The sequence below is a fragment of the Cherax quadricarinatus genome, chromosome 1 (assembly GCF_038502225.1).
Source record: "Cherax quadricarinatus isolate ZL_2023a chromosome 1, ASM3850222v1, whole genome shotgun sequence".
Lineage (NCBI taxonomy): Eukaryota > Metazoa > Arthropoda > Malacostraca > Decapoda > Parastacidae > Cherax > Cherax quadricarinatus.
The window spans coordinates 102,677,282-102,749,370 of NC_091292.1; the positions used below are offsets into that span (position 1 = coordinate 102,677,282).

At 40.7% G+C, this 72,089-nt stretch overlaps 1 protein-coding gene across 4 annotated transcripts; it reads right to left on the reverse strand.

Moving 5' to 3' along the window:
* Window positions 1-7,527: 7,527 nt before the first annotated feature.
* Window positions 7,528-56,645, reverse strand: pug (pug C-1-tetrahydrofolate synthase, cytoplasmic). 4 transcript variants are annotated; one of them, XM_070085480.1, is made up of 23 exons: window positions 56,491-56,645; window positions 54,737-54,787; window positions 54,239-54,323; window positions 53,262-53,375; window positions 48,513-48,649; window positions 47,225-47,320; window positions 46,961-47,102; window positions 45,068-45,179; window positions 42,880-42,941; window positions 40,772-40,935; window positions 39,972-40,145; window positions 39,716-39,852; window positions 37,024-37,238; window positions 36,319-36,436; window positions 35,924-36,141; window positions 34,965-35,120; window positions 34,297-34,500; window positions 31,068-31,171; window positions 30,731-30,889; window positions 24,716-24,842; window positions 18,834-18,986; window positions 17,304-17,393; window positions 7,528-7,952 (listed from the first exon to the last, which is right to left on the reverse strand). In XM_070085480.1, the coding sequence occupies exons 2-22, from the start codon at window positions 54,784-54,786 to the stop codon at window positions 17,319-17,321; spliced, it is 2,802 nt and encodes a 933-aa protein (XP_069941581.1). In that variant the 5' UTR covers window position 54,787; window positions 56,491-56,645; the 3' UTR covers window positions 7,528-7,952; window positions 17,304-17,318. The 4 variants fall into 4 exon arrangements, with proteins under 4 accessions (XP_069941581.1, XP_069941568.1, XP_053633121.2 ...); XM_070085467.1 differs by lacking the exon at window positions 17,304-17,393; XM_053777146.2 differs by lacking the exon at window positions 17,304-17,393 and having other exon boundaries at window positions 40,772-40,931; window positions 42,876-42,941.
* Window positions 56,646-72,089: the final 15,444 nt, after the last annotated feature.

A 72,089-nucleotide genomic window follows, 5' to 3' on the forward strand; every position in this document is an offset into this window, starting at 1 on the left:
TTGGTAATTTCGTGGGCGCTGGTCTATTGCAGGTGTTGCTCCTTGGTACTTTGCAATTATTTGTCTGATTACTGACAAGCAAAATTCACCATATTTTGGTGTTTTGTTGGTCTTCAACTTGTATATGTTATAAGCATTCAGCATAGAGATATCAACAAGATGGAAATTATTATTATTATAATCAAGGGGGAAGCGCTAAACCCGGCGGATTATACAGAACAAGATGGAAAAAAAGTTTTATATACCACTTATAACTCTTGCGTACACAGTCTGCAAACCCAATCTGCATGTCACATTTGTCCACTAAGCGCATATTGAGGTTGTAGTCCATGACAGCTGCAGGCTTTAGAATGGGTTCATTGGTCTCTGTTGTGCCTGCCACTGTGTACCATTTCGTTTCGGTGAACTGATGTCAATAATGTGACATCACGTTTGTCATGCCACCGAAATGCCATGATGTCATTGGCAGCAAAGGCTTGCACCTCACCTCTGCGAGTGCCAGCGTCGAACCTTGGCATATGTTTACAATTACGACGCACTGTGCCACACGTCTGTCAAGTTCAGTCGCAAGAAATCACTGAGTAAGGGGCTTGTATACCAGTTATCAATAAATAACATATGCCCCTTACCAAGATATGGTTCCATCATTGTTCGAACCACATCACCAGAGATACCCAATAACTTCATGGTATCTCTCAAAGTATTACTGCCAGTGTACATAATGATATCCAAAACTAGACCACTTCTGCAATCACACAGTACAAATAGCTTTATACCAAAGCGTTTCCTCTTGCTTGGTATATATTGCTTGAATTAGAGTCTTCCTTTGAATAAAATCAAGGACTCGTCAATAATAAGCTTCCTGAAGGGATAAAAATACATGCAGCACTTTTGTTTCAGGTACATAAACACATTTCTTATCTTATATAACCTGTCGCTTCTGTCAGGCCTGGTTTTGTCTGAAAAGTGTAACATACGTAACAGTATCAGGAAACGATTGACACCTATAATGTCACTAAAACCTGGAGTTGAAATCAGGCGTTCTGTTGCCCAGTATGTGGTGACAGTGTGCTTATACACATGTGGCATAAGCATTATTGTGGCAAAAAACAGGTACATCTCTGCCACAGTTGTCTCCTTCCACTTGTGTAGCAGTGATTTTGGTGAGAGAATTGTATTTGCCATGGTGTAATCACAGTATGTGTTTGTTTCCCTGACAATGATGTCCATCAGGGGCTCATCGAAGAATAACTCAAAGCAGTCCAGTTCACTGGCATTGTTCCCAAGTGGACATGATGGCTTTATTCCACTTTGTGTTTCATCAAAGTCATGGGGACTGGGAACAAACTTGTCACCGTCTTGCCAATCCCAGATGCGGTCTGCTGGTGGGGTCTGGATATTGTACCGTGGTTGTGGTTGTGCAGGTTGTGGTTGTGCAGGTTGTGGGAGTGTGGGGTCGGGTGAGGCTGGTTGTTGTGCAGTCAGCAGCGTGGGTAGTAGCGTGGCCCGCTGATGGTGCCACATGGGCCGTGCCACCCTCACTATCACCACCACTGCCTGCTCCCTCACTCACATCATTCATACCCATCGTTACAATATCATCATCTTCACTATCAGGTCGTGGTGTAGGGCCACGGGATGTGCTCCCAGAGTTTCTCCTTCCCCTTGGAACAACATATGAAACACTACCAGACCGCATGCTACGTCGTACATACTGCCGCTTCACTGGGAAATATTCACCCTCACTGTCACTAGAACTGCTTTCAATGACCTTGAAATCACTATCACTATCACATTCACTGCTATCATCTGGGTGTTGTACACGACCAAATAGTTTCCTCTTTCGTCCTGGTACAGGAGAACGTGAACATGAACAAGCCGGCCCAGCACCAGAGGTGGAAGGTTGTGGGTCATCTGGGTTTTCATCACTAATTACGTTATCCTGGGCACTTTTTCCGGTAACACTCACTTCAAAACCCTGGAATTCACTGTCACTGACATTTTTATCACTGTAAGAGCTATCACTTGGGAACAAAAGACCTCCAATCCGCCAAGGAGTGAGGAACTTCTTACCGAGCGGCATGGTGAAAATGGACTAACAAGATGGCGTTCCCACAATGCACCGCTGGGTCCCAGATTTTTTTCACAGGGTGCACACCGACCACCGAGACCCATTCTCTCTCATGTAGGCCTACCAGGCCTTTCCCGCTTGATTTGAAGCCGCTAGAATATGTGCGTATAAATACGTCAGAAACATTGGCTCGTAAGACGTATTTATACATCGTAAACAGTCAAAGGGTTAAGGGTTAACCAATAGCCTGATTCTTAGCAAACTTATTATGGAAATGCATAAGATATTGAATTTTGCTGGAAATATTTCTCCAGTTAACCCTTTGACTGTCGCGGCCGTATATGTACATCTTACGAGGTACCGTGTTTGACGTATATATACTCATAAATTCTAGCGGCTTCAAATCAAGCAGGAGAAAGCTGGTAGGCCCACATGTGAGAGAATGGGTCTGTGTGGTCAGTGTGCACCATATAAAAAAATCCTGGAGCACGCAGTGCATAATGAGAAAAAAAAAAACTCCGACCGTTTTTTTTAATTAAAATGCCAACTTTGTGGTCTATTTTCGTATAGTATTTATGGTTGTATTCTCATTTTCTTGGTCTCATTTGATAGAATAGAAAACATATTATAGAAATAGAGGTGATTTTGATTGATTTTACTATAAAAAGAACCTAGAAATGGAGCTCAAAGTAGGGGAAATGTTTGATTTTTGCCAATGTTCAAAAGTAAACAAATGATGCCATTTTCCAATAAATGTCCAATTAGCCATTCTAATATGCAGTCATGAATGGGTTGATGTTATTTATACAATTATTACAGTATTGCAGTAGTCTGCATAATAGTAAGTCTTCTATTTTTTGTTTGAATAAAAATTCAAAATAGAAAGCAAGAATAATATCAGAGGGGACTGGAGATGTGACTGATGAACAAAGAAGATGTTATTTTAGAGCCAGGAATGTCTATATTGTTCATTCTGGACCTTATTTTGAAATTGTCCTATTTTTTAGTTTTTGTGAAATTGGCCAAATTCCAAATTTCTGACCACATTATTAGGTAGTTGAAATCGGTAAGTGGGCAGTTTCTTGTACTCAATCGATAGAAAAAATGGAGTTCTAAAGAAATAGCTATGAGTTTGGGCGACTGGAACAATGGAATTAGCTGAAAATAGGGCTCAAAGTTGGCGAAAGCGCCGATTTGTAAACATCGCTGAGGTTGCTAACTTCGCGAGAGCATAATTCCGTCAGTTTTCTATCAAATTTCGTTTTTTTGGTGTCATTACAATCAGGAAAAGATTCTCTATCATTTCATAAGAAAAAATAATTTTTTTTTTTTTAAATTTTGCGACACCAGGAGACACCTCAGGATTAGGGGTTGCGACAGTCAAAGGGTTAAGTATCTGGATTTAAAATGTATATATATATTTTTTTATTTCACTTTAACCCCTTCAGGGTCCAAGGCCAAAATCTGAAGTGGTGCTCCAGTGTCCAAGAAATTTAAAAAAAAAAAAAAAAAAAAAAAAAATCTTAAAAGAATTAAAGAGTATATTTTTGTGAAGGTAATAAGACAAAAAAACAAAAATTTCTGATCAGTACTTACCGAGATACAGCGGTGGGAAGTGATTTTTTTATTTTACGTTTTTTATACTTTTTTCTTTTCTTTTCTAATTTTTTTCTTTTTCTAATAACATTTGTGGCCTGTGAGACCAGTATAATGTATATTGCATAAGTGTACACTCATTGTATTCCACACAATAACTGCACTAATTTATCATTATATTGCTTACAAAACTTGTTTACAAGTTTATTGTAAACAAAATGATGAAAATATTAGTGCGGTTATTGTGTTGTATACAATGGTACCATATAGTATCATATGGTACAATGTGCCATAGGGTGCAATTGTACCATATGGTACAATGGCACCATATGATACAATGGTACCATAGGTACAATATGGCACATGATACAATGGTACCATATACAATGGTACCATATGGTACAATGGCACCATTTGGTACAATAATACCATATGATACAATGGTACCATGTGGTGCAATGGTACCTTATGGTACCATATGGTGTAATGGTACCTTATGGTACCATATGGTGTAATGGTACCATATGGTACATTGTACCATACAGTACAATGATACCATATGGTACTGTTGTATTCAACCAATAAACACTAATATTTTCATTATTATTTTGCTTATAATAGTTGTTTACAACAAAAATATGCAAAAATGTTGTATATTAGTAATGTTCTATTATATATTTACAAGTGTACAGGAACCTGACTTGTTCCTTGAAGTGGATGACAAAGCACTTTGTCTCAGAAACTGCGGAGTCAGTAGCTAGCTTGTGTCACCACTCACTCAGTCTTGGCTGGTGTCTCATGCCACCAACACCTATTGACCATATGGTACACGGTATCATATGTTACAGGGTACCATATGGTACATTGTACTATATGGTACCATGCAGTACAGGATAACATATGGTGCAGGGTACCATATGGCACAGGGTACCATATGGTACAGGGTACCATATGGTACAGGGTACCATATAGTACAGCGTACCATATGGTACAGCGTACCATACAGTACAGGACACCATATGGTTCAGATACAGGGATAACTATTCAAATAAGTCACCCTGACTTTTTTGGGTTATCCTAAGATTTTATATGTATGCTGCTATGTATGATAATCTACGTAAGTGTATTTCTGTACACCTGAATAAACTTACTCAAGTGCATGTGGCATCATAAGTTTATTTAGTTATACACAAATAAAGTTACATAGAATATCATACTTAGCAGGATATGTTTGGAGAACCTAGGATAACCCAAAAAAGTCAGACTTATTTCCATTAGGGTACCTGTACCCTGTACCATATGGTATAATGTACCATATGGTATAATGTACCATATGGTATAATGTACCATATGGTACAATGTACTATATGGTGCATTGTACCATATGATACCATTGTACCATATGATACCATTGTATGACATGGCACCATTGTACCATATGGCACAATGGTACCATATGGTTCAAAAACAATAGAATTCATCTTCAGCTCCACTTCCATCAGTCTTAGAACTGTAAGTTGTGAAGAGGAGAGTCAGAATTCACCCGGAGAGTGAGTGGGGAGTGAGAGCTTCCTTGCCGCCAGGCACAATGAACAAAGCTACTTTGCTGGTGTTCCCACAATGCCATGCGGGCTTCCAGATTTTTTTCTATGGTGTGCACACTGACCACCCAGACCCATTCTCTCAGATGTATGCCTACCAGCCTTCTCGTGCTAAATTTGACGCCACTAGAATTTTGGCGTAGATCTACGGTTTGGACCCTGAACGTAAAGCCGTAGATTTACGGGACGGACCCTGAAAGGGTTAAGTGTAAAAGAAGAGTTGTGGATTTGAGAGTCAAGAATTTCACTTATTCTCGTGTGATATTTGGAAATAAAGGCATGCAGGCTTACTTAAGTTGGAAATACAATTAGTTTATGCATACTGCCACTCATAAATTTATGCCTTGCCCCATTCCTTACATCTTTCCTGAATCCTGGTCATTTATGTAATGGCGGAGGGGGGCTAGAATCTATGGTCTGTGCCTGTGTGACTGCTAGGACCAATGTACAGTGGTACCTCGGTACACATCAGCTTTGGAATAAGTCCAACTTGGAATACGTCCTGTTTAGAGGTGAAATTTTTTGCTTGGTATATGATCTTCGTTTGGAATACGACTTGCATGTTAGAACTTGTATGGGTCAAAATGAGTCACGACACCGCGCACTACCCCTTTTTACCTCTCTCTCGAGACAAAGCCATGACCGCCCAGTAGCGTCAGTACGCCCGTTGCTACCATTCAGTGAACAGCCCACGCTGTAACCCTGAATTTTCACGTGATTTTTTTTTTTTGTATAAATTTTTAGTAAATTCATTAATTATGAGTTTTAAGAAAGTTAATGAGAAGAGCCAAGAATGAAGAAAATGGTAAGGGCTATGTCTATTGTGGAGGATATTGTCTTTCTGGGCAGGTCTATGGGTCTGGATGTGAGTGATGGTGATGTGGAGGAGTTAGTCAAGGGGCACAGGGAAGAGCTGAGCACTGAGGAGCTGCAGGAACATGAGGAGTACAAGAGTAAGATGGATGCACTCTCTTCAGGCTCATAAGATGAGATAGAGGAAGCCCCCTACTTCATCAATCAAGGAAATCTTTGCCAAATGGATGTATGTCAAAAACTTTGCAGAGAAGTACCACCCGAACAAAGCCCAAACAAGTCGTAATAGCATTGTCTGGAATGACCAGACAATGTCATTTCCGAAACATCTCGAGAAGGCAGAAGCAAAGTTCTTTGGACAGATTTTTAGTAAAAGTCAAACTTGGCAAGCTTCAACCAGGTCCAAACAGGGTAAAAGAGACAGAAAAGATAAGGGGACCCTCCTTCCAAACAAAAACATTTCCTCCTCCTCCCTTCTCAGCACTATTCTAGTGGGCACTCGACTCTTCGGCAAAGTAAACTGAGGTTAAATTTGTATTATTTCAACTAATTCTTTTGTATTTATGTAGGTATTTTAGTATTAAGCAGTGTTTAAATTATTTTATACAACCCCATCAATGTATAATATGCCAATAACAATAGGATTTTTTTTAATGGGAATGGATTAATCGTTTTCCCTATATTTCTTATGGGACATGTAGAGAGAATGGAGCGAAACAGAATGACTTCAAGAGTGTATCAGTCTGTAGTGGAAGGAAGGCGGGGTAGGGGTCGGCCTAGGAAGGGTTGGAGGGAGGGGGTAAAGGAGGTTTTGTGTGCGAGGGGCTTGGACTTCCAGCAGGCATGCGTGAGCGTGTTTGATAGGAGTGAATGGAGACAAATGGTTTTTAATACTTGACGTGCTGTTGGAGTGTGAGCAAAGTAACATTTATGAAGGGATTCAGGGAAACCGGCAGGCCGGACTTGAGTCCTGGAGATGGGAAGTACAGTGCCTGCACTCTGAAGGAGGGGTGTTAATGTTGCAGTTTAAAAACTGTAGTGTAAAGCACCCTTCTGGCAAGACAGTGATGGAGTGAATGATGGTGAAAGTTTTTCTTTTTCGGGCCACCCTGCCTTGGTGGGAATCGGCCGGTGTGATAATAAAAAAAAATAAGTTCATTTGGTATATATCCTGTCTGGTATAAGTTCAAGGTCCTGGAATGGATTAAGGACATATACCGAGATACCACTGTAGTATGAGACCTGTGATGTTCCATTATAAAAGGTTGTATGAAAACTTGAATATCATTATATATTACTTAGGATATTGGCCTGCCTTATCATTATTACTGTATTAATAACAAGCACAAAGTTTATACAGATCATATAGCCCATGGGCTTTGAACTTCCCTGATCTTGGTTTAAATCCCACAAGTACTCTTGCAATGGAGTATTAAAAGAGATACATAGTCCATACCATTTGTTTATTTAATTTTATAAAAATATTTAAAAAGTTATGTTTCCCAGTTTTTAACAAATAAAATGTCTTAAGTTTAAATGATGGCACCAACTTTCTGAACAAGTAAATGACAACTTTCAGGTGAAAGATTATTATTTCAATATAACCCCCACATACTTTAAATAGAAAAGCATATGTCTATCACAAAAAATATAGCTCTCATATAATTAAGATGAGCAACATTCTATCACAACATCCTGTCAAGTAACAAAAGCAGCGGCAGCAGCTAACCTGTTGATCAGTGAGTGCATTCACCAATGAAAAGAACATTTTATAGAATCAATCAAAATAGCCCTTGTACTTCTTCTTTTTCCAAGTCGAGGTCAATATCGTAGATGCAGGGCCGTGTAGGCAATCCTGGCATTGTAGTCATCTGGGGAATAGAATTTGAAAGTTATTACATATCAATTTTGAGAGGCACAGTCTCCTAGCACACTCACCTGTTATCTAACTTTTCACCTCCTCACCAAATTGTGGCAGTTTCATATAATATAAAAGTATTATAACTGCCAAGTACAGTACACTATATCAATCTCAGTGACAATGTATACTTTTAGTTATCCTATGATTAACTTTGATATAAATGTAAAACAATAAACATGAACTTAAAACTTTTACCATATTAAAGTTAACTCCAAAGAAATATACATTTCATTAATTATGCTACATGGGAATTTATATTTAATATCCAATCTTGGGAAAGCATAAAAATGAGGTTTTATAGCTTAATAATGCAGGGACACTGGAGTTTAATGCAAACTGTGTATTTGGTACATTTCTTAATCTCAGAAAAATATAACAAAGCTAAACATAAAAAAAATTGTGAACTTAAGCAAGCTGTGAGCATAGAAAGCAATTATGGCTAGCTAATACAGGTAAATGACATACATGCCAGAATAAGCCAATAGTATCCTGAAGGATTATGAAACCTTGAAGTGCAAAAAGGTATTCGGTGCTTACTTACCTGTACATCATCTTTCAACACACCAGCCATATCCCACTGAGGTAGGGTGGCCCAAAAAGAGAAACAAGCCTCTCTTTTTAACTTTAGTAATGTATACAGGAGAAGGGGTTGCTAGCCCCTTGCTCTCGGCATTTTAGTTGCCTCTTACAACGCATGGCTTACAGAGGAAGAATTCTGTTCCACTTCCCCATGGAGATAAAAGGAAATAAACAAGAACAAGAACTAGTAAGAAAATAGAAGAAAGCTCAGAGGGGTGTGTGTGTGTAAAATAAATAAATAAATATATAAATAAATAAATATAGTCGGACTTGAGTCCTGGAAATGGGAAGTACAATGCCTGCACTTTAAAGGAGGGGTTTGGGATATTGGCAGTTTGGAGGGATATGTTGTGTATCTTTATATGTGTATGCTTCTAGACTGTTGTATTCTGAGCACCTCTGCAAAAACAGTGATAATGTGCGAGTGTGGTGAAAGTGTTGAATGATGATGAAAGTATTTTCTTTTTGGGGATTTTCTTTCTTTGGGTCACCCTGCCTCGGTGGGAGACAGCCGACTTGTTGAGAAAAAATAAAAAATTATATATATATATATATATATATATATATTTTTTTTCTTTTTTTTTTTTCAACAAGTCGGCCGTCTCCCACCGAGGCAGGGTGACCCAAAAAAGAAAGAAAATCCCCAAAAAGAAAATACTTTCATCATCATTCAACACTTTCACCACACTCGCACGTTATCACTGTTTTTGCAGAGGTGCTCAGAATACAACAGTCTAGAAGCATACACATATAAAGATACACAACATATCCCTCCAAACTGCCAATATCCCAAACCCCTCCTTTAAAGTGCAGGCATTGTACTTCCCATTTCCAGGACTCAAGTCCGACTATATGAAAATAACCGGTTTCCCTGAATCCCTTCACTAAATATTACCCTGCTCACACTCCAACAGATCGTCAGGTCCCAAGTACCATTCGTCTCCATTCACTCCTATCTAATACGCTCACGCACGCTTGCTGGAAGTCCAAGCCCCTTACCCACAAAACCTCCTTTACCCCCTCTCTCCAACCCTTTCGAGGACGACCCCTACCCCGCCTGCCTTCCCCTATAGATTTATATGCTTTCCATGTCATTCTACTTTGATCCATTCTCTCTAAATGACCAAACCACCTCAACAACCCCTCTTCTGCCCTCTGACTAATACTTTTATTAACTCCACACCTTCTCCTAATTTCCACACTCCGAATTTTCTGCATAATATTTACACCACACATTGCCCTTAAACAGGACATCTCCACTGCCTCCAACCGTCTCCTCGCTGCTGCATTTACCACCCAAGCTTCACACCCATATAAGAGTGTTGGTACTACTATACTTTCATACATTCCCTTCTTTGCCTCTATAGATAACGTTTTTTGACTCCACATATACCTCAACGCACCACTCACCTTTTTTCCCTCATCAATTCTATGATTAACCTCATCCTTCATAAATCCATCCGCCGACACGTCAACTCCCAAGTATCTGAAAACATTCACTTCTTCCATACTCCTCCTCCCCAATTTGATATCCAATTTTTCTTTATCTAAATCATTTGACACCCTCATCACCTTACTCTTTTCTATGTTCACTTTCAACTTTCTACCTTTACACACATTCCCAAACTCATCCACTAACCTTTGCAATTTTTCTTTAGAATCTCCCATAAGCACAGTATCATCAGCAAAAAGTAACTGTCATAATTTTTTTTTTTTAAAATTCCCATTTTGAATTTGATTCCCCATAATTTAATCCCACCCCTCTCCCAAACACCCTAGCATTTACTTCCTTTACAACCCCATCTATAAATATATTAAACAACCATGGTGACATTACACATCCCTGTCTAAGACCTACTTTTACCGGGAAGTAGTCTCCCTCTTCTACACACCCTAACCTGAGCCTCACTATCCTCATAAAAACTCTATACAGCATTTAATAACTTACCACCTATTCCATATACTTGCAACATCTGCCACATTGCTCCTCTATCCACTCTATCATATGCCTTTTCTAAATCCATAAATGCAATAAAAACTTCCCTACCTTTATCTAAATACTGTTCACATATATGCTTCAATGTAAACACTTGATCTACACATCCCCTACCCACTCTGAAACCTCCTTGCTCATCCGCAATCCTACATTCTGTCTTACCTCTAATTCTTTCAATTATAACCCTACCGTACACTTTTCCTGGTATACTCAATAAGCTTATTCCTCTATAATTTTTACAGTCTCTTTTGTCCCCTTTTCCCCTTTCCCTTTATATAAAGGGACTATACATGCTCTCCGCCAATCCCTAGGTACCTTCCCCTCTTTCATACATTTATTAAACAGAAGTACCAACCACTCCAACACTATATCCCCCCTGCTTTTAACATTTCTGTCATGATCCCATCAGTTCCAGCTGCTTTACCCCCTTTCATTTTACGTAATGCCTCACGTACCTCCCCCACACTTACATTCTGCTCTTCTTCACTCCTAAAAGATGGTATACCTCCCTGACCAGTGCATGAAATTACTGCCTCTGTTTCTTCCTTAACATTTAAAAGTTCCTCAAAATATTCTCGCCATCTACCCAATACCTCCATCTCCCCATCTACTAACTCCCCTACTCTGTTTTTAACTGACAAATCCATATTTTCCCTAGGCTTTCTTAACTTGTTTAACTCACTCCAAAATTTTTTCTTATTTTCATTAAAATTTCTTGACAGTGCCTCTCCCACCCTATCATCTGCTCTCCTTTTGCACTCTCTCACCACTCTCTTTACCTTTCTTTTACTCTCCATATACTCTGCTCTTCTTATAACACTTCTGCTTTGTAAAAACCTCTCATAAGCTACCTTTTTCTCTTTTATCACACCCTTTACTTCATCATTCCACCAATCACTCCTCTTTCCTCCTGCCCCCACCCTCCTATAACCACAAACTTCTGCCCCACATTCTAATACTGCATTTTTAAAACTATTCCAACCCTCTTCAACCCCCCCACTACTCATCTTTGCACTAGCCCACCTTTCTGCCAATAGTCGCTTATATCTCACCCGAACTTCCTCCTCCCTTAGTTTATACACTTTCACCTCCCTCTTACTTGTTGTTGCCACCTTCCTCTTTTCCCATCTACCTCTTACTCTAACTGTAGCTACAACTAAATAATGATCCGATATATCAGTTGCCCCTCTATAAACATGTACATCCTGGAGCCTACCCATCAACCTTTTATCCACCAATACATAATCTAATAAACTACTTTCATTACGTGCTACATCATACCTTGTATATTTATTTATCCTCTTTTTCATAAAATATGTATTACTTATTACCAAATTTCTTTCTACACATAGCTCAATTAAAGGCTCCCCATTTACATTTACCCCTGGCACCCCAAATTTACCTACTACTCCCTCCATAACATTTTTACCCACTTTAGCATTGAAATCCCCAACCACCATTACTCTCACACTTGATTCAAAACTCCCCACGCATTCACTCAACATTTCCCAAAGTCTCTCTCTCTCCTCTACGCTTCTCTCTTCTCCAGGTGCATACACGCTTATTATAACCCACTTTTCACATCCAATCTTTATTTTACTCCACATAATCCTTGAATTAATACATTTATAGTCCCTCTTTTCCTGCCATAGCTTATCCTTCAACATTATTGCTACTCCTTCTTTAGCTCTAACTCTATTTGAAACCCCTGACCTAATCCCATTTATTCCTCTCCACTGAAACTCTCCCACCCCCTTCAGCTTTGTTTCACTTAAAGCCAGGACATCCAGCTTCTTCTCATTCATAACATCCACAATCATCTCTTTCTTATCATCTGCACAACATCCACGCACATTCAGACTTCCCACAAGCATATATATACACACCCCTCTGGGTTTTCTTCTATTTTCTTTCTAATTCTTGTTCTTGTTTATTTCCTCTTATCTCCATGGGGAAGTGGAACAAAATTCTTCCTCTGTAAGCCATGCGTGTCGTAAGAGGCGACTAAAATGCCGGGAGCAAGGGGCTAGTAACCCCTTCTCCTGTATATATTACTAAATTTAAAAGGAGAAACTTTAGTTTTTTCTTTTGGGCCACCCCGCCTCGGTGGGATACGGCTGGTACGTTGAAAGAAGAAAGAATATACAGTGGACCCCCGCATAACGATTACCTCCAAATGCGACCAATTATGTAAGTGTATTTATGTAAGTGCGTTTGTACGTGTATGTTTGGGGGTCTGAAAGGAATAATCTACTTCACAATATTCCTTATGGGAATAAATTCGGTCAGTACTGGCACCTGAACATACTTATGGAGTGAAAAAATATCGTTAACCGGGGGTCCACTGTATATGCTTGTATATGCACGTGTAGTGACCTAAATGCAAGTAAAAGTAGCAAGACATACCTGAACCCTTGCATGTTTATGAGACAGAAAAAGAGACACCAGCAACCCTACCATTATGTAAAATAATTACAGGCTTTTGTTTTACACTCACTTGGCAAGATGGTAATACCTCCTTGGGCAGATACTGTCTATCAACCTACTACCTAGGTTACTTGTACATACATTGGTTGAAAATATGAATAAGCACCCCTCAACTATATTAAATGAACCTTTTATCCAATATTTTTTTATCTGCTCACTTGTGCATATGCAGAGACAAATACAGAAAAACAAAATTGATAATACTGCAAATGTTGTGTAAAGATAAACTGACAAAAATATAAACTAGATGAAGATGGTTAATAATGATGTTCTCCGATATTTTCACATGAAAAATACAGTTAACATTTTAACAGATAAAGACGATACTAAAATAGTTCGTTTTAATTCACAACTTCAAAACTGCTACCAAAAATATCTTAGTGAACTAGTACTTTGTAGGATTACCCTTCCTCTTGTTGCAATGAACCCTCCTAGGGACTGACAAAGCTAACTTATGAAGATAAAGTCAATACCCTTCTACACCTGCTTAATGGTTCTAGAGATTTTGGAGCTAAAGGATACATCCATGCTATGAAGCTTATGCTTAAGTTTCCAAACGTTCTCTATCAGAATTAAGTCCACTGAGTTTCCAGGAAAGTCGTTAAAAAAAAAAAAATTCTTCATGTCTTTGGAAGTAATGCAAGGAGGTACCATACATTTTCCATACAAAAGTTGCCCTGGCATTTCTCAAATATGCCAGGCAAATAATCTTCTGAAGGTATACTTATGGGCATGCATATTTATAACACTTACTGTACATAAGAGATCCTTCCTATAAAGACAGACCAACACGGCTGAATTTGCACTCGTGAAAGGTGTAGAAAGCAGCAAGATATGATTAATGTATACAAGTGGATGACAGGTATAAATACAAAGAAGAGTGGAGCAGTTTGCCCTATACAAGTTAGACAAATACACAAGCAAGAAGGATTGGACCTGAGAAAAACTAATCTAGCATGAGCCAGTAGGCCTACTGCAGTGCTCCTCTTTTCTTGTTTTTAACAGATAAAATCATCCCAATTAGAAAATTCTTTGTTACTTTTTTACCATATGCATTAATAACTTGCATATGTTCATTTTATGCTTGTACAGAGCTCACAGTTATTTGGTAGAGATTGGTCAAGAACCACAAAATTAATATTTATGCTTCTTAGGCTGAATTAAAGATTATTTGCTCAGTAGCTTTTTACCAAGTGTATTAACACTTTGTGTATGTTCATTTTATGTACTATATATGTAAAGAGCTCACTGTTTGGTAGTTATTGCTCAAGAACAGTAGATTAAATATTTACACCATAAACCAGTTCAATGAGGAATGAGGCAATTTATATTGTACAACGCCTGTGTATTAAAAATATTTAGATATATTAGAAATCTGTAAACAAGAGAGATGGATCACATGATAATTTTTTCCATACTGTATTACCCAAATTCCACTGTCACACCACATGACTCCCTTAAGTGCAAGAATGGAAGCTTTTTCAACATGGTAAAACCCAATAAAATTATGTACAATATTATACAGGTAAAGTATTACAATACTTCACTGAGAAACTGAACTACTAAGCAGACTGTCAGAGAACTATTAAACTAAGGTTTCAACTAAAGAAATGACTAAACAAAAACAAATTAGATTTAGCAAAAGTAGGAGAATTTTAGGTTAATTTTCTTGGTAAGACGACATTAAATGCAGAGAAGTCTTTATTCACCCACAAGAAACCTCCATCAAGTACATACATGAAAAACATGAGAACAATACAGTGAACTTTCATAATTTATGAGGGTTATGTTCCTGAAAACTGTTACCAATGATTTATGCAACTTTTCAACTGAAAAAACAGGATAAATAGAGTTGCATTCTTCAAGTACTCCATTTTTAATGCCTGAGGGAAGATAGTTGTTGATTCAGTTTAAGAGCATTTCTTTCATAACATTATTGGTACAGAACTACAAGTTAATAAATTAGATATGTGCAACACCAAGATATCTATTTTGAAGAGGTTTCACCAACCAGTCCCTTTTTTTCAATTGAACACAGCTTATTCGCTGGAGACAGCATATTCCTTCCAAAGAAAGTGGGAAGAGAGAGCATAAAGGACCCTCAAAACCACCAGCACTCTTATTTTTTTGTATACATTTTTGTTTGAAATAGGGTTTACAGTAACCTCTTGTGGGGGGTTTCAACTAGGATTATACTGGGGAATGAAGCAAGTCTTCCCACATGCCTGTGATAATAATAAGCATACAGAATTGACAACGACATCAATGTTTGCATACAACATCGCAACTTCCATCGCTCACACCGTGGCATGGAAGTGAGCTACACTCTTATTACATGAAAATGACAAAGGCAGATGTCTGGAGTTATCAATTATCAAACTAACACCATTCATCAGAATAGTGGCTTGTTCACCTTGGCCACATCCATCACCCATATCCCAGAATAATACAAGCTTAAAGGCCAGTAGGCCTACGGTATCCTGGTCTTTCACCCAACCTCGGTTACCAAGTTCACTGTTCAAGCAGCACTGTTCACTGTTCTCTTTTCTATGCATTTATAAAGCTTCCCTCTGGGTGAAATATGCCAATAAAGGCTTTCTTGCAATTAGTGTCCTCTTAACATTTATCAGAATTTTACATCTTCTGTGCACACATTCATTTGAGAAAACATGCAAAATTATGGAAAATAGTAATAAAACATTTACCCATGTGGATAACCATTTGCTTCATAAAATTTGCTTGTTAGTGGATGTGTGGAAAGTGCTTCATTAATTGTATCACTAGTTATTTTATTATTGTGCCACTCTGAACACTATTTACCCTACATAAGCAGAAGTATGGTGTAGGAGGTAGGTTACTGAAAGCAGTGAAGAGTTTTTACGAGGATAGTGAGGCTCAAGTTAGAGTATGTAGGAAAGAGGGAAATTTTTTCCCAGTAAAAGTAGGCCTTAGACAAGGATGTGTGATGTCACCGTGGTTGTTTAATATATTTATAGATGGGGTTGTAAGAGAAGTAAATGCGAGGGTCTTGGCAAGAGGCGTGGAGTTAAAAGATAAAGAATCACACACAAAGTGGGAGTTGTCACAGCTGCTCTTTGCTGATGACACTGTGCTCTTGGGAGATTCTGAAGAGAAGTTGCAGAGATTGGTGGATGAATTTGGTAGGGTGTGCAAAAGAAGAAAATTAAAGGTGAATACAGGAAAGAGTAAGGTTATGAGGATAACAAAAAGATTAGGTGATGAAAGATTGAATATCAGATTGGAGGGAGAGAGTATGGAGGAGGTGAACGTATTCAGATATTTGGGAGTGGACGTGTCAGCGGATGGGTCTATGAAAGATGAGGTGAATCATAGAATTGATGAGGGAAAAAGAGTGAGTGGTGTACTTAGGAGTCTGTGGAGACAAAGAACTTTGTCCTTGGAGGCAAAGAGGGGAATGTATGAGAGTATAGTTTTACCAACGCTCTTATATGGGTGTGAAGCGTGGGTGATGAATGTTGCAGCGAGGAGAAGGCTGGAGGCAGTGGAGATGTCATGTCTGAGGGCAATGTGTGGTGTGAATATAATGCAGAGAATTCGTAGTTTGGAAGTTAGGAGGAGGTGCGGGATTACCAAAACTGTTGTCCAGAGGGCTGAGGAAGGGTTGTTGAGGTGGTTCGGACATGTAGAGAGAATGGAGCGAAACAGAATGACTTCAAGAGTGTATCAGTCTGTAGTGGAAGGAAGGCGGGGTAGGGGTCGGCCTAGGAAGGGTTGGAGGGAGGGGGTAAAGGAGGTTTTGTGTGCGAGGGGCTTGGACTTCCAGCAGGCATGCGTGAGCGTGTTTGATAGGAGTGAATGGAGACAAATGGTTTTTAATACTTGACGTGCTGTTGGAGTGTGAGCAAAGTAACATTTATGAAGGGATTCAGGGAAACCGGCAGGCCGGACTTGAGTCCTGGAGATGGGAAGTACAGTGCCTGCACTCTGAAGGATGGGTGTTAATGTTGCAGTTTAAAAACTGTAGTGTAAAGCACCCTTCTGGCAAGACAGTGATGGAGTGAATGATGGTGAAAGTTTTTCTTTTTCGGGCCACCCTGCCTTGGTGGGAATCGGCCGGTGTGATAATAAAAAAAAAAAAATAAAAAAGCAGAAGTGTCATGCCTAACTGCAGTATGTGCCAAAATATAATCACTTATTAACATAACATTCAAAAAGTGCAGGTAATTAGCACTTATTGTCACTTCCATTAAAACTCACCTCACTTCTTGGACCTCACTTTGGCACAAGGCGTCGCAGCCAGTGCAAGCCACGAACCAGCGAGGGTGGACGTGGGACTTGCCCAGACTCCTTGTAAGAGGTAACACACATGCTTAAATCTTTCCAAATCTAATCTAGACAATGACTGCATAAAAAAATGCAATCCAGACCTCACTTCCATGCAAATCACTGTATATACTCTTGCTAGAAAATTGTACCTGAATACAGTTTTGAGAATTTAAAAAATGATTTGACTAATGCATTATGTTAAATTATCTGTTCACCTAATATTCCTAAAAATCAAATGACTTATTCTAAGAATCTGAAATAAATCAGATACTTATAGTGTCATTCTTAAGGCTACCATAAACATACAACAAAGTCTGTGCCTTTACCACAGAATTTTACTTCTGTTTACATTCTAACTTTGATCTTTGCTCAAGTCAGAGGGGGTCCCTGTACATTACCCATTACTCAACACTGTATACAAGTATATCAAGTCCTTAGAAGAATTATTAATGATTCCCTAACATTCCTGTATTAACCTGGATCTACCTAATTTGTGTTACTGTACAATTTTTCAATCTTTACTTTGTTTTCCCCTCTAGCAATCCATTCTTTCACTCTTGTGTTGCCAATGATCATTATCTACTGCTATAAACAACCTACTCTTATGAATTTTATTGATTGCAAATTAAAAGCTTTTATTTAATGCTGCTTATTTTTATATATCCAAAGAATGACTTTTCAATGCTAAATAATTTTGCATACTATAAAGCATATACAGTACATATTTGCTTCAAAACAGAAGAGAAGTATTGTACCTCTAAGATATTTCTACCACTTAACTTCCTTTGTAAAACATGCCTTTTAGTTTTTGGTTTACATTTAAGCAAATTTTTCTATTAAGATTTTCTTAAATTATCTGAAAACCATTTTTAATAGAAGTCTGTTCATATTTCACACATTACCACATAGCAAGAAGCTGAGGTATGTCATTTGTAGATTACAATTATTACACCCACTTCAATTTTAGTTTTTAGGGGATATGGATGAAAAAATGGAGCATTAGCAGCAACAATGGTTTAACTAAGAACCATAGAACATTTCACATAAAGCAATACAGATTAAGGCAATAGAAACAGAACACTACCAGAGTTTGCCCAGCTTACCATCCAGGAATAACTTAATAAACTTGTGTTATACTGTCTTACACTGAAAAACTTGTACATTTGAAATTAAGTCCGGGCAAACCTTCACTGACAAGGTTCCATATTCCGGCATGTAATCGTCTACATTAACATTGTACTGAACCTATCTAGGTGGTAATAAAACTACTTCATAAAGGAGAGCAATTAGTAACATTTTAGGATCATGCAGTGATGTGAACATTAAAAGGCTTGCATAACCTACATTACAGCAACCAATAAATGTTGCAAAAACAATGACAATTATAGCCTGATTATAACCACACAGAACTTCAAAATCATGCATCTCATACAGCAATATAAAGCAAGATTTTCCCCTTACCGTTCCAACAAGAGGGTAGAGGAACCCAGCACCAACTGATGCTCGTACATCCCTAACTGGAATGGTGAAGCCTGTAGGTGCACCTTTCTTACTTGGGTCAGATGTTAATGACAAGTGAGTCTTTGCCATACATATGGGAAGGTCATTGAAACCCTGAAATGCATTACACACATTTAATTGAAATTTTAACTCAAAATAAATTAAGTTACCATGTATAGTAAGACAATATTGATTTTAGTATATTCTTATCCAGTTAAGATACTGTACCACTGCTTCATGTATTGCAATACATAATTTTTATTATTAACACGATGGCTGTTTCCCACCAAGATAGGGTGGCTTGAAAAAAAAACTTTCACCATCATTCACTCCATCAGTGTCTTGCCAGAAGCATGATTACACTACAGTTATAAAACTGCAAACATAACACCTCTCCTTCAGAGTGCAGGCACTGCACTTCCCATCTCCACGACTCAAGTCCGGCCTGCCGGTTTCCCTGAATCCCTCCATAAATGTTACCTTGCTAACACTCCAACAGCACGTCAAGTCCTAAAAACTATTTGTCTCCATTCACTCCTATCTAACACGCTCACACATGGTTGCTCGAAGTCCAAGCCCCTTGCATACAAAACCTCCTTTACCCTCTCCCTCCAACCTTTCCTAGGCCGACGTCTACCCCACCTTCCCTCCACTACAGATTTACACACTCTCAAAGTCATTCTATTTTGTTCCTCTCTACATGTCCGAACCATCTCAACAACCCCCCCCTCAGCCCTCTCAATAACAGTTTTGGCAATCCCGTACCTCCTCCTAATTTCCAAACTACAAATTCTCTGCATTACTTTCATATCACACATTGCCCTCAGACACAACATCTCCACTGCCTCCAGCCTTCTTGTTGCAACATGCACCACCCATGCTTCGCACCCACGTAAGTGTGTTGGTATAACTATACTCCCATACATGCCCCTCTTTGCTTCCATGGACAAAATTCTTTGTCTTCACAGACTCCAAAGTGCACCACTCGCCTTTATTCCCTCGTCAATTCTATGATTCACCTCATCTTTCATAGACCCACCTGCTGACATGTCCACTCCTAAATACAGTGGAACCTCTACCTGCGAGTGTGTCCACGTGCGAGTTTTTCCAAATACTATGAGCAATCGATGGGTCGATTTTTTGCTTCCATACGTGAGCAAAATTTCCACAAGCGAGCAGACCTCAAGGCAGGTTCCTTGACACTGGTGAGGGGCTCTTGCTCTTGATCTCGAGAACTGTATCTCATTTGTTTGCTGGACTATCTTATTGAAACTTGGGCAATGTATGATGGAAAGATGCTTCTTAACATACACCAAAAATGAAAGAAATCTAAGCATAAATAATGGAGTTCACTTTTCAGCAATTAGCCACTCCTTAGCGGTAATTTCGAATGGTTTTTATGGTTGTATTCTTGTTTGTTTGGTCTCATTTGATAGAATGGAAGATATATTACAGGAAGGCGGGGTAGGGGTCGGCCTAGGAAAGGTTGGAGGGAGGGGGTAAAGGAGGTTTTGTGTGCGAGGGGCTTGGACTTCCAGCAGGCATGCGTGAGCATGTTTGATAGGAGTGAATGGAGACAAATGGTTTTTAATACTTGACGTGCTGTTGGAGTGTGAGCAAAGTAACATTTATGAAGGGGTTCAGGGAAACCGGCAGGCTGGACTTGAGTCCTGGAGATGGGAAGTACAGTGCCTGCACTCTGAAGGAGGGGTGTTAATGTTGCAGTTTAAAAACTGTAGTGTAAAGCACCCTTCTGGCAAGACAGTGATGGAGTGAATGATGGTGAAAGTTTTTCTTTTTCGGGCCAAACTGCCTTGGTGGGAATCGGCCAGTGTGATAAAAAAAAAAAATAATTACAGAAATAGATATGATTTTAATTGCTTTCACAATGAAAAGTACCTTGAAATAGAGCTCAACCTAGGAGATATGGTCCATTGCTTGGCTATTTCAGTCTTGAATGGGTTGACATTATTTATACAATTATTGCAATAAGGAATAACAGTAAATCTTATATTTGTGTGAATAAAAATTACAAAGTATTTATATAATAATAATAATAATATGTTATTATTTTTTTATTATCACACTGGCCGATTCCCACCAAGGCAGGGAGGCCCGAAAAAGAAAAACTTTCACCATCATTCACTCCATCACTGTCTTGCCAGAAGGGTGCTTTACACTACAGTTTTTAAACTGCAACATTAACACCCCTCCTTCAGAGTGCAGGCACTGTACTTCCCATCTCCAGGACTCAAGTCCGGCCTGCCGGTTTCCCTGAACCCCTTCATAAATGTTACTTTGCTCACACTCCAACAGCACGTCAAGTATTAAAAACCATTTGTCTCCATTCACTCCTATCAAACACGCTCACGCACGCCTGCTGGAAGTCCAAGCCCCTCGCACACAAAACCTCCTTTACCCCTTCCCTCCAACCTTTCCTAGGCCGACCCCTACCCCGCCTTCCTTCCACTACAGACTGATACACTCTTGAAGTTTTTCTGTTTCGCTCCATTCTCTCCACATGTCCGAACCACCTCAACAACCCTTCCTCAGCCCTCTGGACAACAGTTTTGGTAATCCCGCACCTCCTCCTAACTTCCAAACTACGAATTCTCTGCATTATATTCACACCACACATTGCTCTCAGACATGACATCTCCACTGCCTCCAGCCTTCTCCTCGCTGCAACATTCATCACCCATGCTTCACACCCATATAAGAGCGTTGGTAAAACTATACTCTCATACATTCCCCTCTTTGCCTCCAAGGACAAAGTTCTTTGTCTCCAGAGACTCCTAAGTGCACCACTCACCCTTTTCCCCTCATCAATTCTATGATTCACCTCATCTTTCATAGACCCATCCGCTGACACGTCCACTCCCAAATATCTGAATACATTCACCTCCTCCATACTCTCTCCCTCCAATCTGATATCCAATATTTCATCACCTAATCTTTTTATCCTCATAACCTTACTCTTTCCTGTATTCACTTTCAATTTTCTTCTTTTGCACACCCTACCAAATTCATCCACCAATCTCTGCAACTTCTCTTCAGAATCTCCCAAGAGCAGTGTCATCAGCAAAGAGCAACTGTGACAACTCCCACTTTATGTGTGATTCTTTATCTTTTAACTCCACACCTCTTGCCAAGACCCTCGCATTTACTTCTCTTACAACCCCATCTATAAATATATTAAACAACCACAGTGACATCACACATCCTTGTCTAAGGCCTATTTTTACTGGGAAATAATTTCCCTCTTTCCTACATACTCTAACTTGAGCCTCACTATCCTCGTAAAAACTCTTCACTGCTTTCAGTAACCTACCTCCTACACCATACACTTGCAACATCTGCCACATTGCCCCCCTATCCACCCTGTCATACGCCTTTTCCAAATCCATAAATGCCACAAAAACCTCTTTAGCCTTATCTAAATACTGTTCACTTATATGTTTCACTGTAATAATATGTATAATATGTATAATTATAATACGTATAATAATAATAGTATAATAATATAAACAATAATAATATGTAAAGTAATAATACATATATAATAATAATGTACTACATATAACAATTACAATAGACGGCTTCAAAAAGGCCGTCACTAGATGGCAGTGTTTACCACAACAAAGAGGGAGCAGTTATGGCTGTGTCCACCTGTTACATAATGCCATTTTATTCATTCTAGAGTATATATCATGTTTCTATGTTATTTTTATTGTTTGTTGTGTCATATTAGATGAACTGTGATATATAAATAAGCCGTATAGATGATATTAGCGAAATTATTCATGAAGTATTTTGCCCAGTCTCCAGACAAACTCTCGTCCACCGCCGACAATGCCCATACCACTACATGAATGACATTTTATTCATTCTAGAGTATATATCATGTTTCTATGTTATTCATATTGTTTGTTATGTCGTATTAGATAAACTGTGATAAGTAAATAAGCCGTATAGATGATATTAGCTAAATTATTCATGAAGTATTTTGCCCGGTCTCCAGAAACTCGTCCACCGCCGACACCGCCCATACCACCACATGAATGATACATTTTATTCATTTTAGAGTATACATGTATATCAGGTTTGTATGTTATTTATATTGTTTATTATGTCATATTAGATGAAGTGAGATAGATAAATAAGCCATAGAGTTGATATTAGCGAAATTATTGAAGTACAGAATTCCACTGGAACGGATTAATTGCATTTCAATTAATTTAAATGAGGAAAATTGACTGCAAACGAGCAAATCCAGTTGCGAGCAAGGTCATGGAATGGATTAAACTCGCAAGTAGAGGTTCTACTGTATCTGAATACATTCACCTCCTCCATACTCTCCCCCTCCAATCTGATATCCAATCTTTCATTACCTAATTTTTTTGTTATCCTCATCACCTAACTCTTTCCTATATTCATAATATATGTATATTTTCCCAAGCTATTATAGTTTATCAGGGTCATGCCTCAAGGCTAGTGTATGGAGGACCAACACCACCACTATTGTTGAAAAATGACATTATTTGCCAACTTATGTTAAAACTCTCAATGCAAAACTCTCAACATACACCAAAGCACATTTTCCCCTACAATTAGCATAAAGGTTCTAGGAAGACATAAGTGAACCAAGAGTTCAAATGACATATGATAGTCTATGTGCAGAGCTCATGTCCCCACTTCTTTTCTGTTCACCTTACACACACTTCATTATTTTGTTATTCCTCTACTGATACTAACAAAAAGAATGAACACGTGTATACAGTGATTGTCATTAAAGTAAGCTGGCCCCCTCTAAAATCACAATCACCAAATAGGTCATCCTTTGTGCTTTACAACATCCTTCAACCATCTAGGAAGTGATTAAAACATTCTTCAGGATTTCATGGGGTAAATTCCCTCAACTCACGGATGGCTCTCTAAAACCGTTGGTGTGGGCTGATATCCTTCCCTATTAGACCTCTATCTCAGCCCCTAAGTTCTGAATGGGGTTCAAGTCTGGGGAGTTTCCTCACCAGCTACAGAAGAGTACCTCACAGTCACAAAGACAATGAGCAACAGATTTCATGGTGTGGCAAGGAGCAGAATGATCACACACATCACTGACTTCTATTTCTTATGCTTGATGCCCTGTCTTATGTAATCCAATGATCTCTGCATTTGCCTCATCTCAACAACTTTCTCCTGCCCATATCAATTTGTCAATAGCCAAAAATGTCAGTTGGCCCTCAAGACCACATGGAGAAGAGGGACCACGAACACAAAACTGTCCATAACAAAAGCCCAAAGGCACTTAAGATGCAGACAGTAGCCCGAGGGAATCCTGATTCGAGTTTGACAGGCCGCTATAATGTTTTGTTTCACTGACAAATGTGCCAGGGAAGGGTATTATTTGGGCATTAAATTACATCAAGCGCTTCCACTCGGCGTACTTTAATGACAAGCTCTGTAGTGGTTAACATGTGGAAAACTATGCCATAACTTTTAAATTAAAAAGAAACAGCAGCAACAATGAATACTACAAAGTTTATGGTCACAGTGTGGGGGAGGGGATGAAGATAAGATAGCGACTGATATAACTATCCAAATTGTAAACAAACTCCTCCTTAATGCAATTTTCATTTTTTCTAAATTTTGTACTAGCCATTACAGTAATATTATTAGTGATGCTTTAAATATATAAACTCAATAATTATTTTATACCTCAGGTTCTCTTATTAACACCTAAAGAAACCAGTAGAAGCAGTTGGAAAGAGAAAATAAAATCTCAAATAATTTAAGACTTTTAGCTGGAGAACACTGACCAAACTGAGCCACTGTTAACTGACCTGTTTTCTGAAACGATTAATCTGCTCTTGTGCCTCAGGCTTGATCTCTATATCATCAGCACCATATATCTTTTGGGCAATAATACGAATCTTCTCCTCGATGGGTAAAGTCAGGCGATACAAGAACCTAAAAAATAATGACTATTAGAGGATCCCTTCAACCAAGACAGTAAACTAGCAGACAGTTATCAAAAATGTTAACTTTTATGAATTTGTTTTATAAAACCAGATCCTGTTACAAAATATAATAGTATCTTTTTAAGTATAAATCATTGCAAGTTACTCAAATTACCCATCACTTTTAATACATGCTGCTGTCAACTGTACCTTGACAGCAGTATGTATTAACCCGTAAACGGTCCAAGCAGATCTACGTTCATATGTGTAGCGCTACAAAAGTAGATCTAAGTTTTTTTTACATATTTTCAAATATAACAAAAAAAAAAGTAGATTAAATTTTTTTTACACATTTTCAAATGTAGAAAAACAAAAAGAAGATCTACTTTTTTTTACATACTTTCAAATGTTGAAAAAACGTATACGTATATACGTTTGGACCATTTACGGGTTAAAGAACATTAGGTAATAAATAAAAACTAGAAAATGGCTTTTCTAGCATAGTGAAAGAAAAGTCACAAACAGCTAAGGCTATGGTGGTCTAATTTATTATATGGCTGCTGTAAGACTTCTATGTAAAGTATTACTTTCCTATTAAAAATGTACAGGTCTCCCTCAACATTCGCGAGGGTTAGGGGATCAAGAGCCTCTCGAATGTTGAAAAACCGTAAATGTTTGGTGCCCCAATATACTGTAGGGAAATATAATACAATGCTGCTTCCTTAACTTGTTGAACCATGAACAATCATAAAATACATGAAAACGTCGTAAATTGTACTAAATATATACATGTTATGCTTTAATAACATGCATGTTATTAAATACCACAGACTCCACCACTGCCTCCACCACTTCCTCAACCACTGCGAGTCCCTACTACCCTCCCTCCGACCCCCACAACTGGCAGCCAGCCCTCCCACCACTCAGTGTGGTGAGTGTTTTGTTTGTTCATTATTTGCTATTAAACTACAGTATAAATAATGTAAACCCATTCATGACTGCATATTGGAATGGCTATTCGGGCAGGTATTAGACGGTGACATCATGTGTTTACTCTTGAACACAGCAAAGAATCAAACATTTCTGCTACTGTTAATAATAACCATAGTAATAATAACAATAATAATAATAATAATAATAATAATAATAATAATAAATAATAATAATAATACGATATAATTGAAGAAGGAAATTGTACAAAAATATGAGGGAGTGGTTGACACATCGTCAGTGTGGCTTTGTTTATGCTGGAGTGAGCATTAGTCTCCCTGCTCTTCCAAACCATTTCACAATAATTCAGCGGTTGAGGCAGTGGTATTAATAACATATATGTTATAAATAATAATAGTACATATTATTAATAACATGTATGTTATTAAATACCACTGCCTCAATTGCTTCCTCAACCGCTGCCTCTACCGCTGCCTCTACCGCTGCCTCTACCGCTGCCTCAACCACTGCCTCAACCGCTGCCTCAACCGCTGCCTCTACCGCTGCCTCTACCGCTGCCTCTACCGCTGCCTCTACCGCTGCCTCTACCGCTGCCTCTACCGCTGCCTCTACCGCTGCCTCTACCGCTGCCTCTACCGCTGCCTCTACCGCTGCCTCTACCGCTGCCTCTACCGCTGCCTCTACCGCTGCCTCTACCGCTGCCTCTACCGCTGCCTCTACCACTCCAGTCGCACTCAATCTACAAGCACCAAACACGATGAATTATTGTGAAATGTTTGGAAGAGCAGGGAGACTAATGCTCACTCCAGCATAAACAAAGCCACACTGACGATGTGTCAACCACTCCCTCGTATTTTTGTACAACTTCCTTCTTCAATTATATCGTATTTATTATTATTATTATTATTATTATTATTATTATTATTATTGTTTTTTTTTTTTTTTTTCAACAAGTCGGTCGTCTCCCACCGAGGCAGGGTGACCCAAAAAAGAAAGAAAATCCCCAAAAAGAAAATACTTTCATCATCATTCAACACTTTCACCACACTCACACATTATCACTGCTTTTGCAGAGGTGCTCAGAATATAACAGTTTAGAAGCATATACGTATAGAGATACACAACATATCCCTCCAAACTGCCAATATCCCAAACCCCTCCTTTAAAGTGCAGGCATTGTACTTCCCATTTCCAGGACTCAAGTCCGACTATATGAAAATAACCGGTTTCCCTGAATCCCTTCACTAAATATTACCCTGCTCACACTCCAACAGATCGTCAGGTCCCAAGTATCATTCGTCTCCATTCACTCCTATCTAACACGCTCATGCACGCTTGCTGGAAGTCCAAGCCCCTCACCCACAAAACCTCCTTTACCCCCTCTTTCCAACCCTTTCGAGGACGACCCCTACCCCTCTTTCCTTCCCCTATAGATTTATATGCTTTCCATGTCATTCTACTTTGATCCATTCTCTCTAAATGACCAAACCACCTCAACAACCCCTCTTCTGCCCTCTGACTAATGCTTTTATTAACTCCACACCTTCTCCTAATTTCCACACTCCGAATTTTCTGCATAATATTTACACCACACATTGCCCTTAGACAGGACATCTCCACTGCCTCCAACCGTCTCCTCGCTGCTGCATTTACCACCCAAGCTTCACATCCATATAAGAGTGTTGGTACTACTATACTTTCATACATTCCCTTCTTTGCCTCCATAGATAACGTTTTTTGACTCCACATATACCTCAACGCACCACTCACCTTTTTTCCCTCATCAATTCTATGATTAACCTCATCCTTCATAAATCCATCCGCCGACACGTCAACTCCCAAGTATCTGAAAACATTCACTTCTTCCATACTCCTCCTCCCCAATTTGATATCCAATTTTTCTTTATCTAAATCATTTGATACCCTCATCACCTTACTCTTTTCTATGTTCACTTTCAACTTTCTACCTTTACACACATTCTCAAACTCATCCACTAACCTTTGCAATTTTTCTTTAGAATCTCCCATAAGCACAGTATCATCAGCAAAAAGTAACTGTGTCAATTCCCATTTTGAATTTGATTCCCCATAATTTAATCCCACCCCTCTCCCGAACACCCTAGCATTTACTTCTTTTACAACCCCATCTATAAATATATTAAACAACCATGGTGACATTACACATCCCTGTCTAAGACCTACTTTTACCGGGAAGTATTCTCCCTCTTTTCTACACACCCTAACCTGAGCCTCACTATCCTCATAAAAGCTCTTTACAGCATTTAGTAACTTACCACCTATTCCATATACTTGCAACATCTGCCACATTGCTCCTCTATCCACTCTATCATATGCCTTTTCTAAATCCATAAATGCAATAAAAACTTCCCTACCTTTATCTAAATACTGTTCACATATATGCTTCAATGTAAACACTTGATCTACACATCCCCTACCCACTCTGAAACCTCCTTGTTCGTCCGCAATTCTACATTCTGTCTTACCTCTAATTCTTTCAATTATAACCCTACCGTATACTTTTCCTGGTATACTCAGTAAACTTATTCCTCTATAATTTTTACAATCTCTTTTGTCCCCTTTCCCTTTATATAAAGGGACTATACATGCTCTCCGCCAATCCCTAGGTACCTTCCCCTCTTTCAAACATTTATTAAACAAAAGTACCAACCACTCCAACACTATATCCCCCCCTGCTTTTAACATTTCTGTCATGATCCCATGAGTTCCAGCTGCTTTACCCCCTTTCATTCTACGTAATGCCTCACGTACCTCCACCACACTTACAGTCTGCTCTTCTTCACTCCTAAAAGATGGTATACCTCCCTGGCCAGTGCATGAAATTACCGCCTCCCTTTCTTCCTTAACATTTAAAAGTTCCTCAAAATATTCTCGCCATCTACCTAATACCTCCCTCTCCCCATCTACTAACTCCCCTACTCTGTTTTTAACTGACAAATCCATACTTTCCCTAGGCTTTCTTAACTTGTTTAACTCACTCCAAAATTTTTTCTTATTTTCATTAAAATTTCTTGACAGTGCCTCTCCCACTCTTTCATCTGCTCTCCTTTTGCACTCTCTCACCACTCTCTTCACCTTTCTTTTACTCTCCATATACTCTGCTCTTCTTATAACACTTCTGCTTTGTAAAAACCTCTCGTAAGCTACCTTTTTCTCTTTTATCACACCCTTTACTTCATCATTCCACCAATCACTCCTCTTTCCTCCTGCCCCCACCCTCCTATAACCACAAACTTCTGCCCCACATTCTAATACTGCATTTTTAAAACTATTCCAACCCTCTTCAACCCCCCCACTACTCATCTTTGCACTAGCCCACCTTTCTGCCAATAGTCGCTTATATCTCGCCCTAACTTCCTCCTCCCTTAGTTTATACACTTTCACCTCCCTCTTACTTGTTGTTGCCACCTTCCTCTTTTCCCATCTACCTCTTACTCTAACTGTAGCTACAACTAAATAATGATCCGATATATCAGTTGCCCCTCTATAAACATGTACATCCTGGAGCCTACCCATCAACCTTTTATCCACCAATACATAATCTAACAAACTACTTTCATTACGTGCTACATCATACCTTGTATATTTATTTATCCTCTTTTTCATAAAATATGTATTACTTATTACCAAATTTCTTTCTACACATAGCTCAATTAAAGGCTCCCCATTTACATTTACCCCTGGCACCCCAAAATTACCTACTACTCCCTCCATAACATTTTTACCCACTTTAGCATTGAAATCCCCAACCACCATTACTCTCACACTTGATTCAAAACTCCCCACGCATTCACTCAACATTTCCCAGAATCTCTCTCTCTCCTCTACACTTCTCTCTTCTCCAGGTGCATACACGCTTACTATAACCCACTTTTCACATCCAATCTTTATTTTACTCCACATAATCCTTGAATTTATACATTTGTAGTCCCTCTTTTCCTGCCATAGCTTATCCTTCAACATTATTGCTACTCCTTCTTTAGCTCTAACTCTATTTGAAACCCCTGACCTAATCCCATTTATTCCTCTCCATTGAAACTCTCCCACCCCCTTCAGCTTTGTTTCACTTAAAGCCAGGACATCCAGTTTCTTCTCATTCATAACATCCACAATCATCTCTTTCTTATCATTTGCACAACATCCACGCACATTATTGTTATTATTAGCAGTAGCAGAAATGTTTGATTCTTTGCTGTGTTCAAGAGTAAACACATGATGTCACCGTCTAATACCTGTCCGAATAGCCATTCCAATATGCAGTCATGAATGGGTTTACATTATTTATACTGTAGTTTAATAGCAAATAATGAACAAACAAAACACTCACCACACTGAGTGGTGGGAGGGCTGGCTGCCAGTTGCGGGGGTCGGAGGGAGGGTAGTAGGGACTCGCAGGTGGCGGGAAACTTGAATATGATTTGGCGGCTGGGACTTTGGTGGCTGGGAATTTGGCGGTTGGGAATTTGCGAATATGTGAAGCCCGCGAAAGCTGAAAACATGAATGTTGAGGGAGACCTGTATATACAAAAGGATGAGATCCTCAGTGATGCCTCTCTGACAATCAAGATAATGAAAGGGAAATATATTACTTCTATAGCCTACAATGTTTAAGAAACTCAAGACATTAACTGGAAAAAAAATTCAAGACAAACCATGCTCTAAAACATATCTCTTTACCTAAATTAGGAACAAGTTTATTAAGAGTATACTGGCTATTTTAAATTTGCAACCAATGTAATATATACCTGTGTAAAATGAAATAAGTCATGAAAACTAGTTTACAAGAACTGCAATTATGTGAATTTTGGCATCTAAGTTTATACAGAAATAATTCTAAAAGGACAAACTCACTTGAATCAATTGCTCTAATTTAAAAATGCAGTTAATTTTGAAAATAAAAGATCTCACTTGAAATCAGAAGGCTTGTCTGAAGCCGCAACAACAGCTTCAGCCAGCTGGACAGCTCCAGCTCCTCCCTTGGCCCAGTGGTTGCAAATGACTGCATCAACAGCACCAGCATCAACAGACAGCTTCTTTACAAGATTTAATTCTGCTTCTGTGTCAGTCCTGTAAAGAAATTTAAATCTTAGAAAGCAATATTTTCTACAAGGGAAGCAAACAAAACTGCAACTAAAAGGAATTTACCAGAGAACAACTTCATGAACGAATGTATGTTATGCCTCAATATTATTGTTCCAATTCACTATTCTATAATTAGCAATGCAAGGAGAGTTAATATACTCACAGAAATGAGTTTATAGCCACCACAACTGGAATACCAAATATTCCGCCATTCTCTATTTGCTTCTTCAAATTACTAAAGCCTCCTTCAACGAGACCTAAGTTCTCCTGGGAAAGAAAAAGCCATGTACACAACTGATGGCAGTGAAGCTAAATAAATAAAAAAAAAAGTAAATATTTTCCTCCTGGCAATAGATAAAGTTCTAAGTGATCTAATAAAGTTCCAAGATCAGAGCTAAACAAGGTCCTGTATTTTTTTTTTTTTTTAACAAGTCGGCCATGTCCCACCGAGGCAGGGTGACCCAAAAAGAAAATACTTTCATCATCATTCAACACTTTCACCTCACTCACACATAATATCTGTTTTTGCAGAGGTACTCAGAATACAACAGTTTAGAAGTATATACGTATAGATACACAACATACCCTTTCAAACTGCCAATATCCCAAACCCCTCCTTTAAAGTGCAGGCACTGTACTTCCCATTTCCAGGACTCAAGTCCAGCTATATAAAATAACCGGTTTCCCTGAATCCCTTCACTAAATATTACCCTGCTCACACTCCAACAGCTTGTCAGGTCCCAAATACCATTCATCTCCATTCACTCCTATCTAACATGCTCACGCACGCTTGCTGGAAGTCCAAGCCCCTCGACCACAAAGCCTCCTTTACCCCCTCCTTCCAACCTTTTCGAGGACGACCCCTACCCCACCTTCCTTCCCCTACAGATTTATACGCTCTCCATGTCATTCTACTTTGATCCATTCTCCCTGAATGACAAAACCACCTCAACAACCCCTCTTCAGCCCTCTGACTAATACTTTTATTAACTCCACACCTTCTCCTAATTTCCACACTCCGAATTTTCTGCATAATATTCACACCACACATTGCCCTTAGACAGGACATCACTGCCTCCAACTGCCTCCTCGCTGCAGCATTTACAACCCAAGCTTCATACCCATACAAGTGTTGGTACTACTATACTTTCATACATTCCCTTCTTTGCCTCCATAGATAACGTTTTCTTGTCTCCACATATACCTCAACGCGCCACTCGCCTTTTTTCCTTCATCAATTCTATGATTAACCTCATCCTTCATAAATCCATCCGCTGACATGTCAACTCCCAAATATCTGAAAACATTCACTTCTTCCATACTCCTCCTCCCCAATTTGATATCCAATTTTTCTTTAACCAAATCATTTGATACCTTCATCACCTTACTCTTTTCTATGTTCACTTTCAACTTTCTACCTTCACACACACTCTTAAACTCGTCTACTAACCTTTGCAATTTTTCTTTAGAATCTCCCATAAGCACAGTATCATCAGCAAAAAGTAACTGTCAATTCCCATTTTGTATTTGATTCCCCATAATTTAATCCCACCCCTCTCCCAAACACCCTAGCATTTACTTCTTTTACAACCCCATCTATAAATATATTAAACATGGTGACATTACACATCCCTGTCTAAGACCTACTTTTACTGGGAAGTAGTCTCCCTCTCTTCTACACACCCTAACCTGAGCCTCACTATCCTCATAAAAACTCTTTACAGCATTTAGTAACTTACCACCTATTCCATATACTTGTAACATCTGCCACATTGCTCCCCTATCCACTATCATATGCCTTTTCTAAATCCATAAATGCAATAAAAACATCCGTGCCTTTATCTAAATACTGTTCACATATATGCTTCATGATCTACACATCCCCTACCCACTCTGAAACCTCCTTGCTCATCCACAATCCTACATTCTGTCTTACCTCTAATTCTTTCAATAATAACCCTACCGTACACTTTTCCTGGTATACTCAGCAAACTTATTCCTCCATAATTTTTACAATCTCTTTTGTCCCCCTTCATTTTATATAGAGACTATACATGCTCTCTGCCAATCCCTAGGTACCTGTATATGGGAATAAAATTAAGGGAGTAGTAGTTAAGCAAGTTTCTTATATTTAGGCACATGTAGCCTGCCATCCCACCTAGCACAACATTTAATGTTATTATTGACAGCCTGATCAACCAGACTTTTGCTCTGGACCTCCAGCAACAACACCCTGGTTGACCAGGCAAGCACCAGACGAGCCTGACCCATGGTTGGGCTACAAGAGTAGTAAGACTCATCAAAGGTATGTCAAAGGTAAAGGTCCCACAGGCCCACTTTTTTTTTTTTTAACACATCACCATTTCCCACCAAGGCAGGGCTACCCGAAAAAGAAGAAACACTTTCATCATCACTCCCTCCATCACTGTCTTGCTAAAGGCATGCCAATACTACAGTTCAAAAACTGCAACATATCCCTACTCATCCTTCAGATTGCAGGCAATGTACTTTCCACCTCTGGTACTCATGTCTGACTAACCAGTTTCCCTGAATCCCCTCATAAATGTAACTTTGCTCACACTCCAACAGTGTGTCAAGCCATAAAAGCCATTTGCCTCCACTTGCACCTACCTAATATGCACACGCATGGTTGCTCACAAAACCTTATTTACCCCTTCCCTCCAACCTTTCCCAGGATGACCCTGACCCAACTTTCCTTCCACTACCAATTTACACACTCTCCAAGTCATTCTACATGTTTTGTTCCATCTTCTCTAAATGCCCGAACCACCTTAATAACCCCCTTTCACCCCTCCCGATAATACTTTTAGTAACCCATATGATCTAAAGAGAACAGGTAAACTCTCAACATAGCTTCAAGAGCAATTATCCAAAGCTTTGTCTAGTCATTTGTCAAATTGACTGGGCCAAGAGCTAGAGCTCACCACAAACTAATTGCCCCAAGTGTGCTGCTGATTACAGCCTAGTAATTACCTAGCCTACTTGGTTCTTGCATCTACTTTTGAAGCCATACAGGGTCTCCATCACTATTTTAACCGAGTTTATCGAATCTGTTCATTTGCATCACACGGAAAACTTACTTCTAATCTTTATGGTTTATCTGTGTGTTAAGCTTCAGTTTTTGCCCCTTGTTCTGATCTTCTACCTTGGTCATAACCCAGTTGTGTATAGAACATTGTGATCATGGAGCTCCTGGACTATGTGCACTAGAATAAATAAGTTCACTTCCTTAGATATATTTGCAGAACTGAGCTTCAGCTCTAGGACCCAACCTCTTAACTGTTGAATGATTGTTGCAATTCTTCCTAGCCCTACAAGTTTTATGCATGGATGAAATGAGTGAGCACGAGTGATCAAGTAGGAATACTTACACTAGTGTACTCAGCTGGAAGAGGAACTCCTGGTGTGACAGCAGGGCCTCCACCATGCATCTTGAGAGCACGAACTGTTGCTACCAGGACCACTACATTTGGTACCAAACCAGAATACCGGCACTTAATATTGAAGAACTTCTCCATTCCTATGTCAGCACCAAATCCAGCTTCTGTCACCACAAAGCCATTCTCACCAACCAACTGTGTGTATATCAAAGTTAGCAATATTAGCAAAGACTTCAGTAAACAGTAGTATACATTTTAGTAAGTTAGAAAAAATTACTTTAATAATCCTACTGCAACAAAATCCATCAAACCACATAAATTACCAAAAAATCAGACATTTCATTTTTCTTTTTTAGATTTACAGTGTATAATACCAAAATTTCTGCACACCAAATTTTTTTGTTAGTCTTTTTAATTGTGTTGCAACAAAGTTGCATTTTGTGAAGTCTCATCCTAAGAGGTTTAATGTACATTTACAGGCCAAGTCATTTCATATGACCTGACTGACAGTATGGTCCACTGGCAAGGCAAAATACTTATGGTAAAGGGACACATAACTTATTGTTAATTTCCTTCACATTCTTAGCACATGCAAATGATACACAAGAAAAAATACCCCCCACACACACAAGCACACCCACACACACTTGTATAAATACCTTTAAAGCAATTTTATCGGCCAGAATTGAGGAATTTCCATGAGCAATGTTGGCAAATGGTCCAGCATGTACAAATACTGGTGTGCCCTCCAAGGTCTGCATGAGGTTAGGCCGAATAGCATCCTTCATGAGCACTGTCAGTGCACCACTTGCACCCTAAAAAGTTTAATGTTCATAGAAATAAAATTATTCACATACATATTGTATATTAAAATACACAGAATAGAATTAAAGATCTTATTAAATTATTTCCCAAAATGCTATGTAGAATGAGCAATTTGATTTAACATTGAATTTTTAGTTAAGGGGCCTTAAAAGAGAAAAAATCATAAAGCCAGGATTAAGGATGAAAAGTGTGTTTGGGGTTAGGTAATTTATTGTATACATTAGGTACTTGCCTAATGGATATGATAAATGAACATGTAACCTTGTGGTACAGAGCTAGCAACTGGAGCAAGCGGCAAGGGTTTAACTACAAAAGTATTTTGGGAAAATATTAAGTGAACATGCTTTCCTAGTTTTTTTATGAAAAGTAGGTGACTAAAATATGTAAAATAAAATATTTATGATAAGAGATACTAGTTCTCCATGGGAAAGCAGAACAGAATTCTTTCTCCATAAGCCATGCATGTCGTAAGAGACTACTAGAATGCCAGAAGCAAGGGGCTAGTAACCTTTTCTCCTGTATAAATTACTAAATTTAAAAAGACTTTCGTTTTTCTTTTTGGGCCACCCTGCCTCGGTGGTATACAGCCAGTTTGTTGAAAGAAGAGAAGGAGATACTAGTACAGAAAAAGTGACATTTAATTATATGTCTCCTCCCTGATCTCATGCAGTTTTGCTTCATTTTATAATTAACTATGGAGGTTAGCTATTAAAGTAGTGTTATATTAAAACAAACTCAGATTACAGCACTACTTAAGTGTAATTAAGACAGTAGTCTATTATAAACTAATTACCAGGTCCTCAGCGGTAACAGGATTGCCAGATGTGTCCGAGGCAACAACCATGTTCCCCAACCTTTCTCTCATGTCTTCCAGGGAAGTCGTTAGAGCCAATATGGCCATAATTTCACTTGCTACTGTTATGTCAAACTGGCATTCTCTGGTATGGCCCTTCTCTGTAGGGCTCTGGCCAATGGTTATCTTCCGTAGAAATCTATCATTCGTGTCCATAACTGTAGACAAATCCATTACAGAGTTTTAGTTTACATTAGCCAAATGTTTTCTGAGGCTGACAAATTAATTACCTTTCAAATAGAGTAATCAAATTTTTGAAGGTCTAAAATATGAATAAAAGATTAACTCATTAAAGTCATTAACTAACCTGCAAATTACCAATATAAAAAACTAACCTCTCTGCCAAGAGATGGTTGATGGATCAATGTTTAAACGAACAAACTTGCTAATCTCTTCATCAGTTAGTTTGTTAGGATCGGTTTCTAAAATGCCCAGTTTCTTTAAGCGGTTGATCTAGGGTGGAAAAAACTTTAATGAATAACGCTATAGTCAATGAAATTGTTCTAAACTTTTCCCAATGTCTGGCTACATCTAATACTGTACATATTGCAATAAAAGTGCATCTAAAAGCAGTTCACAAAACAATACATGGGATACTGACATTGGGATACTTATGCTACTACTAAACTTCATGATCCTGAATTGGCTAACACTATTTTAGTTTCATCTCCAATTGTTGGTTAGTTGTGATTTTTTCTATTTACATCACCAACATATCTGTCTAATACAGTTACCACCAACTTTCTAACCACAAAAGTTAGTGGTATTTTCTTTTTTACCATGACAGCAGTCTTTCTCTATGGTTTGGTGACTCAAAAGCAGAAACATTAACCATTAATCATTTATTCAAAGATGGAATGACATTACAGTAAGTGCCCAAGTGGCCAGGAAGCTGCTACAACTCAAAAAAAAAAAAAAAAAAAAAAAAAAAAAAAAAAAAAAAAAAAAAAAAAAAAAAAAAAAAAAAAAAAAAAAAAAATTCTTCCTGGTTAGATTTTTTTTAAATATTTATTTTGCTCCCTCATGACTGATTAACAAACCTGTATCTTTGAGAACTGACGAATACCCTTAACTTCTGGAACCAATCTGCTGTATAAGGCTTGGTCACTTTGGGTAGATTCATGGAACATTCTAGCATCAATTTGTGCAGCCAAGAGGTTGTTTGCAGCTGTGATGGCATGGATGTCCCCAGTAAGATGAAGATTAAACTCATCCATTGGAATGACCTGTGAATATCCTCCTCCTGCTGCACCACCTGTAAACACCCAACATATGTACTCTGAACAAATTGATATTTCTGAATCAAATAAGAGTACTGTATGCAAATTGCACTTATATATAGAAATTGACAGTTACAAGAACATTATTAAATGTGAGCATGCACAAATAAATTCCTAAGCCACTGCAAGTTACCTGTAACAAGTCCCCTTGTCTACACAAGTATCCTTTACTAACAAAACCTCTGAGGTCAGCCAATCAAACTTTTGCATGGCTAACTTTGACATTAAGGAGTTTTCAATTATACTAGGAGATAGAAAGTGTTATCTGTGTTTCAAGCAAACTAATACAAGTCATCGTGGATTTGTTAATTAATTTGACCCTAATTTTTATTTCAGAATTTAAGTCCTACTTAGTAACATTGGAGTGTTTAGGGTTAATTAATGAAGAAGAATGGTTAGGTGAAGTTCAACTGCTCAGGGTTGAGTAATGAAGAACTGTGCTATAAAGCAAATATGCTCAGCACACATTTTGGTTTCACTACAACATTTACCCAGATAGTGTTAGAGCCTTCTGTTAATACAATATGAATTTTCCACAAAAATTTGCAGTAATATCATCTTGGTGTTAAAACATTTAAAACTAAGCTTAGTTCAATTGATCAATTTTAACACAGAGTTGATAAAAAAAGCAGAGATTAGAATAGTAGCCATGTACTGTCTCACATTTAACAGACCAGGTCTCTAGACCTGATAGAATTACTCTCAGGTACAGTCATTCACAATAAAAATAATAAAATAGTACAATGTTATTAACAGATTAATGCTAAAGTGATAACTTATAATTAAAAGTGGTAGTTAAACACAAGTAGCTACTGCATGTAAGATCTCCAGAGGTACTGTGCATAAACTAATCAGAAATGACAAATACTATATACAGTAGGGCCCTGCTTTATGGCGTTCCACTAATACGGTCATTTCAAATTATGACCAAAACACACTATACGGCTCCCCCCACCTGACTTTCTAATATGGTCACCGCGCCCCACCCGGTTTGTTTACATTCTCTGTGAGCTCCGGAAGCACTACGTCTCTCCATTTTGTCTGGAAACTCCAAAATTTCAAGGGTTTTTAAAGGTTATTTCATATTTTATATACAGTGGATCCCCAGTTAACGATATTTTTTCACTCCAGAAGTATGTTCAGGTGCCAGTACTGACCGAATTTGTTCCCATAAGGAATATTGTGAAGTAGATTAGTCCATTTCAGACCCCCAAACATACACGTACAAACGCACTTACATAAATACACTTACATAATTGGTCGCTTTCGGAGGTGATCATTATGCGGGGGTCCACTGTACATATATATATTTTTTTCAACAAGTCGGCCATCTCCCACCTGTACCTTTATACCTGTACCTAAATAAACTTACACACTGTGCTGGCATGCAGGTACACATTAAAATCAGTAAGAGTGTCTTATGTCTCGAGATGCCATATTAGTAATGATAATAATAATGTACTCAATAATAATCATCGAGTCTCATTAAATGTCATATATTACGTTAATATACACATTTTCATTAATCCATCTATGACATTTCTTCAAGATTATATAACAAACACAATACATAACATATAAAGATGATACACTCCACAGTAGAATAAACAAACAAATATGAGATGTGGTACCCAGACAACTTGTACGATTGATGGCAAGAATAGTTTTCTCTAGTTCAACGTAAGAGAAAATGTGTTACTGGCCATAACTGTAGAAAATTATTCCTTTTGTATGCATTCATTCAGACTGTCATTTCTTCTAAAAATGGTGTTACATGAGAATGGGAATGTTCCACTTTATTTATTCTATTGTATCAACGTAGAGACAACTTGTACACAATGTAACTTATACACATACCAGACGTGTTCGCCTGGTTTGTTTACAAAATTCATGTCCGCTCGGTTTGCTTACACATCTCCGCAAGTGTCCTCTCTCATGTACTCATTCTCTCTCATTCATTTGTTTTATCTCATTTACTCACCTCTGACCCTACATTAAGACTACAAATATTTTAAGTAATGAGTGAGCTGTATATGCATTTTATTGCTTTGGGACGCTTAAATGTCATAGAATATTGTGTGTGGGTGGGTTGGCCTGGTATGGTAGCCTGGCTGACAACCATACATACCACACTTGATTTCTTACAATAAATACAACTCATCTCACCCTAGATGAAGACCAAATATTTTAAGGTGAGTAATGCATGTACTATATGTGTATTTTACTTTTTTATTGTTTTTTTAATGCCCTAGTTCTATTGCTAACTTAATATATGTTAGTGTCAACTTGATATCTAGTATTTATATGCATTTATAAGTGGAAAAAAGGGAGTTCCACTTTACGGCAATTTCCACTTTATGGCGGTAGCCTGGAACCTAACCTGCCATATAAGTGGGGCCCTACTGTATATAAAAGCTAAACAAAAGTTTAGAGATAAAAACTATTTACAAACCTTTAATGCCAAATGTAGGTCCTTGTGATGGTTGTCTGACACAGGCAAATACATTGTTCTTCAAGTGGGCCCCAAGTGCTTGAACCAAACCAATAGTGGTTGTACTCTTTCCTTCCCCCAGTGGAGTTGGGGTCATTCTACAATACAAATGAAAATTTTAAAGCCATTATATTGAATGAAAGATTTTTATTGTGTACCAACATTTGCCAAGTTCAGTAACTACACAATAACTGACAAATCTCTGAAGAAAACTTACCCAGCCACAACAACATATTTTCCATCTTTCTGATAAGAAAGGCGCTGTAAAACTGCCAGGGACACTTTGGCTTTCTTTTTGCCATAGAGATCTACTTCTGAATTTAGTAAGCCTATTTCCTCGGCAAGTTCTGCAACATCCTTCGGCGTCTGAGCACGAGCTACCTCAATGTCACTGAAAAATTATAGGTAGATCTAAGAAGTCAAATTTATTATTATATCCTGTATATCAAATAACACAAAAAACACTGTAAATCCAAGGAAAATTTGAGCCTGAATGAGAAGTGTATCCATGAGCAAGGACAAACTATGCAGGCAGTCAATGGTTCTGGGAACAAGGAAAACAGACAGGTCTTGGACAGGGACACTGGCCCATACTGGACAAACGTCTAAATCAGAAGACTACCAGATATTATCAACACTATCCAGAATCTAGGGACTTTTTTTATTTTCTCCAATGATTTCAATATTTGTTCAGCCAAATTTTTTTTTTTTTTGTAGTTTCTAAAATCCATTAAATGGGGGTCCATTAATTAGAAGTTTAACTGTATATGAAATTATAGATTAATAAAAATTAACCTAACCAAACCTAACTGAAAATAAGTATTATAACTTCCATGAAATCTCAAGATTGAAGAAACGCACAAATGGCAATTCATCAATTCATGATTAACTAATGTGCCAAACACACAATGTTGCATTCTCGAATCAGTCACAATATCTAGATAATCAACAGAGCACCCACTGTATAGTTTTACATTTTGCCACATAAAACTTCAAAAACTAGAATCTGACACTAACCTTGGGACTTTGTCAAGAATGTCCAGTGGTAAATAACTGATATTCCATCTTGATGCCCGCATCTGGGTAGCTGCATTCTGAGCTGATATCACAGTATTTTGCATCAGCATAGCTACAGTCATGGGCCCCACACCTCCAGGCACTGGAGTGATCACTGAAGCTACCTAGGATTAACAGGAAATAAGAACCGTGAGGTTATGTCAGTAATACAAGCATTGTATAAATCTATTAGGTATTACGAGAACATTTCCCTAAAAATTATAAAGTGTGTTTATGCTATTTCATTATTGTACTACATACATTTTGTGAATAAAGGTTCTGTATTATTTACAAATTATTATTTCAACTTGCTGGCTGTCTCCCATCGAGGTAGGGGTGACCCAAAAAAGAAAAGCACTTTCACCATCATTCACACATAATCAGTGTCTTTGCAGAGGTGCACATATACAACAGTTCAGATGTTACTCCAAAAAGTAAATATCCCAAACCTCTCCTTTAAAGTGCAGGCATTACTTCCCACCTCCAGGATTCACGTCCAGCTAACCGGTTTCCCTCAATCCAACAACTCGTCAATACGATGAGAGCAACAGAGCAATGATCAACACACTAGCCGAGGTGGCCAGGAGAGCACACATGGGGGGAGCAAAGTTACTAGTTATGGGTGATTTCAATTACAAGGAGATTGACTGGGAAAACCTGGAGCCCCATGGGGGTCCCAAAACATGGAGAGCCAAGATGATGGATGTGGTACTGGAGAACCTCATGCATCAACATGTTAGAGACACTACCAGAGAGAGAGGAGAGGATGAACCAGCAAGGTTGGACCTTGTATTCACCATGAGTAGTTCGGACATTGAGGGTATCATGTATGAAAGGCCCCTGGGAGCTAGTGATCATGTGGTTCTGTGCTTCGACTACATAGTTGAGCTCCAAGTGGAAAGAGTAGCAGGAATAGCTGGGAAAAACCAAACTACAAAAGGGGGAACTACTCAGGCATGAGGAACTTCCTTCAAAACATTCAGTGGGAGAGGGAACTGACAGGAAAACCAGTACAAGAAATAATGGACTATGTAGCAACAAAATGCAAGGAGGCAGAGGAGAGGTTTGTTCCCAAGGGAAACAGAAATAATGGGAAGAACAGAACGAGTCCTTGGTTCACCCAAAGGTGTAGGGAGGCAAAAACTAGGTGTACTAGAGAATGGAAAAGGTACAGAAGACAAAGAACTCAGGAAAATAAAGAAATCAGCCGAAGAGCCAGAAACGAATATGCACAGATAAGAAGGGAGGCTCAGAGACAATATGAAAATGACATAGCATCAAAAGTAAAGACTGACCCGAAGCTGTTGTACAGCCACATCAGGAGGAAAACAACAGTCAAGGACCAGGTAATCAGACTGAGGAAGGGTGATGGGGAATTCACAAGAAACGACCGAGAGGTATGTCAGGAGCTCAACACAAGATTTAAAGAGGTATTTACAGTGGAAACCAGTAGGACTCCAAGAAATCGGAACAGGGGGGCACACCAGCAAGTGCTGGATGAGGTACATATAACCAAGGAGGAGGTGAAGAAGCTGCTATGCGAACTTGACACCTCAAAGGCGGTGGGACCAGACAACATCTCTCCATGGGTCCTTAAAGAGGGAGCAGAGATATTGTGTGAGCCATTAACAAAGATCTTCAACACATCATTTGAAACTGGGCAACTCCCTGAGGTATGGAAAATGGCAAATGTAGTCCCAATTTTTAAAAAGGGAGACAGACATGAGGCACTAAACTACAGACCTGTATCACTAACGTGTATAGTATGCAAGGTCACATCACACACACACACACACACACTACACCAGAAGTGACAAGAGAGAGAGGGGTGGATTGCGTATGACTCCGAACATCCTCCCTTGCACACATAACAGGAAAGGCACACTGGATCAGAGAATATTTGGTACCGACTTTCTGTGACAAGCGGGGTTCCATCTGTGCTTTCCTATCACCATTATTTTATTTATAAAAAATACTAAACCCATGTGGGTCATTCAGCACTCTCTCTACAAAATTGTTTGAAGCAATAGGTTAAAACAACTAACTGCAGGAACAAAAGACACACTTGCCTTTGAAGCTTCTTCATAAGCCACATCTCCAACCAGTCGAGATCCAGACTTCTTTGTTTCATCTGAAAGAAAATATTTTGTATATACAGTATACAAAGAATTTTTAAACATACTGAAAATGTTCCACAACAGCCGGGTGACCCTAAGACCAAAATGCTGTCATTACTCTCTTTCCAGAAGTGCACTAACATGAACCACTTTACAGCAAACATCCCCACCAGGTCAGTGGCCATGACTAGGCCAGGGTTCATCAGTGTGGCCATGACCAGGTCAGGTCTCACTAGTGTGGCTATGACCAGGTCAGAGCCCACCAGTAAGGTTACAACCAGGTCAGGGCCTACCAGTGTTGTCACAACCAGGTCAGAGCCTGCTAGTGTGATCACAACTAGGTCAAGGCCCACCAATGTGGTCACAACCAGGTCAGGGCCTACCAGTGTAGTCACGATCATGTCAGGGCCCACCAGTGTGGTCACGACCATGTCAAGGCCTACCGGTGTGGTCACAACCATGTCAAGGCCCACCGGTGTGGTCACAACCATGTCAGGGCCCATCAGTATGGTCACAACCATGTCAGGGCCCACCAGTGCAGCCACGACCAAGTCAGGGCCCACTAGTGGTCACGACCATGTCAGGGTCCACCAGTGTGGTCACGGCCATGTCAGAGCCCATCAGTGGTCACAACCAGGTCAGGGCCCACCAGTGTGGCTGCGACCATGTCAGGGCCCACCTATGTGGTTACGAGCAATATTCTTAATTATCTGTAATGTTTAATATAAATAATACAGTATACACTGTTGATAAATTAGACACATGTGCAACTCTTGGGTATCTTTATCGAGGAAACGTTTCGCCACACAGTGGCTTCATCAGTCCATACGTAGGAGAAACTTGAACTTATGGACTGATGGACTGAACACATCGACTCAAGGTTGAGGGACTGATTACCTCATTCTCCTCCTGTTCTTCAAGTTTCTCCTACGTATGGACTGATGAAGCCACTGTGTGGCGAAACGTTTCCTCAATAAAGATACCCAAGAGTTGCACATGTGTCTAATTTATCAACATGTCAGTTCTCTGAACCATTTATCTACAAAGTATACACTGTTCTTCAACATGCCTACCAGAACTTCTCTATGCACCTTTAAGTCAACAGTTAATATAACAGAAACCAGATTAATTCCGAAGATCAAACAGATTAATGAGCTGTCTCACTTGTTAAATTCCTAGTACAGTGGACCCCCGCTTAACGATCACCTCCCAATGCGACCAATTATGTAAGTGTATTTATGTAAGTGGGTTTGTACGTGTATGTTTGGGGGTCTGAAATGGACTAATCTACTTCACAATATTCCTTATGGGAACAAATTCGGTCAGTACTGGCACCTGAACATACTTCTGGAATGAAAAAATATCGTTAACCGGGGGTCCACTGTAATGTGTAAAAAAAAAAAATTCTGAAGCTTAAGCCCTTAAAAAATCTACCACTAATTGTAAAAGGAATAAAATGAAAACCTTAGCAAGTTAAATATCATTCCATCAGTAGATGTATTCCCTGGAATGCAGGCGAGAGATACATGATACTATACACTTGGAAAATCCTCAAGGGATTAGTACCAAACTTGCACATGAAAATCACTATGAAAGTAAAAGACTCAGTAGGAGATGCAACATTCCCCCAATGAAAAGCAGGGGTGCCACAAGTACACAGACAACACAATAAGTGTCAGGGACCCAAGACTGTTCAACTGCCTCCTAGCATACAGAAGGGGGATTATCAATAGACCCCTGGTTGTCTTCAAGAAAGCACTGGACAGGCACCTAAAGTCAGTACCTGTCCAGCCAGGCTTTGGTTTGTACATCAGTTTGTGTGGCCAGCAGTAACAGCCTGGTTGATCAGACCCTGATCCACCATGAGGCCAGGTCTCAGACCGGGCCGCAGAGGCATTGACCCCTGAAACCCTCTCCAAGTATACTACAAAAATATAATTACAGTACTCTTTTTTCAACAAACCGGCCATGTCCCACCGAAGCAGGGCGGCACAAAAAGAAAAACAAAGGTTTATCTTTTTAACTTTAGTAATGTATACAGGAGAAGGGGTTACTAGCTCCTTGTTCTTACAGTACTCTTATTTTATATATTTTTTAAGCAACCTTCATTCATTACACAAAATTTAAATGCTAAACATACCTGGTATAGAATTAATTCCACAATCAATCACCACAGCCCCAGGCTTTATCCAAGACTGTTTCACAAATTCTGGTCTTCCAATTCCCACCACCAAGATGTCAGCAGTCTTTGTCTGAAGAATTATGCTAAATTAGAGAAAAATTCACACTTCATACTTTTGCACATGATTATGCTCATGTAATTATAAATAAAAACGTTATACTACACCTTTCTAATAAAACTGTTTTTATATCAGTGTATATGGTCAGATTTTGTAACCAACCTTGCTATTTTAATTTTAGTACTAGAGATGCATTAGTGAAATATACTATAATTTTTTTTTTTTTAAGCTGGCCATCTGTCACCCTGCCTTGATGGGAGATGGCTGGTATGTTACAAAACAGAAAATACTATTATTTAGGCAGCAAGGACTTATCTATATAATCTACACTTTTTATTCAAGTATTCAGGATTTTTTTTTTTTTTTTTCAACAAGTCGGCCGTCTCCCACCGAGGCAGGGTGACCCAAAAAAGAAAGAAAATCCCCAAAAAGAAAATACTTTCATCATCATTCAACACTTTCACCACACTCGCACATTATCACTGTTTTTGCAGAGGTGCTCAGAATACAACAGTCTAGAAGCATACACATATAAAGATACACAACATATCCCTCCAAACTGCCAATATCAGGATATTTTCTATAAACCACACTCAAGAGTTTTTATTACCTGCATACACTTTCCTGTAGGATTTCAGAATACAAATAAATCACACTGTTCAACTTTTATGGGTTGTAAGCTACAGCTACATAAAGTACTTTCTATGTCCATAACATGCATCCCCTCAAGATCATCATAAATTTTGTCTGTATACCATGTTATGTATGCAAAGCCTAAGTAAGACTAACATGTTTTAAATACATTTTGGCAAAATAGTTAATTTAATTTCTAAGCAGGCATATCTTAAATCTTTCATAAAAAGTAAGTGACTTACTTCACTGAGTCCCCCACCAAGGTATAATGACCCCCAAGAATAGAAGCATTCACCATCTTACATTCAACTGCTGCTGTCTTGCCAGAACGGTGTTAACTTCACAATTCAGAGAAAGCTGCAACATCCCCCATCCCTCCATGCAGGCAGTGTACTTCTAACAACCAGGATTATAGTCCATCTAAACTGTTTCCCTGAATCCATTCCTAAATGTTACCTTGCCCACATTCCAACATACCAGGCATCATTATGTATGCGGTATATATTTTTCCTATTAAACATGGGAGCAAGTCAGTGATCTATTATGCATGTATATATATTAATGTTACAGTAAAATCCTCAAATATTTATTCTAACCTATATACAAATGCTAACTGCCTAGTTTCCCAAAATTCCCTCAGATACTACTGTATACATTACTTACATTCAGTCACTTCCTTTTAGGCAAAGAATCCTGAGTGGTCTATCAAATTGCTATTCAAATCTCAAAACTGTCTTGCAGAATTCTTCAAGTGTTACTACCAATCTCCAAACATTGCTTCCTCTAACACATGACCCAAATGGGCCTACATATCTTGCCGGAATCCCACCCTCACATGCAGTCACACCAAAAGTGACATTTATCCAATATAATGCCATAACGGTTATCTATGCCACACTTGATAGAAAATTAAAACAAATCAGGGGATAACTTTTAGAGAACTCAAAGCCTCACTTGCTTATGTGGTAATGCAATATTTCCTAATTTTACCCAATAAATGCACAACCTTATTTTCTTAAACAAGATTTGTTAATCACGAATTATGCCTAAATCCAACTTCACTATCAAAATACTAAAACTAGATACCATGAACTTGCAATGGACTTTATTCAGTTATTCAAAGGAACCATTAGTTTTCATTTTGTGCTATGATAACTAACCACAGCGGGTAAGTCAGCAGTACGTGAGTGGCAGGTAGTAACGGTGGCATGATGCCACTTCAACAGCTCTGCCATAGGCGTGCCAACTATTTTACTGCGGCCCAATACAACTGCAGTTGCTCCTTGTATTTTGGCTCCAGACCTGGGTGTCAAAACATTTATATTTACAAAAATATCCAAAATAATTATTGTTATATAGGCTAATTCATCTCTAAATATGTACAGTAGTTAAAACAGGCCTTTGGAAAAAATTTAAATTCTTACCTACGAATGAGTTCCATGCATCCATTTGGAGTACAAGGCAAAAAGCCACCTTTAAGCATGCCATGTGAGAGACGTCCTGCACTTGCTGTAGTCAGCCTAGGGGGCAAGATTTATTTAAAATTTATAATTTTAACAATACCAAGTAGATGAGTAAGATGCATGCAACAGTTGGATACTTTTATTGTTGAATAAATAAAGATAGCCAACTGTTGCAATTTAAAAAAAAAAAAAAAAAAAAAAAATTACATGCTTAATCACTATCCTTTAAGCAAAATGTAAGAAATAGTAACATGTACACTATTTTAAGGTCTGCAAATAGTAATTTAATGAGTATTTAAACAATGAATCTACAATGTTACATTTGTGCCATACTGTTAGATAAACTAGGATAGATCTCTTGCTTTAATATAACTACAATGGCCTCATTTCTTATGACAATGTGGTTTGCAATTTTGTGAGACAACAAGATTGTGCGTCTAATCAATAGACCTTAAGCCCTATTGCCAGCAGATTTTGATAAAACCAGAAAGTTCAACAGCTACTGAATGTTCAAATTTGCTAATTAATCACACATCAGCTTGAGGTTGAGTTTCATTGTGGACCTTTATCAGTGTTGTTGTGGGTTTCAGAGAGCAGAAGTGAAAAATATTAATCCTCAGAACTGCAGAAAAATCACATGATACAAAGGCACACTGCCAACAGTAATGAAGAAAAAACACATGTGGAGCATTTACTGTGAAAACATTTTGCTCTATACAGAGCATTATGAGGCCAATACCTTGACAACTCTCTCATCACTCAATGTGATCTTGCCCAGCACCTGTCTTTTCCTCACAGAAAAGCAACAAGCTTGATATGCAGCCAATTATTACAAAACTCTTTTCATTGTTATTTGCAAGCTCTTATTGCACCAAAATTTCAAAATATATATACTGTACATTAAAACAGTTTAGAGTAAACAATTTTCATTGAAATATACTGTTTTGCACTGAAGATTTATATGTTTTGGAACAAGCTGTTAATCAGAAATATGAAGATACTCAGGCCAGTAATATTTTACCCCTATGCACTGCAACTTAAAATTATAAACTAGAGCCAGGCTGTGGGAACAGGGAAACCCTCAAAACCCTTCAAAGGTATATCAAAAACATGCCCCACTAATAAGATACACCATGATCTCCTTTCTAAAAAATTACATGAAAATCAAGCAAATTATGACAACCTTAAATCTAATGCTGATATGGTGTTAGTCAAAATTATCACATTTTTCATAAAATGTTTTCCTTACCCATCAACATCTTTATCTGGGGAGACTGTATCCAGCACTAAATCAGAATCTATATTCGTATCAGAGTCCAATGGCATTTGAACAATAATTCCATGGATGGTGTGATCACTGTTAAGCTTCTTCACTTCTTGAACAAGCTGAATAAAGAAAAATAATCCTTAGATTTAAAAATATTCTGCAGACTAAATATGGTAATACAGGCTTCATCTGAGAGAATAACTGGATTAGTTAAGACTATCACCAAATTTGCTACTAGATTTTTTTTTTTTTTTTTTTAACACGCTGGCCGTTTCCCACTGAAGCAAGGTGACCCAAAAAAAGAAAAAAAAAAAAAAACATTTCATCATTCAACACTCACCATCATTCATACACAATCAATGTCTTTGCAGAGGCGAAAAGATACGACAGTTTAGACGTCACTCCAAGCAGCCAATATCCCAAACCCCTTCTTTAAAATGCAGGTATTGTACTTCCCACCTCCAGGATTCAAGTCCAGCTAACCAGTTTCCCTGAATCTCTTCACAAAATATTACCCTGTTCACACTCCAACAGCTAGAAATAGATCACTAAATTTGTGAGCTTAAAAAAATTGTTTAGTTAATTATAAAAATACATAAAATAAACTGATTACTGGAGGCAGTGGAAATGTCATTAAGGGCAATGTGTGGTGTAAATATTTTGCAGAGAATTTGGAATGTGGAAATTAGGAAGTGGTGTGGAGTTACTAAAAGTATTAGTCAGAGGGCTAAAGTGGGGTTGTTGAGGTGGTTTGGTCATTTAGAAAGAATGGAACAAAGTAGAATGACTTGGAGAGCATATAAATCTGTAGGTAAAGGAAGGTGGGGTACGGGTCGTCCTCGAAAATGTTGGAGGGAGAGGATAAAGGAGGTTTTGTGGGCAAGGGGCTTGGACTTCCAGCAAGCATGCGTAAGCATGTTAGATAGGAGTGAATGGAGACACATGGTATTTGGGACCTCACAAGCTGTTGGAATGTGAGCAGGATAATATTTTGTGAAGGGATTCAGGAAAACTGGTTAGCTGGACTCGAGTCCTGGAAATGGGAAGTACAATGCCCTCTGCAAAGACAGTAATTATATACGAGTGATGGTGAAAGTGTTGAATAATAATGAAAGTATTTTTTTCTTTCTTTTTGGGTCACCCTGCCTCTGTGGGACATGGCCAATGTGTTAAGAAAATAAACACATAGTAGACTGCAGATTAAGATACGATCTTCCAGGACATTTTTGATATGCAATGCTTGCAAAATTGCAGAATATTTTTTGATCATGACTCCATGAGGTTCATTTGTGAAGTTCATACATAACAGTGCAACTTTCGAGAAAAATATTGAGTGATGTGGGACTGCACTACAGGAGCATTCCCTCCTTCCTTACCACTTCTTTAGAGGTCAATCCAGTCAGTATGGATGACAGTGTAATTATTTATCAACTGATTTCAGTATCATTTTATTTTTGATGTCACATTTTACATGAACATCAAGAACCTTGCATTCAAGGTTCTCTTCACTCTTCATAATTCTCATACTCATCCAGAAACTTTGTTGGATGTGAATATATATATAAAACCGATTTTTACCACTAAATACAACATCTTTAATACAATCATTGGATTGTGGAATTATTAGGTCGGTCAAGCGTAACTATACATGAAGTGATGCGGAAACTTGTTGCAGTAATGGATGCTGACTCAGATCTTGCAGTACCACCTTCTGGCACAAATTTAACATTGCAGATGCCATCAGCTATGTCAAAACTGCATGGAACGAAGTGCCATAATCAACATTAAATGCAGACTGGGGAAAGATGTGGCTTAGTGTGACAAATACTTTCACAGGTTTTTTCCCTCACTTGAGAGCCAGGTGTAGAAACTGTTCAGGTGGCAAGGATATTGACAGGTGAGGAGTTTGAAGATACGTAGGATGCGAGTGAGCTCACAACCTTCCACCTCAGCTAATAACTCTCAACCTTCCACCTCAGCTAGCAACCCATAACCTTCCACCTCAGAAAACAACCCACAACCTTCCACCTCAGCAAATAACCCACAACCTTCCACCTCAGCAAACAACCCACAACCTTCCACCTCAGCAAACCACCCACAACCTTCCACCTCGGATAACAACCCACAACCTTCCACCTCGGATAACAACCCAAAATCTTCCACCTCAGCAAACCCACAACCTTCCACCTCAGCAAACCCACAACCTTCCACCTCAGCAAACCCACAACCTTCCACCTCAGCAAACCCACAACCTTCCACCTCAGCAAACAACCCACAACTTTCCACCTCAGCAAACAACCAACATTTCACCTCGGCTAACAACCCACAACCTTCCACCTCGGCTAACAACCAACAACATTACACCTCAGCTAACACCCCACAACCTTCCATCTTAGCTAACAACCCACAATGTTCCACTTAGGCTAACGATCACAATCGGTTGCCATTTTTGGGTGTCCTATAAATTTAACTTTTTCCACAATTTTTTTTTAGACATTATTTTCAGGAACGTAATTATCGTCTTAATCAAATGTCAACTGTATACATGTATATAATAAATCAAAATAACAATTACAGTAAAGCCTCCTGTAACTTGGGGAACGTGTTCCTGAAAAATCAGTACCTTTTTAAAAATAATAGCTTCAGATGAAGTGGAAAAACATGTGGAAAAAAATAGGGTTATGTTACAGACACCACCAAATATCCTAACCAAAATTATGCTTAGAATTAGCTGTAATGCCCATAACCAATACCATTATTCAAAACTCTGGATTATTCATAATCTAAGAAGTCTAAGGAAAGATTATTTCCCCAGGACCTCATACTACAACTATTCTGCTGGTTACTCACATGCGATTTAACAACTTCATATTTTCACCTCAGGACTCCTCTCTCCAACCCTTGTATATACCCTTGTTTTGTTAGTCTCTGTACGAATTGATGAAGCTCCATATGGACAAAGTGTCTCCATATGTAAAATGCCACAACCAGCACACAGTATTTACATACTGTCAATACATTCTACCACTGTATTACCTAAAAATGCTGTGTGCGTGGAAGATACTCGAGGGGCCTTGTCCCAAATCTGCTCACTCTCATAATATATTTGAGTGTGAGATATGGCAGCATAAGATAGACCCAGTGAACAGAAGGGGGCACCATGGGCACAATAAAAGAAGTGTCAACATCTATGGGCCTCTTCTATTTAATCTGCTACCAGCAGTTGTTGGCTGTAATGAATACATGGAACAGCAGGCCGCTAACAGCAGCAGCCTGACAAACCAGCCAATTACCAGGGAGGCCTGGTCCCTAGCCAAGCTGCAAGAGTAGGAAAACTCAAATCCAAACACAGGAAAATCATAGGCCCTACTGGGATGAAGTGGATGGCTGTGGTTCTTGTGTTGATGTGCATACAGAACTTCCAGCATATGAATGCACATCTCAATATATCTCTGGTCTGATGAATGCATCTCTGGTCTGTTTTATCCTGCAGTACTTTATACTGATAAGGATGCCAATGGGTGCTCCAAAATCCATTTCAGATCAATACCCTTATTATGCACAGACTGTTTTCTTCTTGTGGCCCAGTGGCTAAAGCTCCCGCTTCACACACGGAGGGCCTGCGTTCGATTCCCAGCGGGTGGAAACATTTCGACACGTTTCCTTACACCTGTTGTCCTGTTCGCCTAGCAGCAAATAGGTACCTGGGTGTTAGTCGACTGGTGTGGGTCGCATCCTGGGAACAAGATTAAGGACCCCAATGAAAATAAGTTAGACAGTCCTCGATGACGCACTGACTTTCTTGGGTTATCCTGGGTGGCTAACCCTCCGGGGTTAAAAATCCAAACGAAATCTTATCTCTTATCTTATCTCATTGTGGGATTTCTGGCAAAAAGGGCAACAGTCTGCATATCTAAAATTTCCACTGTCTTCAATATTGTTAGAGCTTGATGCTTATTCTTGGTACTGCCAACATCACCAGTATTATTCTTTGGTGCTGTAGTTAATATGAAGAGCCTGACAGGGTGGCAAAAATATCCAAAATTGTCTGATAAACATTAAGTAAAGCAAGTGGCATTCTCAGAAGACAACTGCAGGTGATGCAGGCGAGGTAAAGAGCACGGTTTCTTAGTCTACCAAAGATTTTGCATGTAACTTTCTACACTGACAGTACGTGTTATCAAAGAGCACGGTTTCTTAGTCTACCAAAGATTTTGCATGTAACTTTCTACACTGACAGTACGTGTTATCAAAGCTTCAAGTACTATGAAAAAATCATACATTATTTTCAATAGCATTTACAAATACTTTATAGAGTCACTGTAAAGAAGGGTTTGCTTATACATTAAATTCTGAAGCTGTATTCTACCATAAAATGGTATTTTGCTGCTTCAGTAAATCTTACAACAGAACATAATCCACATTACAAAATGCATGCATGCTAAACATTCATGTCAATAATAAGAGGAAGCACAATTATTATTTAATGGCAGAATTACTGCATACAACTAATAATTATTACATTCAAGGGGAAGTACTAAACCTTTTGGGGTCATAAGGTACCTGGGGTGAGAGACAATCAGGCTCTATTCAACAAAGAGGAAGGGTAGCTCTAATTCCTACAATAAAGGGTCCTTCACCCCCTGTAAAGGGTGTAGGGAACAAAAATCATGGCATCTTAAATGGCAGTTTTCTAGTGGCACAGCCAGTTAAATTTCAGTACGATCTTACCTGTGACTGCGTTATAGTTCGGGGAAATTTTATGTGCTGCGCTTTAATTCCTATTTCTTCAGCAGCCTTGACTTTCATCCGAATGTAGACATTGCTATCTTCCCGGCCACCAACCTGCAACAATGTAGTGAACTGCATAACTATGGGCTTTTCTATATAAAGAAACAAAATAAAACTATGTAGTCATGGAAAATAAACTTTACTTGGCATTTTAGTGATTTATGTTTTATATTAAACTTTAGTACATATAGCATTAATTTTTAAAACAGAACTCATGACTAAAGATATGACAAAAATAAATGAATCCTAACAAACATATACCATCATAATTGGCTTTGCTGAAGTTAAATTATAGTCACCATTGTTTGCCTCATTAAATGAAAGAAAAATATAAAACACATTTAGTTTTTAAACATCTAGATGCACTGTGATTAGCAATTTTTTTTCCATATCCCACTGAGGCAGGGTGGCCCAAAACGAAAAACAAGAGTCTCTCTTTTTAACTTTAGTACAGCCTCTCCTCACTTAGCGACGTACTCGTTTACTGACACCTCGGACTTACGACGGGATCTTTGACCAGTGTGCATACCTAAATAATGTATATTAGAGCTGACTTCCTCTACTCTGTTTATTACAATATACAGTTCACTACTGTATAAACATTCAAAAATATACCAGAAATGTTATAAATGGTGCAAAAGTGACATAAAAACAATATCAAAGATGGTTGACACAAACCCGCTACCATTATAGTATGCTCCTCACTTAGCGACAAATTAATTTAATGACGTGGTCTTAGGAACGGAACTCTGTCATTAAGCAAGGAGAGGCTGTAATGTATAGAGGAAAAGGGGTTACTAGCCCCTTGCTCCTGGCATGTTAGTCGTCTCTTACAACAAGCATGGCTTACGGAGGAAGAATTCTGTCCCACTTCCCCATGGAGAGATTTATAAATATACTTCTTAAAATATACAAACCTGCACAATTGCCAAGCCAGGAGCAAAATTCTTAAATTCTCTCTTGAGATCCTCAACATCCTGTTTCAGTTTATTGTGGACATCTCTGTGGAAGGTAAGCAGTTCAACTGATACAAACATCTGGCATACAAGTGAAGTATATACACTTAAAAGAACACTATTCCTAGAAAAAGTCATAAAAATTTGTACTTTTGTGTACATATATACATTATCTACAGTATATCACAAGACTCTCCAGAAACAGTAAGGTTGCTGAGGATTCTTCGTCAGTGGCACTTGAAAATAATTCGAAAAATGTAAGGATTATTTTCCCACATTACTACACAGTCCTGAGCAGCCTTTAAAATCTGACTTTGCTATTTTTGGACCATGCCCTGCAGCTCAGTCCATGACCAGCTTAAATACAATTTAATTGTACAGTAGTTTTATATACTGTACTGTAATACCCTCTGTATAGAGAAATTTTGAATTCTTGTAACATTAACCAAGTCTACTTACTGGGCCACTTTTTTCCCAGACAAGACAGTAGCTTGAGTATCTTCAGCCATCCTGAAAGAACAATCAGGAAATTGAAATGTTAAGTGTTTATTCTGAATCAGCATAGAAAATAGTGCACTTGGTGTGATATTAATGAATTTTGAAAATACGGCCAAAACTGGTGAAAAATGCTGAACTATGTACATGTATGTAGTTCAGAGACTTTTTGGGGTGAAAAAGCTTTTTCTCTCAAAATGGAAAACAGTCATGAACATACTCTTTGTTGGATCAATTGCTCCACACAAACATGAAAAAATCTGGTATATACATCTGTCGTGGAAGTTACGAGAGTTTTCATAAGATAAATGAGCCGTAAAAGGCACCTCAGAAAGAGAAGAATCAGAGAAAACAGCCTTGTATCATGCCAAAATGTTCTCATTCTATGTTTTTAAGTATATATTCTGAAGTAGCATCAAAAGTAGTTCATATGGAGTGATTTTTTTTTGGGGTAATGTCCAGCTATTTTTCATAACTTATGGTTATTTTTAGTTATTTCTCATAATTGGTCAATTTCAATTATTTTTGATAACTTTTTTTTTTAATTTTTAGGTATTTTTCATGATTTTATTTTCCATAATGAATAGTCTTAATAAATATATTAGTTTCCTGCATTAGGAATTACCTGGAAATTAATTTATACGGGAGCAACTAATATACACCATCAGCCAAATAGTTACTGTCAGCTACACTGTTAAGAAATGATGTCAATGATGAGTTAAACATCAGCTGTAGAGTTAAACACCGTCAGCCGCACAGCCGGCAGGCACCGTCAGCCGCACAGCCGGCAGGCACCATCAGCCGCACAGCCGGCAGGCACCGTCAGCCACACAGCCGGCAGGCACCGTCAGCCGCACAGCCGGCAGGCACCGTCAGCCGCACAGCCGGCAGGCACCATCAGCCGCACAGCCGGCAGGCACCATCAGCCGCACAGCCGGCAGGCACCATCAGCCGCACAGCCGGCAGGCACCATCAGCCGCACAGCCGGCAGGTACCAGCAGCCGCACAGCCGGCAGGCACCGTCAGCCGCACAGCCGGCAGGCACTGGCAGCCGCACAGCCGGCAGGCACCGTCAGCCGCACAGCCGGCAGGCACCGTCAGCCGCACAGCCGGCAGGCACCGTCAGCCGCACAGCTGACAGGCACCATCAGTCACACAGCTGACAGGCACAGTCACGCACAGCTGACAGGCACCATCAGTCACACAGCTGACAGGCACAGTCACGCACAGCTGACAGGCACAGTCAGCCGCACAGCTGACAGGCACAGTCACGCACAGCTGACAGGCACAGTCAGCCGCACAGCTGACAGGCACAGTCACGCACAGCTGACAGGCACCATCAAGTAAAGTAAGTTATTAAGGTACAATTTGTGTGATTATAAATGTGTTACATAACAACGTGTAAATTAACTAGGTGACTGGCACAGTTAATAAACATTATCAGCCAGTAACAGACACCATCAGTGTTAACACTGTCAGCCAGCTAACAGACGTCGTCACTCACAGTTAATGTCAGCTAGTACCCGATGCCGTCAGCCACTTAACAGAGGCCGTCAGTTACAGATTTAAATACTGTCAGCCAGTTAACGTCGTCAGCCTGCTTACAGGCGTCGTCAGTCTGTCAAGACACCGTCAGCCTGTTAACACACCAGTCAGCCACAAAACAGTTAACAACGTCAGCTAGTCCCATGACAAGAGTTAACACTAACTACCTTTACCTTAACACCAGAACTTTATCTCAGAGATGCAGACTGTCTGTGAGAGCAGTTACTAAGGGCTGCTGGGCTGACGGCTGCTGGGCTGACGGCTGCTGCTGACGGCTGCTGTTGTTCCCACAACTGGTCACCGGGTACTCCACATATATACATTAATCTGACTATTTCCGCAGAGTTAATCTTATTGATTAAAACACTTCAATATACCAATTTCAATTTGAGTTTCTAGGCCTATATGTGATATATAAGATGATGTATATGTGTGTATTACAAATATAATAATATTTAAATGTCGTCTACAAACTTATTGATAGTTGCCATTTGTGGCATTATTGTAACTAAAATATATGGAGCTGTTTTCGTCAGCTACATTTGTGTAAGAAAAAAAGCAATAGAAATTTTACAAGCTGAAATAAATTGTATATGAGAGAATGGTTGAAGTTAGATGAAGTATAATGAAGTTGGTAGATGTGGCAGACTGGTTCATGACCTTGAACAAGGTCTACATTTTTTTGCACTGTTCTCTACATTATCTCCCTTCAACACTATCATGTCATCTCAACATTTCAGAATTATTAACTCTATCATAACCCAAAATTGGCTTTCTGGTTACTGTATATTCAGTGATTTAAAATACTGAATGTTAGTGGACCTCAGAATGTGGGTAGCCTTCTGTCACATACCCAACATACCCAGCGTTGGATTTTCAACGCATTAAGTCGTAAAACTTAACCATATGTTAAATTTAGCTAAGATGGGGAATGATTATTATGTTAAATTTAGATAAGATGGGGAATGATTATTATGTTTCCTGGTGAGCACTAATCCCTTCGGGAAGATGAAATCCTTTTAGATATGATTATATACATTGTGAACACTCTCATCTATTTTGAATAACTGATTTCCTTCAGTTATTCAAAATACCCAGAACGTACTACATGCAAGTGGCTGCTCTTCCAGCAACAGTGTATATCATTCATAAACCTTGGGCCAGGAGCTTTGAATCAACCCTTGTAACCACATATAGGAAATATTTTGGCGTACTTTATATAACCAGAGCCGGACTAAGATTTTGTAGGCCCCTGGGCTACAGGTACTGTGAGGCCCCTGGGCTACAGGTACTGTGAGGCCCCTGGGCTACAGGTACTGTGAGGCCCCTGGGCTACAGGTACTGTGAGGCTCCTGGGCTACAGGTACTGTGAGGCTCCTGGGCTACAGGTACTGTGAGGCTCCTGGGCTACAGGTACTGTGAGGCTCCTGGGCTACAGGTACTGTGAGGCTCCTGGGCTACAGGTACTGTGAGGCTCCTGGGCTACAGGTACTGTGAGGCCCCTGGGCTACAGGTACTGTGAGGCTCCTGGGCTACAGGTACTGTGAGGCTCCTGGGCTACAGGTACTGTGAGGCTCCTGGGCTACAGGTACTGTGAGGCCCCTGGGCTACAGGTACTGTGAGGCTCCTGGGCTACAGGTACTGTGAGGCTCCTGGGCTACAGGTACTGTGAGGCCCCTGGGCTACAGGTACTGTGAGGCCCCTGGGCTACAGGTACTGTGAGGCTCCTGGGCTACAGGTACTGTGAGGCTCCTGGGCTACAGGTACTGTGAGGCTCCTGGGCTACAGGTACTGTGAGGCTCCTGGGCTACAGGTACTGTGAGGCCCCTGGGCTACAGGTACTGTGAGGCCCCTGGGCTACAGGTACTGTGAGGCTCCTGGGCTACAGGTACTGTGAGGCTCCTGGGCTACAGGTACTGTGAGGCTCCTGGGCTACAGGTACTGTGAGGCTCCTGGGCTACAGGTACTGTGAGGCTCCTGGGCTACAGGTACTGTGAGGCTCCTGGGCTACAGGTACTGTGAGGCTCCTGGGCTACAGGTACTGTGAGGCTCCTGGGCTACAGGTACTGTGAGGCTCCTGGGCTACAGGTACTGTGAGGCTCCTGGGCTACAGGTACTGTGAGGCTCCTGGGCTACAGGTACTGTGAGGCTCCTGGGCTACAGGTACTGTGAGGCTCCTGGGCTACAGGTACTGTGAGGCTCCTGGGCTACAGGTACTGTGAGGCTCCTGGGCTACAGGTACTGTGAGGCTCCTGGGCTACAGGTACTGTGAGGCTCCTGGGCTACAGGTACTGTGAGGCTCCTGGACTACAAGTACTGTGAGGCTCCTGTGCTACAGATACTGTGAGGCTCCTGGGCTACAGGTACTGTGAGGCTCCTGGGGTACAGGTACTGTGAGGCTCCTGGGGTACAGATGCTGTGAGGCTCCAGGGCTACAGATACTGTGCGGCTCCTGGGCTACAGGTACTGTGAGGCTCCTGGGCTACAGGTACTGTGAGGCTCCTGGGCTACAGGTACTGTGAGGCTCCTGGGCTACAGATACTGTGAGGCTCCTGGGCTACAGATACTGTGAGGCTCCTGGGCTACAGGTACTGTGAGGCTCCTGGGCTACAGATACTGCGAGGCTCCTGGGCTACAGGTACTGTGAGGCTCCTGGGCTACAGGTACTGTGAGGCTCCTGGGCTACAGATACTGTGAGGCTCCTGGGCTACAGATACTGTGAGGCTCCTGGGCTACAGATACTGTGAGGCTCCTGGGCTACAGGTACTGTGAGGCTCCTGGGCTACAGGTACTGTGAGGCTCCTGGGCTACAGGTACTGTGAGGCTCCTGGGCTACAGGTACTGTGCAGCTCCTGGGCTACAGGTACTGTGAGGCTCCTGGGCTACAGGTACTGTGAGGCTCCTGGGCTACAGGTACTGTGAGGCTCCTGGGCTACAGATACTGTGCGGCTCCTGGGCTACAGGTACTGTGAGGCTCCTGGGCTACAGGTACTGTGAGGCTCCTGGGCTACAGGTACTGTGAGGCTCCTGGGCTACAGATACTCTGCGGCTCCTGGGCTACAGGTACTGTGAGGCTCCTGGGCTACAGGTACTCTGAGGCTCCTGGGCTACAGGTACTGTGAGGCTCCTGGGCTACAGATACTGTGAGGCTCCTGGGCTACAGGTACTGTGAGGCTCCTGGGCTACAGATACTGTGAGGCTCCTGGGCTACAGGTACTGTGAGGCTCCTGGGCTACAGGTACTGTGAGGCTCCTGGGCTACAGATACTGTGAGGCCCCTGGGCTACAGGTACTGTGAGGCTCCTGGGCTACAGGTTGTGGCATGCAAAGAGTACGTAACCTTTATGGCTGCCTGGATGAGGTAGAGTGCGGACGTGCTTTGCACCCCTCTACTGTTTCCCAGACGAGCTAATCAGTCAACGACATGGCGCCAGGTATTCGCAGGAGAGTGAATACTGTGGGCATTGAACTTATTAGTGGGGCTTTAACACCTACGTCAGTCGATGTGTTATTGCCCAAAATTATACGAGAGGCATATGGCATCAGAGACGAGGATTTATATGGAGTGGCACTGAACGGTGTATATAGAATTTTCGTGAAAGTGCTAACTGCTCAAGTATACGAGGCTTTGGTTGATCGTTACCAAGATGTCAGCATTACTGTAACACCGGCAGTGAGGGTCAAGTTGATTGATGTATCACGACATTATTCGTGGGTTAAGCTCCGCAACGTGCCTTTTGAGGCTGATGAGGTAGATATTCGAAATGTTTTCGAACGTTATGGAACTGTACATCTGGCCCAACCTGGCAAATGGGTAAAAGGTGCTTACACAGGATTTCCTGAGGGTTCTTTTAATCTCAAGATGACGCTTAGGCATCCTATACCCTCGTATGTATATCTCGAAGAGTTTAGAACCCAGGTAATGGTAGCGTATGCGGGGCAGAGGCGTACGTGCCGACTGTGTGGCGAATTTGACCATATGGCGGCAGACTGTGGCAAGCGGAGTATGGCTCCTGGGCCGGCAAGGGGCGGAGCACCTGCGCATGAGCACCCGATGCCTAAGGAAGAACGGGGGCAAGGAGGAGGGCGTGGTCGCATGTGGAGTGAAGAGGTAGTGGATCCTCCAGTGGAATCGGAAGAAGTGGTGATCCATGAATCACCTGGCCCATCAACAGTGGCTCCTGGGCCGGCAAGGGGCGGAGCACCTGCGCATGAGCACCCAATGCCTAAAGAAGAACGGGTGCAAGGAGGAGGGCGTGGTCGCATGTGGAGTGAAGTGGTGGTGGCTCCTCCTGGGGAATCGGAGGAAGTGGTGATCCATGAATCACCTTGCCCATCAACAGTACAGTTGTCAAGTGAGGAGGTACAGGAGGGCGCAGCAGTGAAGGCTATTGAGGAGGAGTTGGAGACGGTGATACAGGCTATGTTACAGTCTACGGAGGTGGAGAGTTACAGCGAACAAGACCCTGGGATCAGGGTAGAAGGTGTGTGTGGGGAAGGGGAGGATCAGGTGGCACCTGTGGTGGACAGTGCGAGTGCCATGGAGGGGCATGGAGGCGGATTAAGGGTGGTAGAGGTGGAAGTCCATTGTGCTGGCTCCCAGGACTCAGATATGGAAACTGAGGGAGCTACAAGGAAAAGGGCAGCAGCGTCAGATTCGGACGATGTTCTGACACCGGCGCAAAGGCCGGGGAAAAAGACATGGGGTTCTGGTACCCAGAGTGACTCTGCGAGAGGGCCACAACAGAAGGGGGGGGGGATGGTTGGGAAGGAGGGGGGAAACTGTGGCAAAGGCACAGTCCAGGGGAACAGTCTGAAAGGGAAGAATCTTGACATGAGGCGGGGAAGGAAACCTTAAGCTGGCCTCAGGTGTGTAACAATAAATATTAATGGTCTGTGTGATGGTGTTAAACGGGAGTGCTTCAGGATGTTTTTGAATAGGTATAAAGTTGACGTAGCTTTTGTGCAGGAGCACAATTTTAAGCTTGGTCGTGAATTAGTGGTCCCTGGGTATCAGGCTTATGTGTTGCCGTCTGAGCGTTTAAAAGGAGGAGTGGGTGTGTTGATCAGGGAGGCAAGCCCGTTTGTATTGCATAGGAAAGAGGGGGGGGGGGGCCGGGGGAGAGTATTACGTGTTGAAGGATGGTGGATGGGAGAGAGAGTGGCGTTTGTGTGTGTGTATGCCCCAGCAGAAAGTGACGTGAAAGTGAAGATGGATTTTGTGCGGGAGGAGCTCGTGTATTACCTACGAACGTTACCGTCTGTCGCGATTGTGGGGGGGGATTGGAATTGTGTAATTAAGAAGACAGACGTGGAACCCAGAGGAGCGGGATATTTTTCCTCAGTCTTGGGGGGCCTGCTTAGAGATCTTCAGTTACGTGATGCTTTCGGGGGAGATCTGTGGGAGGTGGAACATACGTTTATAAGAAGGGGATATGCGGCTCGTTTGGACAGGTTATATTTATCTCGGAGGGTTTTGGTTGAGTCTTTTAAAACTATAGAGATGGTGTCTTCCGATCATAGGGCGGTATTAGTGGAGGTGGGATGGGATGCTTTGGCTCGTAGGCAGGGAAGTTATTGGAAACTGAACACGATGGTTTTGGGGGATAGGGAGGGAGTGGAAGCGTTTGCAATATTTTGGGAACAGCTCTGTGCCGACAGAAGAACTGAGGAAGACGTGGTAGGATGGTGGGATAGTGTGGCTAAGTTACGAATACGTCATTTTTATGTGAGGGAGGGCAAACGCATTAATCAATTGCGGTATGGTTTGTCAAATTACTTAGAATCTAGATTACGGAATTGTTACGAGGGGGGGCGGTGGCCGGGGTGTACCCGGTGGAGGATATACACATGTTGAAGGACAGAATACGGGATTTGCAAGAAGAACGTTTTGCAGCTGTACGGGTACAGGCGGGGTTAGACGAAGTACTCTGGGGCGACAAGCCATCAGCTTGTGTGCTGCGAGGACAGAAGGTACGACAGCGAACGACTACAATACCAGGTTTGCAAGTCATATCTTCTGTGGGGGGTTTTAGAGAGGGTCAGGTATTAAGGGACACCAAGGGGATGAGTGCATATGCAGATAGATGGTTTGAGGAATACGGAAAAAGTAGTGGGGTGGATGGTGAGGTTCTTGGGAAGGTATGTGAGTATGTGCCGTGCAAACTGGGGAGGAGTGATCGGGAGGCACTGGGTGGGGTCATTGAGGAGGGGGAAATATGGAGAGCCCTTATGGACATGAGGAAGGGTAAGGCACCCGGGATCGATGGTTTACCTAGCGAATTTTATGTACAGCACTGGGGTCTGCTTAGGGGTTTCCTAGTAAGGTTAATGAATGCCATGAAAGACGGAGGTAAGATGGGAGAATCTCAGGCAACGGCGGTGGTGGTGTTGGTCCCAAAGGGTAAACAGCAGAGTACCCTTCAGGATTATCGAGCCATTTCATTGCTTTGTGCTGATTATAAATTATTTGCGAAAATTCTTGGGAATCGGCTTAAATGTGTAGTGGGGAGGGTTGTGTTTGAGTCTCAGTTTGGTTTACCTGGTAGGTCAATGAGCGTGGGCCACGGGATTATCAAGGGGTTCCTGGAGGACATGGAAAGGGAAAGAGGAGCGTTGGTGGCGTTGGATTGGCAAGGGGCTTATGATAGGGTGGAAAGAAAGGCTTTGAGGGATATTCTCCTACGACAGGGGTTTGGCGAAGAAATAGTGGGGTGGGTGGATACGCTGTACTCAAATGCGAAGGTAAGGGTGCAAATCAATGGGTGTGTGGGGGGGGAGTCAACATGGAGAGGGTTCTTCGGCAGGGATGTCCTTTATCACAAATATTTTTTGCATGTGTTCAGGATCCCTTTTATAGGATGGTGGAGGATCGTCTAAGGCCGGGGGGGAGGGATGGTGAGCTGAAGCCGTGGCCTGGTTTGGTGGGCTATGTTGATGATACCACTATTTTGGCAAGTGAGGAGACACGGTTAGGACTTTTGGGGGAAGTTGTACACACTTTTGGGAGGGCTACTGGGATGAAGGTAAATCTGGAAAAGTCAATGATCATGGGGCTGGGAGAGTGGACAGAGAGATTAGAGTGGGGATGTGATGTTGTGCAGCGGAGGACCGGGAGTCTGAAAATCTGCGGTGTCATGTATGAGGCTGACCTGAGTGCTGCAAGGGTTAGCAATTCAAATAGGATGGTGGAACAGGTGCAGCGACGGTTGGGAATGCTGCGACCTCACCATTTAACCCTTAGGCAGCGTGTAATTGTCATCAATGTATTACTATATAGTAAAGTCTGGTTTGTTTCGGCTGTGATGCCGTTAACAGGAACGGCGATCACGAGTATTCTTAGAATGGTGTTCAAATTTTTGTGGGGTTCAGGGTGCAACTGGTTGCGAAGGGAGGTAGTGACATTGCCGGTATGTAGGGGAGGGTTGGGTTTGTTGGACTTGAGAAAGCGCGTGAAATGTGTGTTTATTAAGAGGGAAGTGATGAGTGCAGGTGGATGGAGGGGGGGTCAGCTAGATAAGGTACATGCTCACCTGAGGAAATGGTATGGAGGGGCGGAAATGAAGGAATGCGAGACAGTGTTACGCGCCTTAATGTTAGCCAGGGAACCAGGAAAAGTAAAGGTGGGAACTTTGTGTAAATTGTTAGAGAGACATGTAGTGGCGCCGGTTGAAGGGATCTACCCCATGTATGCATGGGATGTAATATGGCGAAGGTTTAGTAAATTAAGGATACGACCTAGGGCGCGTGAGGTTATGTACCGTTTCCTGCATGGGATTTTGCCAACGGGAGCGATGCTCCGAGATAGGAGGGTTATTGAGGGTGGGGGGTGTGGCAGATGCAGTGGGGAAGAGACTGCGTATCATGTCGTCTATTTTTGTGAAGGTTTGGAGTGCATCAGGGTATGGATGCGTAAGGTAGTGGTGAGGGTGGGGGGCCAAGGTGTGGCGGTATTGCGAGCGTTGAGTCTTGATATGAGTGGTGTGGAGGAGAGTGTGGTAAGAGGTTTAGCATATGTCATCGTGGACTACATATATGTTTTATGGGGTATGAGGGGGAAGGTGGGTGGGGATGTGCTGAGAAGGACTTTGGCGGCGACGTTTTATCGAACTTTGTGTCGCAACAGAGACATTTATGGGAAAAGGTGGGAAGAGTATTTTTCTGAAGGTTATAGAGGACTAACAATAGGGATTTTATTGGCGTTATAAGGGGCTTTAACTGCCGGGGTGAGTGGGTTGGTAAAAGGGGGGGGGGTTCAGGGGATTTCAACGGGCTCACCTCCTTGGGAATGCAGTGATGTGATTGGGTGTGATTGGAGGTACTAGTGTGTGACCAGATGAGAGGTTGTGCAAGATAAGTTTTGCTTAGTTCCCTTGATGGGGAAGGTGTAAGGAGCAGATTAAATATATAACATGTATTAATGTATAACCTATAAATTATATAACATGTATATTTCTTTGGTAGCGTATTATGTTCCACTTACACTGGTATTGCAATTGAATTTGAATTTTCTTGAGAGGGTTTTCCTTTCACTATTTCCTTGAAGTACTGAGTTATTTTTGTTTTATTGTAACGTGGTCCAGCATCAGTTTTGGTAGTAATTACCTATTATTATTGTTCTTATTTAAGGTATTGTAATTTTGGTAGTCCTGTATCATTTATGGTTGTAAATAATGCTTCCTCAAGTGACATGTGTCACAATAATCCTAAATTGAGGATAATTAATGTCATGATTATTCAGGTTGGTGATAGGGTTAGTTTTCAATGTGTGTGTGTGAGTGGGGGGGGGGGATGATGGGTCACCTGTGTTGCAGCACAGGTTTCTTAATAAGGCATATTGTAGGTCTGGTGTATTTGTTGAGAGTGGTATTATGGGTGATTGTCATTAAGCTTGGAGCATTATTGTGTTGAGGTTGTAATTTTAGGAGTTTTATTAATAGCCATTTTGTGGCCTTTGTTATTATAACTTTATTCCTTCTTAAATTGTGATATGTTATAAAAACTTGTATATAGTAGACTGTCAGATGTTGCCTGGATTGTTTTGTGTTTATATATTGTTTTACTGATGTTGGCCTTGATCATTTTTTTTATATATGTACCTATTAATATCTGTACATGAAGTTTTTAAATAAAATATAAAAAAAAAAACCTTTATTCGGCGCATGGACACACCCTCATTTACAGGCTATCTCCCCCAACCAGCGAACCAGGTTGCTAAGAGTTGATGATGGGGCCCCATCGTTCAACTAGTGACCAGGTTCTAGCCAATAAGAAGGTGGGATTGACAATCGCGGAGGTTATGTGGATACCGCTCTCCTGTCTGCCCTTGTCATTCCCACTCTAGAGCTGGTTGAAGCACGGTCTGCTATCTTGTGGCTTCTATTTCTGCCTTGCTTACCGTGGAGTGCACTATATTTATCACTGTACATAGTGTACATATTGCTGTTATAATTGGTGAAGGATAATATAAGTCTAAACTTTTTCTGCTGTGTTTATTTGCTCCCATTACACCTGGGATAACAGGCCCTTTGAAATCCTAGGATGTAATATGGGTAGCCTGTCCGAGAGCTGGACTTAGAGAAACGGTTGAGCTTAGGGTGAAGCTTGTAGCAGGAACATTGTGTAGCTTGCTGTCTCGCTTCGCTTTACAAATTTTGCGTGTCAGTTGCTTATGATCAGCCTTGCTATTGTGTGATCGTTCAACAGCTCGCTACTAGCTTGTTCAGTGTGCTCGCTTCGCTACGGTCAATCTTGTGTGCAGTCGGCTTTGCTTGTATGCGTATTCTGCATTCGTACTGTGCATAGCTAAGCGTGTTCTGCAAATTAACGTGTTACGTTGGGGTATTCGTACTGTGCATAGCGAATAACTTATGCCACCTAGACGAGTCAGACGCCTGGTGTCGGCATATACTTTGCATAACCTACCTAAATTGTCTCTACAGCGTTGTTGGCAAATTGCTCGTTCCATTGGCATTCCCTATAAACGCACTCTCACAGCTGCGCAACTGCGTTCACTTATTGCTGACATACTTATTGAAGAAGAGATGGCACATCAAACTCCTCCCTCTACGGGAGCTAGGGCAAAAACTACTATGTTCTCGCATGAGGAAGATGATATACCTACGGAGCAAAATGGTCAGTATAGTGCAGCTGGGTTGTCTCAGGGTGAATCAGCGTCGTTGGCACTTGAGCTGGCAAAAATCAATCTTGAGCAAACTAGGGAACAGAGAGCATTCGCAAGGGAAGAATTTGATAGGGAAAGAGAAAGGAGGCAGTTTTCGCATTCTGTAAACGATTTCAGTTTACAAAAAGCAGTACAGCTTGTTCCCCGCTTCAATGAGGCCGAACCAGAGCAATTTTTCGAAAGCTTCGAAAATCAGGCTCGAGCCTTGAGGTGGCCGGAACAGCACTGGGCAGCGTTGGTTCATACAGCATTATTGGGTAAGGCACAGGAATTTACGTCGGTATTAACTGACGCTGAATTCTCTGATTATCAAGTAGTGAAGACCACAGTGTTGGGAGCATATACATGTATCCCAGCTAAATATCGTAAGACCTTCAAATTGAACAGGCGGCAGCTTGGTCAATCCCTGGTGGACTTTGTGAGACAGCAAACCAAAGCTTTTACCAGCTGGTATAAAGCGAGTGGTGTCTCTAACTTTGAGGAGCTGGTGCAGCTTATTCTGATTGATAACCTGCTGGAGTCTGTGGGACCAGAGGTTCGTGTCTTTCTGCAGGATCGTGACTTAACCACTGCATTGGAGGCGGCCAGGTTGGCTGATACCTTCGAAACGAACCGCTCCTTGTCCGAGCGGTCCTGTCTCTCTTTTCAACAGTCTGGCGTGAGCAGAGATCGACAACATTGGAGAATGAAGTGCCAGCCGGAGGGAGAGCGTCTACGTCATCCAAATAAGTCACCTGGTGAGCCACGCTTCTCAACATATGGTCCCCCTGCGGAGAGGCAAACTACTTATGGAGCATCTCGACAACAATATCCAGAGAGGCACCAGCCAGAACGACACCACTTGCAACGTCATCAGGGAGTAAAGGGCAAGCCTGTCGTCTGCTTCAGATGTAATAAAGTAGGTCACATCAGTTCCAACTGCCCCCAAAAGCCTCAACCCATCGGGAAAATCTCTAATATCCCTAGTAACATGTCCCCTAGAGAAGTAGAAAAAGGTATGGCCCCTTATTATTGCGAAAGTCTTATTTCCCTTCAGGAAAACTCAGAACCAACTAAAGTAAATACCTTTAGAGATACTGGAGCATATTGCTCACTTGTCAGAGAAGGAATATTACCCCTTTCAGAGAATACTTCCTTGAATTCCTCAGTTTTATTGGAAGCTTACGGAGGAACTATATATTCAGTTCCTTTGCATAAAATTTATGTACAGTGCAAATATTACACTGGGTACTTGACTGTAGGTATCTCAAAAGGATTTCCCATGAAAAATGCCATGTTATTACTGGGTAATAACATTACTACTGTTACTTCGTGTCCTGAACCTATAATGATTAATGCTTCTCCAGTGTTGGCCATAACTCGGGCAACATCCCAAGGGTTGTCTGGGGAGAATGTTGACCTATCCTTGGACGACTCCGATCTCGGAATAGCCACGTTGTTTTATGAGACACACCGGCCGGAGTCTCGTAAATCAAGTGAACAGACCCCGATCAAGCCTTCCTATTCCCAGGTTGCAGGATTACCAGATGTCTCTGTTTCCATGCCCGAGGGACTGTCCTTCCGGGAGGAACAACGAAAGGACCCTTCTTTAAAATTCGCTTTTGAGGCAGCCATGGGTAAATCCTCTTGGGGTCATCCAGTCAAGTATGAAGTTAAAAATGATTATTTGGTATGCACTGAGACTGGTAAGGAGATAGAGGGCCGGCAATTATACGACAGGTTAGTGGTTCCAACCAAGTATAGACCTCAGATATTAAATATAGCTCATAATACGTCATCAGGAGGTCACTTAGGAATTACAAAAACCTTGTATAGAATCACAAAAGAATTTTATTGGCCAAAATTAAAGAAAGATGTGAAGAATCATATTAGGTGTTGCCGAGAATGTCAGCAAGTTGGGAAACCTGGACATTCCATTAAACCTGCACCTCTCCAACCCATACCTGCTGATGGAGAACCTTTTGCAGATTTAATTATAGATTGTGTAGGTCCACTACCTAAGTCAAAGTCTGGAAATCAGTATTTATTTACAATTATGGATAAAGTAACCAGATATCCTGAAGCGATCCCAATGCGTAGTATCAATACTAAAGCTATTCTCAAAGCTTTAACAAAATTCATTTCTTGTTTTGGCATTCCTAAAACTATACAAAGTGATCAAGGTACTAACTTCACTGCCAAAGCATTTAGGGAAGTATTAACTAGGTTAGGGATAATTCACAACTTATCCACTGCCTATCACCCTCAGTCCCAAGGCGCCTTGGAAAGATTCCACCAAACATTAAAAACAATGATGAGAAGTTTTTGCATGCACTTTCCGACAGATTGGGATGAATCTCTACCTTTGTTGCTGTTCTCAGTACGAGAGACGGTGCAAGAGTCTACAGGGTATAGTCCGTTTGAGCTGATCTTTGGGCACAATGTACGAGGTCCTCTTCGGGTGCTCAAAGAAGGATGGATGGGAGAAGACGTAAGCTCAGCACTCTACAACCCGTCTTCAAGGTTGCAGGTGGCACGTGAGTTGGCCACGGCTAACCTAAAGACAGCTCAAAGTAAGATGAAACAGAGGTATGACAGAAGTGCACAATTCCGCTCCTTCCATCCAGGAGACAAGGTGTTGGTGCAGGAACCTATACCTGGCCACACCTTGAAAGCTAGATATACGGGACCTATGCAGATTGTAAGTAGATTATCTGATTTAAATTATGTGGTAGCTCCCATTGATAAGACCTCAAAAACAAAAACTTACCACATTAATCAAATCAAGGCCTTTTATACACCAGATAAAGTCCCAGTAATGACTCTGTCCTCTACCTCTGAGGACGACTCTGACTCTTTGCACTCTATCTCTGAAATTAATACTAAACTTTCAAATTCTGTCCTCCTCAAGGATCCTAGCCCTTTAATGGCTGGATTATCTGAAATACAAGCAACCAATTTAACTGAGCTTCTACAGTCATATCCTAATATTTTTTCGGATGTGCCGAAAAAATGTACGTTAGGTTACCATGATGTAGATGTGGGAAAATCTAAACCAATTAAACTCTCCCCCTACAGAGCTAATCCTGAAAAGCAAAGGCTACTTCAGCAGGAAGTAGACTTCTTGTTAGAACATGGTTTAGTGGAGGAGTCATCTAGTCCATGGGCTTCACCGTGCATCCTAGTAAAGAAGGCTGATGGAGGGTTTCGTATGTGCACAGACTACCGTAAAGTGAACGAGGTCACAATTACAGATGCTTACCCTCTTCCTCGTCTGGATGACGTAATTGACTTTGTGGGTAAGGCTACTTTTGTGTCCAAATTAGATCTCCTTAAAGGTTACTATCAGGTACCTTTGACAGATAAGGCGAAGGAAATCTCTGCCTTCGTGATTCCAGGAGGTCATTATCAGTATACAGTTACCCCCTTCGGAATGAAAAATTCCCCCTCTTCATTCCAGAAACTCATCCATCAGGCTATTAAAGGACTTGAAGGCACGGCAGCATACCTAGATGATATTGTTGTGGTGTCTGATACTTGGGATCAACACCTACTTAGACTTAAAGCTCTGTTTGAGACCTTTAAGAATTCCCAATTAACAGTTAATTTATCTAAATCTTCCTTTGGCCAGGCCACTATCACTTTTCTAGGCCATGAAGTAGGTAGTGGTAATGTTGCACCTAAACTTGCTAAAGTTCTTTCGATTAAAGATTATCCAGTTCCTCATGATAGGAAATCTCTTCAACGTTTCCTAGGCATGATAGGATTTTACAGAAGATTCTGTAAGAATTTCTCAGATATTGTAGCCCCTCTTACCTCTCTTACCAGTCATAAAGTTCCCTTTAATTGGACGTCAGATTGTAACACTGCTTTTAATAAAGCAAAAAGATTATTGTGCTCTGCACCCATTCTCCTGTCTCCAGACTTCTCCAAACCTTTTTCATTACAGGTTGATGCTTGTGAGTCTGGGGTTGGGGCAGTACTATTACAAATCGGGAACAAGGAGTTGCAGCCTGTAGCATACTTTTCAGCCAAGTTCCAGCCACATCAGAGAGCTTACTCTACCATTGAAAAAGAAGCCCTCGCGCTGGTAATGGCTTTGGAGCATTTCGATGTTTATGTGGGCCAGACATCGCAGGTGGTCACAGTCTACAGTGATCACAACCCGTTAGTCTATCTCCAAGCCATGAAGAATCACAACACAAGGCTTATGCGTTGGACGCTCAGGCTGCAGCCCTACAATATCAGAATTCATTTTATTGCCGGCAAAGAAAATGTGTTGGCAGACTCTTTGTCAAGAGTCTAGTTTATTATTTTATTTAGGTTAGGATGTATTTGTGGTAACCCCTTTCAAGCTCTTTTTTTTATCCCCTGATGTGGGGGTTTTTTTTAGTGAGGGGATGCGGGCTACCGTCCGCCTGTATCTTGGACCTATGCTAGCCTGTCTGACTGCTGTCTCACTCTAAGTTTAGGGTTTGGCTTTTGGTCACTAGGAAAGCTGAGCTCTATCTAAGAGTTGGATGGTGGAGAGGATAGGCGGTCCCATTATTTTGTGCCATGGCGGCACGGTTACCACTGGGAGGTGGCAGCCTAATCCTGAGCCTTCTCGGGGGTGGGGGTGTGGCATGCAAAGAGTACGTAACCTTTATTCGGCGCATGGACACACCCTCATTTACAGGCTATCTCCCCCAACCAGCGAACCAGGTTGCTAAGAGTTGATGATGGGGCCCCATCGTTCAACTAGTGACCAGGTTCTAGCCAATAAGAAGGTGGGATTGACAATCGCAGAGGTTATGTGGATACCGCTCTCCTGTCTGCCCTTGTCATTCCCACTCTAGAGCTGGTTGAAGCACGGTCTGCTATCTTGTGGCTTCTATTTCTGCCTTGCTTACCGTGGAGTGCACTATATTTATCACTGTACATAGTGTACATATTGCTGTTATAATTGGTGAAGGATAATATAAGTCTAAACTTTTTCTGCTGTGTTTATTTGCTCCCATTACACCTGGGATAACAGGCCCTTTGAAATCCTAGGATGTAATACAGGTACTGTGAGGCCCCTGGGCTACAGGTACTGTGAGGCTCCTGGGCTACAGGTACTGTGAGGCTCCTGGGCTACAGGTACTGTGAAGCTCCTGGGCTACAGGTACTGTGAGGCCCCTGGGCTACAGGTACTGTGAGACTCCTGGACTACAAGTACTGTGAGGCTCCTGGACTACAAGTACTGTGAGGCTCCTGTGCTACAGATACTGTGAGGCTCCTGGGCTACAGGTACTGTGAGGCTCCTGGGCTACAGGTACTCTGAGGCTCCTGGGCTACAGGTACTGTGAGGCTCCTGGGCTACAGGTACTGTGAGGCTCCTGGGCTACAGGTACTGTGAGGCTCCTGGGCTACAGGTACTGTGAGGCTCCTGGGCTACAGGTACTGTGAGGCTCCTGGGCTACAGGTACTGTGAGGCTCCTGGGCTACAGGTACTGTGGGGCTCGTGGGCTACAGATACTGTGAGGCTCCTGGGCTACAGGTATTGTGAGGCTCCTGGGCTACAGATACTGTGCGGCTCCTGGGCTACAGGTACTGTGAGGCTCCTGGGCTACAGGTACTGTGAGGCTCC

Excerpts from the sequence above, each read along its gene's own strand:
- pug (XM_070085467.1), bottom strand. The coding sequence starts at position 54,786 with ATGGCTGAAGATACTCAAGCTACTGTCTTGTCTGGGAAAAAAGTGGCC. Across the intron at positions 54,324-54,736 it reads TCTGGGAAAAAAGTGGCCCA|AGATGTCCACAATAAACTGA; the intron begins GTAAGTAGACTT and ends TACCTTCCACAG. Across the intron at positions 40,936-42,879 it reads CTTATGAAGAAGCTTCAAAG|GTAGCTTCAGTGATCACTCC; the intron begins GCAAGTGTGTCT and ends TGTTAATCCTAG.